The sequence below is a fragment of the Gorilla gorilla genome, chromosome 2, assembly GCF_029281585.2.
Source record: "Gorilla gorilla gorilla isolate KB3781 chromosome 2, NHGRI_mGorGor1-v2.1_pri, whole genome shotgun sequence".
Lineage (NCBI taxonomy): Eukaryota > Metazoa > Chordata > Mammalia > Primates > Hominidae > Gorilla > Gorilla gorilla.
The window spans coordinates 158,549,708-158,620,903 of NC_086017.1; the positions used below are offsets into that span (position 1 = coordinate 158,549,708).

A 71,196-nucleotide genomic window follows, 5' to 3' on the forward strand; every position below is an offset into this window, starting at 1 on the left:
CAGTAAACCTTCCTGCGTTAGCAGTGATTGATCTCATGTACAATTCGTCCCAGAGTGCTATTTTACAGGGGGAACACTAGCTTTTGGAGATTAACTGGGGAGTCTGTTACATATTAATGAAGCCTGGAGATATACTAACGTTTTGGTAATTTAGTTATTTGTGTCTATAGCTATCGTCGTTATTTTCTTTTAGACCCCTGCGGTTGCTATCCATCGAATTAAAAAGTGGTCCTTAGAATTTTTTTTCCACTGGCAACTACATGCCATTTAATGTGAAAAACAAATGTTGACTTCTCTCTTGAAGGAAGTGTGTTTCTTGGCAAGACATCAAAGTGTTTTATACTGTATTAGTGGGTTATGTTAGTTTTCTTACCCAGAGCCTGATCTAAAGTAATAACTAAGGAGGAAGAAAAAAGAAGGCTTAGACATCTCTATACTAGAAAAATTATTTGATCTTCTATGATAAAGGGAGGAAGTTAAAACGCTAGGAGAAAAGTGTTCTTGGCAAGAGGGTCCTTAAAACATGTGACAATCCAAACTGAATCAATGTTGGGAGTGGAGGTGAGGGAGGAGGAGCAGAGGTTGCTCATTGATTTGCAACCTGATAATTAATATCCCACCAAATGAGACATCAACGTCATTAATGCCTGTGTGTTCCTGGGGAGAGACTGTGAGTGAATTCCCATCCGGAATGAAAGCCAGATCCGACAGAGGTTGCTTCTCCGCCCAGTATAAAATGGTATTAATCCTTTGTTTTCCCGTAGGATTTGTATGGGGCGAGAGTTTTCCTAAAATACTCTGCGGCCTCCCACAAAAGATCTGGGGCATTGTCTGTGGGCAGGAAGCCCCTCCATATGCCCCCACAACTCCCTTGGCTCTTTGGAGAATGCAGGACTACAGCCAATTGAGGGCGTGGGGTGAAGTGGGAAGAAAAGTTTGCAAAACGCCGTGATCAGAGTGCAGTGAGCGCCAGAACCTGCCTTGTGTAAGAAAGGTGGATCACTCCTTTCCACTTTCCTGACATCCAGAAACTGCCTGATGAGTTCCAGTTAGCTCAGGGAATCTGCATCACATCTCTAAAAGACACAACCTCCCCTTGGCGCCTAGTATATGAGTCTTACCCCATTGCCCTTCTGACTGTCTACCTCCCCCACCCACTAAAAAGGAGGGCCCTCTGCATTCCCTTTTAAGGGGCCCTGTCGCCATCCTCCTCCCAGAAGCCCAGACCTGGAGCTCTGGAGAACTGGGGCCTTCTAGCCCAGTGTTTACTTAGATGGAAGCCTCAAGAACCAACAATCTTTCTGGAGCCGTGAAACGCTGAAGCGTGATAGCGCCAGTTGGCCAGGACGCGCCCCTTTTGTTTTCGGGGGGCGATTTATGTCCTTTATAAAAATGTGGTTTGGAAAAATAGAAAGGGCCTTGAAAATGTTGTTACAATGAAAAAGGGACAAATTAGAAGACATTTTCCGTGATCAAAGGAGAGCGGGAGAGCGCGCATGGGCATTCACAAAGCTTGACTTATTCACTTCCCTCCTTTGCAAGCCAGGGCAACAAGCGTGTCCCCCATTGACAAGGAGCCCTATTCAGACTGCAGGTGCGAAGTGGGCCGGCGCGCCCGACCACATTATGTCAAGGTTGTTGGAGATTAGTGTTCGGCCCTAATAACTAAAGCGCTTGATTTACATTGGAAAAAAGCCCCCTCAGCCGTGAAAACAAAATCGTTGAACGCGTGATCATTGCGAGGGCGGCTGATATCCTAATACGTGCATTGTTCTCGGCCTGGCCCAGGCGCGCCCCGACCTCCTTAGGAAGGGCAAGGCCTGGGCTGCTGGCCGTGGACCAGGTCCCCAATCACACACCCTGTCAGGGTCTGAGAAGAAAAGGTGATGGGTGGGGCCCGCTTTAGTGAGGCCTAAGGAAGGCAGAGTGTGATCTTCCCTGAGAGTCCCGATCTGGGATCCGAACTGTGGCAAAGCCTGAGACAGGAGAACAGTGGGGGCTGCAGGGCCTCCACAGGTCTAACACAGTCAAGTGTTCCAAGGCTGAGGCAGCTCCAGCTTTACTATGGTGGAACAGCTGGGCAACTTGCCTTGAAGTATTGTGAGTAAGAACAATTTTACTCACAGGTGAAGAACACTTCGGGGTAACCAGGGAGCTGAAAAACTTACAAAGGACTAATGCACCCCCACTGGGATTGGCTGCCTCCAAAACCACTGTGGAATGTTCAGGCCAAATTTTTTCCTGCAAGAAGAGCCCACTTCAGAAAAGCCCAGAACAACCTGCATCCCAGGACTTGAGTGTTTTTTAAAATTTGTTTTTGTTGTTGTTTTTTGTTGTTGTTTTGAGTTTTTTCTGTTTCATTTTCTCAGGAATGGAGGGGTGGGGGTGTTCATTTTGGCCTTGGGTCTGTGTGCCCCTGTATGCCTATTTCAGGGCAGATTTTATTCCCCCATCTACTTTCTGTGCCTCCTAGACACCACCCTCCCCCACCCATGAGAAGGGATCCAGAGAACAAGAGATCTGTAGTTGGGACTGAAGAGCAGGCATTTCAATATGGATATGTATCCATTCTATCCATTCTAACTGCAATATCTTTTGTGAAAGTGAAGCTACTTAAGGCAATTTCCATAAGATCCGTCCTAGAAGAAAAGGTTCTGTGGGGACAAGGTGAGAAAGCTGTTAACTATTGTCTGGCCCTGAAAAGGTCGTAAGTCAGAGCCTCAGTAGCTGACCTGTCAGGGGAAGGTATAAAGGCTTTATTCATGCAGTTGCTGCAATGTTCTCAGCTCTCACAAAAGTGTTTTTATGATTCGATTTTCTTACCTCTTTTCTTAATTAAAAAGCTGAACCGTTAGAATAGCACCTGCATCGGTCCTGACAGTGCCTGCATACTAATTCCAGAGTCTTTACAGCTTGCAATTATAACATAAAATCAGAGATTCAATAAAACAGAAGGATTTTGCTCCCAAAGCCCTGCTAATCCCCTTTTAAAAGGGTCTGGTGAAATAATTCACAACAGTTTCCGGAAGTTGGATTACCACCCCCCTTTTTTTTTTTTTTTTTACTTTTTACAATGAAATGATAATTCACACTTTTAAAAAGGCTGTTTTTCTACAGCAGGTTTTTATTTTTTTTTTATAAAAGAAAGTTTGCCAGCCTTGGGGGCAATAGAAAACATTTCACTATAAATTTGTTACTCACTAAATGCAGTGGCAGGAAATGTAGGGAAAATTTTGTGGTATGTTTGAAACAATTTTCTCAGGTGAAAATGGCTAAAGTGTGATGAGGAACTGCTTATGTGCATCAGGCAACTGACTTCTCTCAGAGGAAATAAACAAGCAAATCTTTTGGGGGCAGATGCCTATTTTTCATGGCTTAGAAATATGAACATTTCAGGAAAAACATTTTTCACCGAGATGCTGGGTGTACTCTTTAAAGGATTAATGAATACATTAATGAGTTCAAAAGCTAGAGGCCTCTGTTAAACCCTAAGTAAGACCTTGCAATGACACAAATCAAGGACCTTGAGGTGTCAGTAGTTTCTCTTTAGTATTTGGCAAAGAATACTATTCTCATGTGGCTAATCCGGTCTTACATGGGCCAGCCTTCAGTCATAGACAAGGGAAAACCAAATCACCCTTCTGATAGCCTATATACATCATCTAATGTTGTTATTGGTGGATTATTTTTTCTTATTTTTGCAATTCTACAACTACATGTCACAGCTATGATGATAGGTAATTCTTTAATTTTGCTTTATTCTCTCTGCAGACATTTCCCAAGGCTGTTCAGGTTCAGGATCATGTACAGCCTTGCTCACCTTGTTTTGAATTGCTTTCCCTGCATTTTGGCTCACGTAGTCTACACTGGCTCTAAATGAGGGGGAAAAAAAAAAGAAGGCAGGACAAGTTTCAAAGTGTATCCTCATGGTCACATTTACACTAGATTGACCTGTACCCATGCCCTAAGGTACTTTTTTTCTTCCTCTTCTTATCCATGCAGTTGCTTTGGATGTTTGCAAAGCCACTGGGCAATTTGGACAATTCAGGGATAAAACTCAAGACCTCCTCAAAGTGTCTACTGAATTTCTGTTTTTCCTGAATAACTTTGGGTTCTGAGCTCCAAAACATTCCTAGGAATCTCCCGCTTGTTTTTCTCATTGGAGATATTTGGGTGAAAAGGCAAACCTATCCTGATGCCTAGAAATGAAGTTGGTGAAGTATGTAATTTTGGGATCCTCAGTCACTTGTTGATCAAGATGTTATTAATTTTTCTGAAATGAGGATTTAGTAAGAAAAAAATCATGATTGTGAAAAATGTCCTGATGCCTTATTGGGAAAAATGTACTTTTTTGTGACTTTTGCCCAAACACCCTGTCCTCAGCCCCCTAGCTGCCTGCCCCCTCTCTCAACTCGCATTTTCCCACCTTGCACACCCAAGACATGAAAAGCCCAAACCGCAGAGGCTTATGATAAAATAAATTGACACAAGGCAGACTGAGCCATTGTGTTTACTGAAATGCCAGTCTTAACAAGTCATGGGGCGACATTAAGGCAATTGGTTTCTTCAGCTTCGTTCCTCACCAAAATAAACTCAATTCTCTCTAATTTTTCTTGTGCCTTTAAAAACTAATTTACGTTTTTGTCTCAGTGCCCGGGTGCCCTGGGCTCTGGAACTCTCAGAGAATAAACTTCTCAGAGAGTTAGTCTCAGAGAACAAAGTGACATTGGCGCTCTCAGCTATCCTTCGGATTGCCTGAAGGAGGTGCACGCTGCTATGGAGTTTAGGGCCCCTGAGGGTGCCACAGTTTCTGCTAGGGACTGAAAATATTCACCTGATTCAGTGAGGAGCTAGGGGAATGTTTCTGAAAGACAGAATCCCAAGATAAGTCATAGTAATAACAACTAGCACTAGCAAGTACATTCTAAATGTTTAAAGGATTATCTTATTTAACACTCAAAACAAACTTGCAAAGGAGGTTCATTTTAATTTCATTTCACAGATGAAGGAACTGAAGCACAGAGACGTTTCATCATGTATCCAGGGGCACAGGGCCAGTAGGTGTACAAGAGGGCAGACTGCCTCCTCTTATCCAAGATCTTTTCACCAGGCCAGCACAGTTTCTACCTGGTGCTCTAATTAGGAACAGCGAAGAAAAGAGCAGGATGAGGTGTAGGGATCATTAGACGACTAAAGCGCCCCCAAGCTTCCCTGAGCATTGTCAGGTCAGGGTTGGAGGCGGGTAACTTCCCCAGAGAGCAAATGAGATAATTCTAGGGTGAGGCTAGCCAAGGGCACTTGGGGACCAGTAAATTCAACCCTCTGTCAAAGGTTACACTATTCAACTCTGCCAAACAATAATGACTCAAAGGAAATCTCACCTCTCCTAGTGGCTGGGGCACTGAGGTGTCTAAGAGCACTTTCTCTTTCCTCTTCTACTGCCTCGCAATTAGAACTTGGAAGGTTCAAAGACAGGCCTTTCCTTCTCCAAAACTCTTTCGCGGAATGTCAAGGACAGCGGAGCCTCCCGGGCACCCTGTCTTTTCTCTGCATTCTAGGGAATGATTTAGGCCTCAATTCCTGGGCGCCCTCTCGTGCAAGGCTTTCCTGGGGGAATGGGAAGGTGTCGGTAGAAGGGCTGGTATCCTCTCTGGAGCCATGGGCAGGCACAGCTGTGAAGACTCCAGGCAGCAGGATTGAGCGGAGAGCTCCGAGCCCCAGAAAAGTCTTGACTGGAAGTCTCGAGTTCATTCCTAATCCCCACCTGCTCCTCAACACAATGCTCAGTCGGTTAAAGAGCTTTAATGAGTGCTGTTTCTCAAAGAGGCCGGGTCGAGAAGAGGCCCCTCTAACCTGTCCGCGAGACGGAGGAAGGGGGCCCTTTCGCGAAATGAACGGGAGGGGGCGCTAACTCCAGTGTTAATGCCCAGGGACCTCCTTCCTCAGGGACATGTCTTGGTTTCCCCTCGTGGCCTCCTTTATCACACCTGCGCGTCTCTCGCGCGCCGGGATCCTTTCTCCCAATGTTTTACCCAGGACTGCAGCCCTTGCCCTACGAGTTGAGTCTCTAATGTGTTATCTAAGGAGACCCAGCATTCCCACCCCAGGAGTCGTTGTCTTTCCACTCCATCCAGCCCCTTGCTCCAACCAAGCCCACGGGAACCAACTTCTCAGGAGTTAAAAAAAAAAAAAAAAGTGTCAGGCGAACTGCTCACTGAAGTGGCTCCTGAGCAGTAGGTGCAGAGGCAACAATGTATGCGGGTATCTAGAGGTCCAGTGACCACGCAGTGGAGGAGGGAAGATGGCTCTGGTGATTCATTTGAAATAAGTTTCCCAGTGGCTGGGCCAGATAAGAGTGTGCGTGCATCGGATGCTAAAACTCACCAGATATCTCAATTGGGACCCAGGGAAGTGTCAGGTGGGCTGTAGCCTCCCAGTCTTCAGGCATAGACCTTCGCAGGTATCTGAATGGAGCCTTGAGGTCTGAGCAATCACTTCTCCCAGAGGGGGCAGGGTCCAGCTAGAAAGATCTCTGCGGGCAACTGTGCCTCAGACACTCCACCAGCGCTTAGTCAGGTCTTACAGCCGAACTGTCCTGTCTTTTTCTTTCCTTGTTTTGATTCCCACCAGCTATTGGGCTTTTCTCTGGGAATTCAGAGGTGGTTATTTGACGTTGCTCTGAGCTGGAAATGTAGAAAGGTAGCCTTTCCTGGCAGACACTGAGAGCATCCTTTCAACTTTTTCCATTCTATAAAGTATTAATAAATTGGTTGATGATGTCAGTGTCATTAGGGTGAAATTGAGATGAGAGAAGTCTTTCTCACAATGGCTGCTTTAGGGGGTCCCTCCATTTTGCTGTCCTGAGACTAGGCCCCCAGAGATATTTGTGTGAAGCAGTGAAGAAAGACTGAGGAGAGAATTGGAGGCTTCTGGAGGGCCTCGAATCTCGTCCAGGATGAAGAAACAATAACAGGACACCAGGATTCAAAAGAGGAAGAGAAACATCACATTATTTATTTCCAAAGAAAATAGCCAAATGGAGCACCACGTACACAAAAGCCTTTGGAGGGAAAAGGAATCACAGATTTAATATCATTTACATTTATATATTTACAAGATAAAGCCATGGCTTTCAACTTTGTTGTTCATTCAACAATCACTTTCAGTCAAACAACTTTTATTTTCAAGTTAGTTCATAATTTAACTGACACTAAAGAGACAGATGATAAATCACAAACAGTGTGGGTAGAGAGGGTACAAATAGTCTAAAGATTTCAGCCAGGCTTTTGTGTGTATGTGAATTATGATTACAAAATGTTTGCCTGCCTGTATAATTCACATTCATTGCAATTATTACATTTTCTCATAAATTAGCAATATAAACAAACATATGGAGACCTTCAGTTAACAAATAAAATCAATATCAGGAAGAACATTTTGCAGCAACTATAATAACAGCATGGGTTACAGCTTGGAAAAACTTCTTTACAAGCCATTTATTCAGCACACACAGAGTAGGGGGACCAGCACATCCTTATTTTTTAAACCACCTTTAAAACCACAGGAGTTTTGGGGAACCTGAACTGGGTGAAAGTTTCTTTGCTGGGCACAATATAAAATGAACAACTTCACATGTGAATGAGGGGAAGGATGGGCATTTACATGCATTTTCCATCACTGTGTTGTAGACCAAACCTTCTAAACTTCAATTGCCAAGATTCTGAAGGAAACAGGAAATTAATAAAACATCTCTCTCCTTCAGCTATTATCCTTCTTATTAATGGCAGAAAGAGCTTGTTGATTGCTGCTAGTGAGAAGAAGCACACAATGGGTCTATTTTTAGCAGAGGTGGCTTTGAAGGAGCAGGAGATATTAACAATTGCTTGGCTGCATTCTTAAGTTCCAAGGATCCTGGGCAAGAATATTAGGAGCCTGAGGGGTACCCAAAGGAAACCCATCTAGGTGACCCAACTTGGGCTGATTGAATGCAAACCAGAGCAGAAAGAAGCAGAAACACAATTATGGACTTAGGCTATGTATTCTGCTTGCACCCTCTCTGCATTCTTTTCCTCATGTCCCAAAGCTTGTCCCGAGGGCCCCCCAAATTCTGCATACTTCACCAGACCAGGCCCTGACCCTGATGTCTAGGCATTGCTTTTGTTTATCCCTTAGCAAGACTTAGACCTAAAGTTATGTATTGGTGCAGTGTGTGGATATTTTTTTAAAAGAAGTTTGATTTTTATCTCTTTAGAAACGGTTTGAAACTAACGGGGCAGAGGGAGTTTGACAGAGAGGAGAACAAATCGCTGACAAAGAACCTTTTACGTTTCATCAGCGTTGTTAGGACGACAAGCAGGAATGTCTCAGATAATAACTCCCACTTCAAAGATTTCTCAGCTCAATAGAAAGCGGACCATCCTTTTTATTCAACCACAAGGACTGGCACTAAAGAAGACTCCACTGTTTGATTTTTTTTTTTTCACTGTGTTTATTTTTCCCCTATTCACTGGGGTACTTGGATAAAATAAACAACAAGACAATTAAGGGAACATGGACTTCTAACTTTCCTGCCATCTTCCCCACATCCCCTTGGCCTTGGGCTCTTGAGTTTGCATCTAGGACAAGTCCAGGCCTAAGGGTACCACACACCCTGCCTTAGAAAGAAACAAGTTTCAGGGGCCGCAAGAGACTTTTGGGATGGAAAGGAAGAAGAGTGGCACGGAAAGCCAGAGTGGAAATTCCCAAGGGCACAGTCTGAACTCCTCAGACTCCCCCAGGGTGGCTCCCTTCCCCCCAAGTCACCATTAAATTTAAGCCTCCACCCTACTCAAGAGTCGGAAAGGCGATTTGCACAAAACTGAGCTTGGAATGCTCATTTGTTAAGCTTCGGAGGCTGCTTTAAAATCATTCACTCCTGATCCTGGAGCCTCTTTGGGGCGCAGTCAAGATGCACAGAGTCCTTGTGCTCCTCCCTTTCCTGAAAGTGTCCCCTGCGCCAAAGCCTCCCACATCAGGGTGCAGAGTGAACCCCTAAACGTGGGCAAGTCGGGTTCTAGAAAGGAAGTATATACTGGAGAGCGCAGTGACAGTATTAAATGGCGTGAAAGCAAAGGTCAGCGCAAATGTATCTTAATAGAGTGTCTGTAGTGAAGTGTGCCGCCTTTGAAGCGGCCGCTCCCCGCGCGTATTTCCATGGCGAGCCTAACGCGGCATGCTGATGCACCGTCAAACTCACACTTTCAACCCCAAAACCCGACTCTTTGAACAACCCGAGCTTGATTAGACCTTTCTCCTTTTCTTTCCCCTCTTACAAACCATTTCCTCGCCTTTAGAAACTCGCCATCAAACCCAAATGCGCCCTCTGATCACCGCAGAAAGCAGAAACAAAGGGGGCTGAGCGGCGATTCAAGCGGCGCTTTTCTTCCTTCACATTATTATCCATTTTTATTATGATCGGGTACAAGTGCCCATTCGCGTGGGTTTTGTTTACCGGAAATTAAATGAAAATGATTTAGTCCGCGTCAAACAAAAATATATACTTGTATACACAAGAAAAAAGGTCTGTTAGACGTAAATATTATGTCCTTAATGAAAAGCCTGGACGGGCTCCAGGCTTGGCCTTTCAGGATTTCAGTGCGACTTGCACATTGCCATAGAAATCCTAACTTACCATGAAGATGCACCGTGGCGAAGAAACACTGCTTTGTGCGCGGGCCCTTTGATGTAGCAGGCGCGAGATGCGGGGCGCTCAGCTGCGCGGAGCGAGATTACCTTGCGAGCAACGCGGTGGACATCTGTAACAAGCAAATGAAAAATTAAAGGCGATTAGTGGCCGACCAAACATTTTTGTTTTATTTCATTATTTTAGATTGAGATAGAAAGCAAAATGGGGAGCTTAGAAACAGAAGAGAAAGAAAAAAGTCCTACTTCAGGAAGGGGGACTTTTTAAACATTGGCAGAAGCAGCAAGTTCCGCAAATGCCCTCTGCACCTTAGTGGTGGGGTTGGTGTTTCACTATGGGAAGGAGTTGTTTGTTGCCGACTGCCCGCGCTGGGTCAGGCAGCCTCTGGGCCCTATTGTATTAGGTGTAGGCAGGAATTTCAGTCCCCCTTTCTCAAGGACGGATTCACTAAGGGTGTATTTGGAAGATTGCATTTTTTATTTGGAGTCATGAAAATAGTTCCACTCCAGTTAGGATGTTATTTCATCTGATGAAAGTTGTGGGGGCTGCGGGCAGGAGTGCTAATTGTCTAATTGTGTCTGAAGAGGATAGAGCAGAAGAAAATTCATCAGTGGCATGGCCAGGAATTGTTTGCTGGGCTCAGATTTTAAAATTGAGGTCTTTTGTGGGGCCCTCCCCAGAGAGAAAACCTACCTCCCTCCCCAATACACACACACTGATTTTCAAATTCTTAGGGAACTGGGATGAATCTGCCAAAGCTTTATTATTTTATTTTCCTTTACTTCTTCAAGTCTTAGCTAGGATTTTGGGGCAGCCGCATTCTCCCTGCAGATGGTGGGAGGGGGGAAACAGGACCTGATTTTTTTCCCTTTGGCAGCAATTGCAAAGGCCTTTCTCGCCCCCTCCTTCAACATCTGGTTCTTTTTTCTGGGGACTTCATACGCAGCATATCAAATACACATTCAATCTAGACCCACTGGGTGTTTGCCTTTACCATATTTATTATTGTGGATCATTTCTCTAGTTCCTCCTACACCTTTTTAAAAATAAGACGAACATTGTGCAATTACTGACAAAGACCATCACCGAATTGACGCAATTCACCCAGACACGGCCGCCTAGGTCAGGTCTCTCCACTTTAGAGGCCTCGACTCAGTGACGTCATCAGCTCGCTCTACACCCGGAGCCCAAGCACCTACAAGACTACACAGGCAACGCCTCTACAGGGGTTGGGGTGGGAAAAAGGCCGGGGGAGGCCTCACAGCATTGAATCCTGAAGACTCTCTGGTGTTCCTTTGTCTGTATTTCTTGTTGTTTTGAATTCACTCCCTACTCCAAGTATACAATGTATATTGAGTCTGTGGACGACAGGCAGATGTTTATCTGTGTGCCCAGGCCACTCCATAGGGGTGGAAGCGTCTAACCACCACCCACCCACCCCCTGCTGAAAAGACGATGAATCTCCCTTATCTCCTTTATAGAGGAGGTTGGAAAAATTAGGACTTGTGTATTTTTTGTTTCAAAGGATACCTAGGGAAGGGGAAACCATAGGAAGGCAAAGAGGAAAGAAACTGGAGTCAAGAAAACGGCTCTGGAATTCCCTTTGCCCCTTCCCTTGATCTGAACTTCTGAGGTTGGAATTAATGTGGGGGAGGGGAGGGTTAGAGTGGAGGTGGGAGCGGCCCAGTCCTCAAGAAAAATATTTCCCATTCTGCGAAGCATGCGGGAAATTTGTGGCCTTACTTTTGTCATCTGCAGTTGACAGGATTGCACATAAATTCTCCAACTTTTTTTTCCATCTCCCTGTCTCTTTTCGCCCCTAACCCTGGTTTTATGATACCCAGCCATGAAGGCGCGTGTGGGGGTGATGGTGCTGATTGTGACTATAGAATAAATAGGGGGACCATATTTATCTTTTAAAATAATGGACATTATATTAGCGTATTCAGTGAGCTCCAGCAACTATTACAGGTGGCCGGCCGGCCTTCCTTCCTTCCGCCCTCGCCCTCTTCATGCCTCAGAAACGTGGCCTACTCTGCATTCGGTGTGTGCGGAAGCAGCAACCACAGAGGCAGTCCTAATACCGGAGGCGGCGGCGGCAGCAGCAGGGCCAGGTGGTAGCTCGGGGCTGAGGGTCGCGGCGGGGGCAGCCGCTATGGGGCCCAAGCCCTGACACACGTACCATTCGCTCAAGTCGGCGGTACGCGCCGCCACCGCCGCCGAGGAGGCCACCTGGGACTCGTGGCCGCAGTCCGACGAGGGCGACACGAGGGCAGACGGTGTAGCCGAATCGTAGCCAGAGCTGGGCGGCGGCGAGCGCCCGTGCACCTTCATGTGCTTACGCAGCGAGCTGGGGTGCGTGTAGCACTTGTCGCAGCCCCGCACCTTGCACGTGTATGGCTTGTCGCTAGTGTGCACGTGCGAATGCTTCTTACGGTCGCTGCTGTTGGCGAAGCGCCGCTCGCAGCCCTCGAACTCGCATCTGAAGGGCTTCTCGCCTGGCGGAGGCAACGCAGAGACATTAGTGCTTGTGGGTCGTGTTCCCGTCAGGTGCTTGCCACCCTCCCCCATTCGTCTCTCATTTTCTGGAAAAGAACTACAAAATATTTTCAGAAATCCCTTTTTACGGCGCCTCAGGTCGAGCACCCCTTTCCCTAGTGCAGAGAGCGCCCCCGGTGCCCTCTCCTGAACGCCTCCATCCCTCCCGCCTTCCTCGTCTGGGCTCATGGGGAGGGTATGGAGGAGGAGCGACAGTGACTCCATCTTAGTCGAGTTTCCATCCTCGAAAATCCTGATCCACTCGGGTTGTTTCCTCCAAATTTTCTCCACTTGGAACCAGAAGCACCTCTGCTCGGAAATACATTAACGGAGGAGCTCACAATACAGTTAACGGGGAAGCTCACATCTGCTCGATTTAAAGTTGCTGTTTCAGACAAACTTCTCTGCCGCTACTCCGCCCAGCCGTTCATCCCCCCCACCCACCCACATCCTGGCCCAAATTGTTTCCTAAAGTAGGTTTTGCGCAAACGCCAAAGCGATGAAATAATTTAAGGATGCGCAGCCGATGCACATTGTGTGTGCATAAAGTGGATTCGTGCTGCAGGGAAAGGTATTCTGAGCAATGATTCACTTCAGAAGAGATTTTTACAGGAATGGAGCCCCCTCCCTCTTTCCTTCTACCCCCTGAGGGCAAACATTTAGCAGCATTCTTCAAATCTTGCCTAAACCTTCCGGGATCCCTCCAGATACGCTCGCCAGTAATAATATTTCATTACGCTGCTCCAGAGGCCTCCCGGAGACCGTGCTGTGGGCAGCTGGCCCTCCCAGTCCGCACTGACTTGCGATGTCGACCAGTCTGCCCAGACCACCCCCACCTGGCTGTCGGGCCTCTCGGTCCTAAGACGAGGGGTTGGCGCGGTAGGGTCCGCACAGGCCAAATGGGATCCGAGGTCTCTACCGCAACCACGCCCTTGAGCGCTGCGGCTTCGGGAAGAAAACAGCTGCTGCTGTCAGACCAGGCCTGGCTCCGCAGCCTGGAGGGTGACCACGCGGCTGGCATAGGCCGGGGAGGGGCTGGGATCCGTGGCTGCGATGCCCTGTAGAGCCGAGGGAAGGCGCGAGTGCACGTTAGAGTGACAATATTGGCCGGACCGAGCCCCAATCGGGGAGCTCACTGCCACCTGAATTCGCTGACGTGTAGTAGAGGAAAGGACCCCGAGAACCCGGAAGCCTAGATTCCTCTCGGAGCTGCAAGTGCTGCGGAAATGGGGGAAGAAGGTTTCTGGGCGCTTTAAACAAATGGCTGCCTCCCAGCGCTCTGAGTTAAGGGGCCGGCTACCTAGCGTCTAGCTGAGGAGGAAGACGCACAGCTGGAGAACTGTTGCCTTTGTAGTTGCTTCTCCCGCCGCATCCAGGAAAAACAGGCGCTTTGGGGCTGGTTAGAACAAACAAAGCCCCAATTCCCGAGCCCTGTTTAGGCTCGGACAGAGAGGTTTGCTCACAAGCTGCGCTTCTGCGCAATCAGCGGCTCCTAAGCCCGGGTCTCCGGCACCACCCGGTCGCTGGATTCCCACCCTACAGGAGCACAGCTAGTACACTGAACACTCTGGAAGGTGTTGGCACCTGCCATTTCGCGGGACACTGGCACCATTTTATAAAACAGTGATAGAAAGATGCGGAATAAATCTGTGTTCCTATTTGCCCCTATTTTTATCTCCTCTGATTCCTGCCAGCATTTGCAAACCCAAAACTTTCTTCCTTCTTCTCTTTCAAAAAAAAAAAAAATTACAAAAAACATACAATTCAGGGCCTGCAAAAGAACCAAGGTTATTTTGAGAAAACAGAGGTGAAATGGAATTAGAATTTGGTTCCCCTCCCCAACAACCCCCACCCCCAACAAAAATCCCGCCAAACGCTTATCCGATCTCGTGAGCGCCTCACTGGACATTCGCGTAAAACAAAAACAATTATTTCGCTCCAGACGAGGAGCAGAGGAGAAAACAGCAGTGCACTGAGTGATACCGGCAGCCGGGAAGTTCGCAGGCCCCTAGGAGGCCAGGTGAGGCTGCGCCCCAGCTTGCTCCGGAGCTGCAGGAGGCGCCCTGGTCTCCGCGCTTGACATCACCCCCGCCCCCCGCCAACACCCGGCCTCCAATCCTTCCCCCTCCCTCCAGCTCCCTGCACTGCGCTCTGGGTGGGTGGGTGAATGTGAAGAGGCGGCGTTGGGCTAGGCCCCTGCAGCCCGCTCGGAGCGTCCTAGGCCTGGGTCTGCGCTGTGAAAAGACCCAGATTCTCATCCCAGAGGCCCAGCAGTCCTGAAAGGCCTCCTCTCCGACCCTGCGCCGGGTCCGCCGGACAAAGTTCGGAAGCTCGGGCTAGCTGGGCCAGCGCCATTTTCTCGCACTTGTGGCTGGATCTGGTTGTCCCGGCGACTGCTCCCCGGCGCGGTCTCTTCTCCTCTATCTCGGATCCCCAGCACTGACTCTCCCTCAGACGCCGGGGAAGGTGTGGCGAGCTCCCGGCCCCGGCCGAGGGGTCCCTGGAGAGGAGCTGGGTGGCGGTGGCCAGGCCGAGCGCGGTAGCTGGCCCGCGCCTCCCTCCCCGAGGCACCATTGTTCCGGGATCGCTGTGACCGCCACAAAGTGAATCCTTTCGGTGCGGACAGTCGCCTTCAAAGCCAGGCCCCGGATTCAGGTCAGGGAGAATCTCAGCTCATGAGAAATTTGCTCCTGTTTGCCGCTTCCGCTACTCGAGGAAATGAAACGCCATTAATATTTGAAAAGGCAATTATTTTCCTGTTGAATCGAGAACTGTCTTCATGAATAATTTGTAGTGAGGTCTATTGCCATTTGAGAAACATTTTTTTTCCCTCTCCCTCTCTCTCTCTCTCTCTCTCTCACTCTCTCTCTCCTCTTTTTATGACTTAGGAGGGGGATTTGAGGGAAATGCCCGAGCAGGCCAGACTCTGTAGTTCGTTGCTGGTCGTGTTTGTTTGTTTGTTTTTGTTTGTTGTTTCCCCCACCCCCCACCGCTAATGAATCAGGACCGCGAACCGAAAGAACGCACAAAATTCTGTCCTGAAAACACGAAAACCTGAGCCAGCCGTGGCGCACTGAACTTGCTTCTCTGCTGTAGGTCGACTGTGCTAAGAATTTAACCATTTTCTGCTTCACAGAATTCAAACAGTGGGCCGGCAAAGAGCTGTAAAAGTTTGTTTGTTTAAAAACAAAAACAAAAAAAACCCTGTCATTAAAGATGAGTTCCTTCTCCAGCTCAGGACTGCGAGTCTACCTTCCGGGCGTCCGTCGCCAGCTCCCGGAGTAGCAGGCCTGGGGCCAGGATTCCAGTGTGACCTACCGCCCCTTCCCGAAGCTAAAATCTCGGGTGAGGGGGTGAGATCCATGCGACATTGTGGGAAACCCTGAAAAGAGCTCAGGGAAACCGTACACTTCCAGACAAGCTTTAGAAATAAAGTGCCAGGCTCCAAGTGGGCTTTGGTCTGGTCTCCGCATGTGCCAGTGTCCGGGCCATGGACCTTCCCCGGGAAGGGAGAGTTTGGGGAGAAGATAGGCGTTAGAACAACTAGCCTTAAGAAGTTCTTTGACTCCAACAATTGTCGATGTTCCAGCAAGAATAGGGGCGAGTAAGGCAAGGCACCGGGCAGTAGGAGAAGTGGGGCACCAAGCTGGAATTCATTTTATTTTCTCCTGTCCCCACCAGTCCCCTTCTCCCGCCCCCAAAATGGGGGAGGGGAGAAGATGTTGATTTCTTAAACTTCCAGGGAGGAGGAGCGAGAAAACCCTAACTAAGGAGAGTACAAGCAATGGCTGCTAAACTAATTAATGTAACTTCACAGGCTGTTCTGGAAGTGTGAAAATTTTCTCCTTGCAGTTGTATTAATTAGAGATGCTCTGGCCAGAGGAGTTCAATTTTTCAGGCTCTTGAACGATACTCCTTTTTTTCTGTTAACTAGAAGTAGCAGATGTAGTTGACACATGTCCCCATTTCCCTTCGCAGCTTGGTAAATGATATTTAAGGTGGATAGGTCTGTGCTAAAGCGAAAGTGAGGGTTCACCAAACATCCCTAGTGTCCGGCCACCAAGGCTCAAAAATACGTACAAAGTTAGCCCATTCGACCCCCAACTCCTAAAGAAGGCTCCAGGGCCTGGTAATCTCTCAGTCCAGGTGGGCCAGGTTATCAGGAGGACAGGTGGAAGAGTTCTGCCGCGCAATTCCAAAGGGACCAGGAAAAAAGTTAGACAGCTGTTCTTATGTCTTTACGACTTTGGGGAACAATGCTGTTTTAAAATATCTTAAAATCAAACTCTTAAGCAGAGAGCACATGTTTGCACACACAGGGTCTTAGGCATGTTCACCCTTGTCCCCACAGAACAGAAATCCCGCACTATCCTCCCTACACACAGCCTCCGGAAACTTCTGTGATTCTAAGAATAGAAGCGCATAATTAATATTTTATGGCCTTGGCTCATGGAAACAACCCCAAAATATTTTCCCCCTCCCCTCAGTTGGGACTTGAGGAAATCCAGACCCGAGGGCCTGCTTCCCCAGAGGGTCCGCACGCGACAGACAGCGCCGAATACTGACCTGTGTGAGTTCGTTTGTGTATTTTGAGATTTTCTGATCTAGCAAAGACCTTCCCACACCCCGGGAAAGGACAAGGGAAGGGCTTCTCGCCCGTGTGCACGCGGATGTGATTTACAAGTTTGTATTTGGCTTTGAAGGGCTTTCCCTGGCGCGGACACTCCTCCCAGAAGCAAATGTGGCTGGCCTGTTCCGGGCCGCCGACGTGCTCCACGGTGACGTGCGTGACCAGCTCGTGCATGGTGCTGAAAGTTTTGGAGCAGAGGCTCGCGGTCGCGGTGCCGTCGGCCGCCAGCCACTTGCAGATGAGCTCCTGTTTGATGGGCTGGCGCATGTAGCGGAAGAAAGCGCCAGGACCGTGGGGCGCAGCGAGGTTCACCGTCAGGTTCATGCCCCCGTAGCCATGCAGGGCTGCGGCAGCTGCCAGGGCGTCGCTGCGGGCCGCAGGCCCTGGCGGGAAGGGCTCCGGCCGCGCGTACATGTCTCCAGGGAGCCCCAGACGCAGGAGTCCATTCAAAGGACGGCTGGGGGAGGCCTGGGGAGGCTCCTCGTGGAGGCCCGGGAACACCGAGGGGCTGGAGGCGGCGGTGAGCTGGGGGCCATGGTGTCCAGAGCTGCTACCTGTTGTCGAAACAAATAGCGCGCATGAGAACGGGTGGCGTGGGCTGCGCGCTCTTCCCTGGGCCCCGGGGGGCAGGCCCAGCCCTGCCGCACTACGGCCTCTGCAGTCAGCCGTGGAACTCAGAGCCAGACAGCGCCAGCAGTGAACCCGGTGGACAGAGCAAGGCCAAACACCTCCGCCGCCGTTGGGCCGGATTGCTGTTCGGCCAAGTCCCCTGCCGCGCCATGAGCTAGAGAGGGATGGTAGCGGCAGAGTAGATGTAAGGGGTAATGGAAGGCGCAGGGCTAAGTCTGTGGGTTGCTGGGGGTTCTGCTCCAGAGGGGTAGGAGCTGAGTCCCAAGCGCACTTTGGCGGCTAACACCCCGGGGCTCTCCGGGGCACTGTGCCCTGCGGGGAGTGGAGGTGACAGAAATGATGATGTTGGAGGTGGTGGTGGTTCTGAAGCGCCCCAGCCATATATATTTTCAGTGCCCCGCTTGGCTAGGAGAGGGCGGCCGGCTGCTTGCCGGCCCACGCTCCCCGGAGCTCCCTGTACCGGGCCGCTAACACCACTGCCACCTGACAGTGGGGAGGGGAAAGGAAAACCACACAAAAAAACTTCTGTAAAGTTTTTTTTTTTTCTTTCTTTCTTTCTCTTCTTCTTCCCAAGGTTTGGATTTGGGCGCGCCCACCCCCTTGGCTATTAATGCCTACGCGAAATCCTGCACACTACAGAAGTAGCAGCAGGGCGCGTTAGGAAGTCAATAGAGATTCAGGGCCGTGGCCTGGACCCACAGAGAGGAACAATCGCCTGGGTAGCCCATTGGCCCGCGGCCGGGTCCGACGTCAGTGATGACAGGTCCTGCCGCACGCGGTCGGTCTCTCTCTCTCTGTCACACTTCCCCGCTCCAACCGCCACCCCCTCACACACCTCTCCCCCAAACATATACCCTCTTTCCCTCCCTCACCCCACCCCTACAGCATCTCAAGCTTCCACTGCTCATGCGCTCTGACCCGGGCACAAATCCTTTTCTCTCCCCTTGAGCCTCCTCCCCCTCCTCTCCGGAAAGCTGAGTGGATCAGCTTTAACTCAGGGCTCCTGGAAGTACTCGGGGCTGGGTTATGCCACCATTCACCACAACTTTGGGGAGGCAGCATTGCGGGACCTCAGTCGGGGCTGATGGGCAGCATCGTGTGCGCAGAGATGGCGGTCTCGTTGGGCAGTTTGTCCCTGCAGCCTGCAAGAGGAGGGGGTCGGGATCGAAGGACCGAAGGAGGTTGCTGACTCAGGAGCCAGGAGCTGAGAAACTCCTAGGCTAGCAGCCGTTGAGCCTAATTTTATTTTCTGGCTTTCTCCGAAATGTCTCGTTTCCCTCATCTTTCTGGTCCTTTTCGTCTTTCTTATTTTCCCCAAACCCTCTACCTCACTTCGTCTTCCTTTCTCCTCCCCTCCCCCTCTCTTTCCTCTATACTCTCTTCCCATTTAGCCTTGCAGGCCCCTCCTCCCCGGTGTTGGAGAGCTCAAAGACGCGCGAAACCTAAGGATCTGGCCCTGACCAGGGACAGGATTAGGCGGGAAGTGGTGACGGCCTGAAAAGGCTGGGCTCGAACCCGTGCCTTCCTGAAAGGACTCTCCCCGCCACAAGTCACACCCACCCGCAGGCCTGCTGGCCAAAGAAACAAAGGGGTCGGGCGTGGATCCAGGAAAAACAGGTTTTCGCTCTCGGATCTCCCTGGGCAAATCAGGGATCCTGAGCGCTATACCCTGCAGTCGTACGGAGCCTCTGGGAAAGGGGATTTAAGGGTGACTTCCACTTTCAGCTTCGGCTACTTGTTGCCTGCGGTCCGAGCCTCCTCTGCTTCCTCCTACCTCGTCTTAGGCCTCTGTAGAGAGTGCACGCCCCGTTTCCCCTTCCAGGCTCTGAGAGGGCCTGCAGGCCCGTGGCCGCCTCCGACAAGATGCCTTCCAGTGCTAGGGGGGCCACTTTGGCGGGATGGGGGTGTGTTGGTTAAAAAAATCTTAAGTTCTGTCTCAGTCGAGTGTGACAAAAGCCGAGGGTCGGGGGTTGGGGGGCTTTGGGGGCGGGCGGTAGTCCTTTGTCTGAGCCGACCGGCTAAGGTCAGCTGCGTCGTCCGGCGATTTAAAGGGCTGCTGGCCGGGACTCCTGCCTTGTCGCTGCAGCCGAAAATGCCAGTCTAAGTGCTTGGGCTTCCCTGGCGGCCATAAAAAGTGTCCCCCAAACAGAGAAAGGCTTGTATCTTTAAGAAAAGTTTTAAAGATTGAGTAAAATATCCCATACCCCTTAGCAGAGGCAAGAAGTTTTGGCAGATACCAGCAATGCTGAATAGAAATTGACTGAACTGCCCCTCCTCCCATCCCCAGCACCAAGGACTATTCTTATACATTTCCTGGTCAGTAAATAAGGCCTTAAAAATTTTTTTTAAAATAATTAACTGATGTATAACAGTTGGCAGATTCTTTGAGACCTTCATTTAATGCATTGTTCCTCCCTTGGGTGCACTTTAGGGAGGGATTAACTTCCACAACAATTTCTCTCCACTTAGACAGGTCCAGGTCTTTCTGCTCCTCCTACAGGAAGAGCTTGGATAACTCTACCAATAGATACTCGTCAGTATTTAAAAAAAAAAAAAAATTAGAGAAGAGTATTTGACTGCCAGACCCCTACTCCCTACTCTCAAAACCAAGGGCTTCCACACAGCAGTTTTGTGACTAGACTCTCAGGATATGTCTCCCTGGCTTTCACTTTCTCCCATGGTTTACTCCTCCACCAACAGGCACCATCTCTCTGATCCTTCCCCTGTCTTCCCTTCATCCAAGCAGTGGCATGGCCAGGTTTCCAGTGAAAGGTTTACACATCTCAATGAGTCATTTCACCTCACAGGTGTATGTTGAATGATGCAATTGTCTAGGCAACTCTGGACTGAATCCATGAAGGGCTCCAAAAAGCAAAACAAAAGCCAGAGTATGTTTTTACCTGAGACTCCTTGCCCAGTTGTTTTTACTATCTGCATCTTAACACCGAACTTGTTCAGCTTATGTGGTATTCAGGTTTAAGTGCAGGGGAACTTCTGCAATATTCCGGCAATTAAAATATTTTTTTCTCTGCTGGACCCTAGGTAATCTAAAACTAACAGTTCAGAATGTTTGTCAAACTCACTTTAGCTTTAAGACTCTGATTTGCACAAACACGGATTTTTTTTCTTTTTTTTCTTTTTTTTTGAGAGGGAGTCTCCCTCTGTCGCCCAGGCTGCAGTGCAATGGCGCCATCTTGGCTCAATGCAACCTCTGCCTCCCTGGTTCAAGCGATTCTTCCACCTCAGCCTCCCAAGTAGCTGGGATTACAGGCACCCAGCATCATGCCCAGCTAATTTTTGTATTTTTAGTAAAGACGGAGTTTCACCATGTTAGCCAGGCTGGTCTTGAACTCTTGACCTCAGGTGACCTGCCCGCTTCGGCCTCCCAAAGTGCTGGGATTACAGGCGTCAGCCACTGCACCCGGCCAGATTTCTTAATATATACACTGTGACCCCACCTCCATCAAAAGCTTTGAATAACAGTATGGACAGATAGGAGAAGAGGGGTTTTTAGTTGTTTCAGGCTGTGGAACCCTTAGGAAGCCTGGTGAGTCTGTTGAACTTCTAATAGTCCAGTATTTGCTGCGCATATTCATCACAGAAGAAAACACTAACTTTCCAATAGAAGGTTGTGAAAATAAAGATGCATTTTTTTTCTCCTCCAAGTTTATGGGCCCTCTGGAATTCTAACCACTGACTCTCTGGACTCCGGGGTTAAGAAACAGAGGTTTTATACACATAGTCTGCTAGCATACTACACACTTTCTGTTAGTCACTTTGCCTTTGAAAAGCTTTGAACTTGTGTATGACTTTTTTGTGCCAGCAGCAAAAGGGCAAACACATCTGATTCAGCCAAAATCCTGGAGAGTAGGCTGGCCCCATGGAGCTCCTTCCCAGATGCAGCCTTCTCTTGAAAGCTGAAAACATCTGGACCCATTTTAGGTAGCTGCTTCTTGCTTGAGTAGCCAGGGGTCAGTAGACCTGCAGGTCACTGAGGTTGCCTGATCTTTGCAAGTTCCTTAGAGCTATATGGTCTATATGTTGGTTGGCTAAACCCAGCAATGGGACCAGACATTCTCCTCGAAGGACATTTCCCCAGAGACAGCAATAAGGGATTACATAAGGATCTGCAAGGTATATCTTTGAAATAAGCCCCAAAGCAGTATCCAGTTCAAGGTGATGGGGCATCAACAACTGAGAGGTATATTTTAGTCTTTAGAGAGATCATTTTGAGTCTTCCAGAGCCTGGGAAGCAGGGAACCCAGGCTACAGAGATTATCAATTGAGCGGGCTAAGGAATGGTGTCTCCTCAGTGGTCTTCAGATTTTTTTTCCAGAAACATCTCACTATACCTGCCCCCAACACCAAATGCTTGACTGAAGCATTCTATTCCCACCCATGCCTGGAGCTATAGCATTGTTAAGTCTACTTTTCTGCTTCATTTGTAGAGAAAAAGAATATCTCACAACCCACAGATCTTTAGCACATGTCAAAATGAAACACTGGAAGCTTGTTTTCTTGGGGACCTATTTGGAGCATATTCCACCACTAGACCCCAAATATCTCTCAATCTTCAGAGCTTCTGCAAACCAGTGCCCAGAATCATGCCCTAAGCACTTTTGCTCACCCTACCCAGACGAATACAGTGGCATAAACAAGTGATTTCCTAGTTCTTTTCTAGAAATAGAACATTTGGTGGCCCTACCATCTGCCAGAGCTCCTTAAATCACTGGTTTGAATGTCTGATCTCACTCCTTTGGAAAGAAAAAAAATGGAGGATATTTCAGATCAACAGCTGGGCTATTTTTCCATTTTAATATTTTAAGCAATGCTAAATTAAATGATGATTATTTGTTGTAAGTTATGCCCAGATGAGGAGGTGGGCCTTACTCAGCTGAGGGCCACTGTATAGAACCTGGCTAGAAACAAGTCTTGTCATCTGAATGTTCTGCATCTAAATCAATAGTCACTTGTTCAGTTCTTTCTTCCCTGTTTCTGGCTGGGTTGCCACCCTAAACAGAGGTAAATTTCTTTAGAGGCTAGTCACAGACAGACTTCAAGATTCCTACACAGGGAGTTTGCCTCTATTCTTATGCAAAGAAATAACTTAAGCCGCAGGAGGCCATCCGTATTTCTAAGCCCAAATTGTGCAAAGGAGATGAGATCTATTAGGATTTTGGCAATAAAGGAGGATATTCTTCTCCTCTGCTATGGAAATTTGAGTTTTAAACATCATTAATGGAACTGAGTATGGAAGAAAATATACTTGGATATGCTTTAATTTCCAAGCAAGGATTCTACAAAACATCCTGTGACAAAAGCTTAGGAAACATTGCTTTTGGGTCTTCCAAAACAGTATTAAGGAATCAAAACAACTAAATTTACATAATAACTCATACCTCTCTTGAGACTTTTGCCATTAAATCATCCCCAGATAATATAGAGAGCCATTTCCTGGGTTGTCTATTTGACTTTGGTTAAGAAGGTTCCTTTGTCTACCAATGAGGGAACATCTTTGGAGGCAACCATCAGCTAGTGATATAGTTGAAATGAGGAAAACTAGACGCCTGGAAGGGAAAATACCACCCTAAATCATATGCTTATTCTAAATGGAATATTAAATTAAATTCTTCACTATGAAGATATTCCTGACAGAGCAGCTGTCAGTCACTGCCTGTTCAGACACCACATTGTGGGAACCTCATCACTACCACATTGCAGAAGGCTGGTATCCCTGGTAAAGATGATGTATATCATGTAAACCCCATCATCCAGATCAAAGTCTGCTTCTTTCATGGAAGCCAATACATGTCAAACCTCATTCCAATCAAATTGTCTGGAAATGAATTCAAGATGAATATGTCATAGAATAACGTGACAGTGGAATTGCAGAAGGTCAGTGGTGGTTGTTTCAATGAGAGAATCGTCAAATATTAATTCTGGAACGTCCAGATGAGTAGGCATTGAGGGGGATTAGCTGGCTGCTGGTGGGATGTTGTGTCATTGATTTGTGTGCAAATGTATTGAACACTAAGGAGTTCTAAGTTTCATTTGAACTCAAGAAACTCCCCCCAAACTCTCAACCCAACATAAACAAAAGACAAAACAAAACTTCCTACTTAAAAAAAAAAGAAGAAGAAGAAGAAAAGAAACCAGCAAACCAATATTCAAAGGAGGATTTTAACTTACTTGACTCTTTAAGAGTGTTTCGGTAAAGCCGTAATCGTTTCCTCATCACCAACGATGTCTTGTATCTCATTTTCTGACTTTGAGCCTGTTTGGGAAGAAAAGAGTGACAGTCACTAGTTAAACAATTTTACACGTCTGTGTGGCAACATCCTGTGGTTTGAAGGTATGAATGAAAGAAGGAGTTGATCTGAAGATCTTTCGGTCTTTCTTTGACCATTTTCAAATTTTGAAGCTAAAGAAAAGGATTCTGCCGGGAACAGCCCATATTGCAAAATGATATATCTTTGGTGAAAAAAACATTGAAAAATTATAATTTCCCAGCTAGGCTTTTATTTGAAACTCCTTTGTTGTTTCTTGCAAGCAGAAGTAAGCTCTCTTTTAGTCAGTGCTCAAAAATCTGGAGCTTCCCAAATTTGAATTAATTGCATAAGAAACCTTATTATTTTTCAGAAGTTTATTAACTGAAATTTAGTGAGGTGTGGTGGGGAGAGCCTACTGAACTCTGAGAGGTTAGCAGCTAAAATTTGATTTATAACTGTTGGAACCAAGAGGAGAGGAATTTCTTTGTAGGTTTTCAAATCCTGTTCTGCCTGTGGTGGTGCAGAATTCCTTAGCCTCACATTTCCCACACCACAGACCCATTTGGGATTCATCACCAGTTGACTTTTTAAAGTTAATATAAAATTTGTCAGGTTAAAAAGGTATAATTTTAATCATTTGGTTCAAATCATCCACATTTCATAGTTGAGAAGGGTAGAAATAACACCTCCCATAAGATATACACATTACTCATCAGATTCACTTTGTGACTAAAGTTACCAAGCCATTGGCCACCTTAAATACTTAAAGCCATCCTGAGGACCTCTGCATCTGTCAGGCAAGGCTGAGGCAGTTGAGCAGCCAGACAGAAGCATCTGCCCGGCCCCCACCCTCAATTTGGCCTAGAAAGAAAAACAGTCATTGAAAAGGTCTCAGGCTGGACAAACACAGCAAGTCCTCTGTCAATGGGGATGTCTGCCCACAGAACAAGCAGTTGTTTAACTTGTTGAACCACAGGCCAAATCCAAGTGGGACTCTGTTATCTTAAACGGTATCCAGTTCTCTATGCACAAAGATCTCTCTCTCTCTCCCCCTCAACGTCCAACCAGAATTCCAACTAGCTTGGTGGCTTTTACCCTTCCATCTCCCCTCTTTTCTAGGTCCAGGCCTGGGAGGCAGGGGGGTAGACTCACCTTTTCCCAGAGGGTATTATTATTTTCAATTCTTTCTAACCAAAAGGCACTCTTCCCCAAAGGAAATAAGCTCCTTCCAGCACAAATCAGGAAAGAAAGGAGGCCTAACTTTGCATTCCTACAGAAGGGCGGCATGCTGGGCGTCCTCGCTCTGAAATTTCCTCATGGCAGGATGTCTGGCATGGAAAAGTCCTGGTTGGTTGGCAATAATAGAATTTACTCTTTTGCTTCTGGGGGAAATGGGTGTGAGGTTCCCTAGAGATCCCTGTCCACCCATAAGGCAGCCCCAACCCAACTTCTAAGAGGTCTGGATCACTTCTGTCCCAGGTCCTGTCAGCCTTTTGTGCACTACAGACCCATAGACATGCAAACAAATGTTGCAGAGATTGGACTAGGGCAGGCAACAGGGACCTTAGGAGGCTCTCTGTAGCGTTTCCATCACACAGCCTACACAGGGAACTAGGGTAAACATCTCCTTTAGTTCAAACTCTGACACCACTTAGCAAACAAGCCAGTCATCTTGCTGAAAGAGAGGTGAGAGAATTTGGGAGCAATCCTGGGGCCCGTGGACCTGAGGTCCCAAACAACCACGGAATGTAGAAACTCAGTTTCGTTTTCTCCAAATGCTTGCTCCTCACATCAACCACGGCCTCCTAATTACCAGTCCATAGCACATCCTGGAGACTTTTTGGAATCTGCCCTCCTGGCCCCACCTTGAGAAGAGGAACGGGTGCCAGGGAGCTCCAGTGATTGATAGTGCCGGAGGAGAGCCAAGAAGGTGGGACAGTGGGTAGGTGCAAAAAGCACCATTTTTATTTGGGGGAGCCTCAGAAGCTGCAAACTGTGGGGCCGACCTAGCCGGCGCAGGACTACCCAAGGTCAGAGGTCAGCTGCAGCTAGAGACTTCAGTTCCCGAGCTGCTCCTTACTGACTAGCCGGCAGGCGCGGGAAAGGCATGCCCACCTCTCCGCCGCAACTTGTCCCTGGCGGGCGCAGAGCAAAAACCCTGAAAGCTGGCAGGGAGCTCTGAGCCAGAGAGGAAACTGGCCCCGGCCTTTGCCCGCTGCCTGATTTACTCATCTGCACCCTGCACCTTTCTGGCTCCCCTCCATTGGACCCTCAAGCGCCAGGAGTTTGCTGAGGCTGGGTTGTGCAGGGGCCTTTACTCATTCTCCTGTTCTCTAGAGGGAGAAGCTTGGGTTTCCCAGCTCGGGGCTGAAGTAAGTGTGGGCAGCCTCCGGGTGCCCAGAATAGAGTTTGTATCAGTAGATCAGGCTGGGCATTTAGCCCTCCCTTTGAATCACCCCTCCCCCAACCTGCAGGCGGCTGAGACAGGAGAAAAAAGAGCGGCATGCAGTGGTGTGGGTCGCTGCGAGGACAATACTGTCGGAAAGCGGGGAAAACATGACCTTGGAATCCAAAGGGAGTTTCCTGAAGACGGTGACGGCCGAAGTGCAACCCTCCAAAAGCCCCTCCGCTTTCCTAAGACTTTGACATGGGCCATTCATCAACCCCAACTTTCAGGTCCAACCTTTGAGCCAGTCCTAGCTTTCTTTCACAGCTCAGCTCTATTCCCTCCTCATTGGCCCCTAATTTCCAATGCCCCTGGGTCTAGGCTAGGGGCCAGAATCCTAGGAGCTGCGGCCTGCTCCCCAGAGAGCTAGTTGCTGCTCTTATTCGCATTGGAGATAAAGAAAGCCAAGTCCCGAACCCACTGCTGGCCGCGCGCAGAGAGCAGATCCCAGCAGTCAGCTTCCTGAGGCAGGACCAGGGTGAGGGAGGGCAAGGAGCCGCCCGGAGGTGGACTCAGGCGGCATCTGCCGTCAGGTTGGGGCGGAGAAGTTCCATCGTCTTGCTGCCATCTGGGCTAACTTGGCGCTTTGACCCTGGAGAGGGGAAGCAGAGACCCTCCTAGCCACCCCCTTGGGGGCAGAGCAGAGATACCTCCTGTAAAGGCCCCCTCCCGGCACCCGCCTTGCTCATTTTTCGCGAGGGAAGCTCTGGGCCACGACTTCCATTCTTGTGCCCACGGTGGGGCACCCAGGCAATTTACAAGGAGAGAAGGGAAGGCAGGCAGGCAACAAACTGCTCCTGGTTCCTGTGCCAGTGGGAGCCCCATTTGTACCCCTTTTCCCTCCTCCTGGGAAGAAGGGATGGACTCATCCTCTGCGTTGCCCCTTTGAGGAAGGGCCCCCTCCTCCCCTTAGTGTCAGTGGGGTGGGGCCTGTATCCACGGTTGGGGGAGGGGGGTGGGATGAAGGAGGAGATGGGGCAGAAAGACTGGCTGGGCCTCTTCCCCCACTGGGGTTTGGGTGCCAGTGGTCCCCTTGAGGGCACTTGCTACCCGGTCGCTGTAGGTACAGGTCTAATCTGTCTGCCCCCTGGACTCACGCACTTACCCCACTCCACCTGTTGCCAGGATCGCCTCATTTCTGCACATCATTTCGGGGTGGCTGAGAGGGGACCACAAACCCCTCCAAGCCTCTCTTTTGTGGTTCCAGCGAGGCGGTCATCCTTCACTTCTCCTTTTCCAGCTTTCAGGAAGCAGTTAGGGAATGTATGATGAAGCAGAAATGAGCCGTCAGGATGATATTTTAATGGCTTATATGTCACGTTGGTGCATGTGGCTTTGAACTGGAGCCGCTCGCGTTTCCTGCAGAGAGCGCCGCAAATCCCACTTGATAACTTCTACAACCCACAACTTTTTTTTTTCTCACATTCACTCTTACCCTGTATATTTGGATGTGTTTCCTAAAAATACCCTCTTGTCAACGTCCCCGTTGGATTTTCCACGGACTGGAGAGGAGAAGACTGACTTTTCTTTTTTGAAGAATTATTTTCCCTCTCCCCCTCCCAACAGCTACCCTTCCCCCCTTAGGTCCCCTCCCTTGTTGTGTGTGTGTGTGTGTGTGCGCCCGCGTGTGTTTCCTGAAAGGCGGGCGAGGTGGGTTCAATATCTGTTCTCCCTAGTGAGAGGAATACAGCCTCTAGAGAAAACTTCTCCATGCAGATGAGGTTTTCTCAACTACAGGGGAAGCAGGATCCAACTTCCCCTTGTAGGTAAAAAGACTTAGTGCCTCCGATATATCTTTTTTTTTCCAACCAAGTGTATAATAATTTTTAAAGATACCTCGGCCCTTTCTTTACCTCCACTCCTCATTCCATTCTACTCAAAGTTGGTGGGAAATGCTGGGCTGCTAGACTCAGACTTGTTGATGGGAACAGAACAATTATTTTTTTTTCCGAATTTATATTTCCCGGCACAAGCACAAATGCTCAGCACCGGGAAATCATCCCGGATACCCAAGCCGACTTTTGAGCAAGCACAGCCCATGGAAAGGGCAGTCCCGCCGGCCAGCCCCAAGCGAGAATCTAGTTGGTGAGAAGACCAGAAAACCAGAAAGTCGAGGAGCGGCGGACGCTGACCCTGCCTTCCTCCAGCCCGTGCAGTCAGCGCTGGCGTCAGGGCAAAAAATATATTCATTTTCATTTTCCTCTCGCTGGGGCACGGTGAGTTTCCTAACCGGGCCGCCTATGAAAGGATGAGTTGAGGTTTCTTTGTTTGGTAAAAGAGTTTAGGGCTTTGATTCAGCTGCAAAGAAGCCAAATGAAGTTAGAAACAAAGGGTAAATTGAAGGATTCCGACTCTTGGCTTTTTGTGTTTTCCTTACTAGAAAATAATTAGACCTAATGAATATGCAGACGCTTCAGCTAAACCCTCGGCCAGGACTGCTGGGTTTTAAACAGAGCTGCGGAGAAATGCAACCTTCATCCCCACAACCCCCCGCATCCGCGTGCATTTTTTGAAATGCATAAATGTTGCTCGGCTTAATTGATTGAGTCACAGGGATTTTTTTTTCCTGCTTTTAAGTACCATACTCCCCTACCTTTCAACAATCATTTTAATATATAGTCAATGGCTCTTTGTGGAAGGGACAAAAAGAAACTACGCGCAGTTGTTGAATAGACTTTGCGCTAGGCAAAGACAGGTTAATCGAGGGCCGCATCGCGAAAACAAGCGAGTGTTGTATGTTTGCACTGAATCCAAATGTCTGCATTTTCCTAACTAAATCAAAGGGAGTGTTATTTCTTTTTCTGCTCACTCATCTGAAGGTAAGTAAATTTTCTCTGGCGATCAAAAGCCTGGTCGGCAACAAAGACCGCGCCCGCTTTTTCCACCGTCCTGGTGTGGCGAGTTGCGGAATTTCAATAACTGTGACAAGGGTGACTGATTTGTGAACTAGAAAAGGTTTGAATGTCACAAAATTTACATTGGTCCTATCTATTGGGGATTTAAATACCAAAAAAGTATTCGGGGATCTCTAGGGAGCTTTGGGCAGCCCAAGGGAACAATGGCGCATTGGGAAATTTACCGTTTTACCTGAATGAAAGGGGCCCAAGTAGGGAACAGGAGTGAGGAGAGACAGGGTTAGCGGGGGCAGTCGAAGGAGACAACGGAAAGGCAGAAAACGGAAAAATAACGCAAGAGAGGGAAAAAGTAAAGGAAACTGGCAACAACATTTCAAATTTGCCATTAAAAAATTCAAACCTCAATAACCTGGGAACTTAAGCGCTTTCATCCACCTGTGTGTGTGAGTGTGTGTGTGTGTGTGTGTTTTCGGGGAGGGGGGGTGCGGTGGTGCAGGAAGTCTGATTAGATAAAAGCGAGAAATACAGAGGCTACCGGTTACACTGAGAAATTACATTTTTTGTAAAGAGAGCATAGTGCCCGTGTGCTCCCAAGATCTTAAATTATGAACAGGAGGGGGACAAAGCAAGAGGGAAACAAACTTCAAAAGGAGCAAATAACAAAAGCCTCTTTTGCTGCCCTTGAAGGGAGGGGGGAAGGGGGAAGAAAGAAAAGAAAGTTGCTGAATCGGGACATTCAGGAAGTGCCTTTGCTGTGTTTACCAGCCCCATCCCCGCCTGCTGCACCCGGAGACGTCCGAAGTCTCTAATCGCTCAGCGAAGAGTTGGTTTCGGGAAGGGCAGCGCCGGGGTGCGGGAGGGCAAGGGAGGAAGAGGAATGCATATGACTGTGAGAAGGAAAAGTAATCGTGGCAAAAAAAAAAAAAAAAAAAAAAGAAAAGAAAGAAAAGAAAAAAGAAAAAAAATTTCCGTGAGAAGAGGGAAAAAATTTGGCTAAAAAAAAAGTTGCTACTCCTGGCAGCCCTGGTTTGTCAAAAGGGGATGTCAAGCGCTTTACAATACCTGGGATTGATGAGGCGGGCGGGCCAATGAGCTGCGCGCGGCGCCTCGGCGCGCCCTCCGTTGGCGCGGCGGCTGCGGGCGGGGGGAATGCGGACGCACCAATGGGCGCCAGCGTCGGCAGCACGTGACACCTCCCCCCTGCTCCCATTCATCAAGGGGGGGGACGGTGTCGTCCTTTCAATTCATTTATCTGCAGGAATGATTGCTGCTATCAGTCTCGCGCTCACCGCCCGGCTGAGGAGGTGAAAGTTTCTCCCCAGGAAGATAAACCGCAAAAGACAATATTGTGCATGATTTGCGCCTTTTCTTTGGCTTTTTCTTTCTTTCTTCTCCCCCCACCCACTTTTTTTTTTTTTTTTTTTTTTTTTTTTGCAAAAAGCAGAGAGGGAAAAACGGAGAGTGAAGGAGCGAGGAGGCGAGCGTGAGAGAAAGGAGAGAGAGAGAAAAGAAAGGGCGAGGGGCTAGTGGAGAAGTGAGGAGGGGCGCGCTGCGCGAGGCGGAGAGAGGGCGAAGCAGTCGCGGCTCTGGCGCTCACATTCCTCTATGCTACAAATCCAGGAGGAAGTTTTTTTGGGGGGCTGAGATGCTCCATGCCTTTCCCCGGGCAGCCTTGACGCGCGGCCCTCTCGGCAGAGACTGAGCGGCGAGAAAGTGCGAGCCGGGCCGGCAGAATCTGCCTGGCGGGCGCTGGAGCCTGCCTTACTCGCGGCCCGCAGCCGTCCGGCTACTTTGCGTTTGGCCCGGCCAGCGCCCGGGCGCGCCGCGCCATTGCCTGCAGGCTAGGACTTCGCGAGGTGGGTCGACTCCCCCTCCCTCCTCCTCTTCTTCCTCCTCTTCCTCCTCCTCTTGTTCCTCCTCCTCCTCCTCCCGATTTTCCCTCCTCGGCTGGCGAGGGTGGGGGGGGCGGGGGAGGCCGGGGCTCGCCCCGAGCAGCCACGATGCTCCTGGACGCCGGCCCCCAGTACCCAGCGATCGGCGTGACCACCTTTGGCGCGTCCCGCCACCACTCCGCGGGCGACGTGGCCGAACGAGACGTGGGCCTGGGCATCAACCCGTTCGCCGACGGCATGGGCGCCTTCAAGCTCAACCCCAGTTCGCACGAGCTGGCTTCGGCCGGCCAGACGGCCTTCACGTCGCAGGCGCCAGGCTACGCGGCTGCTGCGGCCCTGAGCCATCACCATCACCCGGGCCACGTCGGCTCCTATTCCAGCGCAGCCTTCAACTCCACGCGGGACTTTCTGTTCCGCAACCGGGGTTTTGGCGACGCGGCGGCGGCAGCCAGCGCACAGCACAGCCTCTTTGCTGCATCGGCCGGGGGCTTCGGGGGCCCACACGGCCACACGGACGCCGCGGGCCACCTCCTCTTCCCCGGGCTTCACGAGCAGGCTGCCGGCCACGCGTCGCCTAACGTGGTCAACGGGCAGATGAGGCTCGGCTTCTCGGGGGACATGTACCCGCGACCGGAGCAGTACGGCCAGGTGACCAGCCCGCGTTCGGAGCACTATGCTGCGCCGCAGCTGCACGGCTACGGGCCCATGAACGTGAACATGGCTGCGCATCACGGCGCCGGCGCCTTCTTCCGCTACATGCGCCAACCCATCAAGCAAGAGCTCATCTGCAAGTGGATCGAGCCCGAGCAGCTGGCCAACCCCAAAAAGTCGTGCAACAAAACTTTCAGCACCATGCACGAGCTAGTTACGCACGTCACCGTGGAGCACGTAGGTGGCCCGGAGCAGAGTAATCACATCTGCTTCTGGGAGGAGTGTCCGCGCGAGGGCAAGCCCTTCAAAGCCAAATACAAACTGGTTAACCACATCCGCGTGCACACGGGCGAGAAGCCCTTTCCCTGCCCCTTCCCTGGCTGTGGCAAGGTCTTCGCGCGCTCCGAGAATTTAAAGATCCACAAAAGGACGCACACAGGTACGGAAACAGCTGTAGGACCCCTACCCATTCCCACTTGGGCCTGGGACCCAAACCGAAAGTCAGCGGCCAGGTCGCACAAACGCAGCCTCGGTGGGATCCCGGGCGTCAGGTTCCGGCAGGCAGGCAGGGAAAGTGTGCGCTGATTTTTAGTTTCTGGCTTGAAATTATGGAAAACACACACACACAAACACACACACACACACACACATACACACACATACACAGGGCGGACGAGGAGGAGCTGGGTATATAGATTTTTTAAATGAGACACAAAAAAGGTCGGAGAACAGGAAGCCAAACCTGGTTTGGCGGAGACTTTGGTGCTTTCGAAGCCGGGGAAAGTGGCTGGCTCCCGGCAGCCGCGGAGGCGCCAGCTGCTCAGGCTGCAGACAAATCTAAACCCTTGCTTGCTGCCAACATCTCTCTCCGTGCACTTCACTGAGGACTTTGCCAAAGGAAAGAGCTGAGGAAATTGAGGAGGCCGGGTTAAGGGCGTAGAAAGAAACAAAACAGAGACAGAAAGAATTGAGACAGAGTGGGGAAAGGAAATAATTTGGGATTGAGGAGGCTTTTGGAGCTTTATGCATATTTGAAGAGTTCAGTTTTAGTAGTGACTGGTTTTAAGAGTGGGTTTGAGGGGTGGAGAAAGTCCGAGGAAGGTAAGGAAGAACTTATTGTCTATTAGACTCCATGAGGGTGTTTTCAAAACACCAGATTCCTCTCTTTGGCCTTTAAAAATAATCAAGACACAGGTCCGGAACAGTTAAAAAAAAAAAAAAAGTTCCCGCGAGCTCAGGGTTGTAGCCTGGCATCAGGCAAAACATTCTGGGCCCCCTGCCCCCAAGAGGCCGGGAATTGGGTCTCCTTTCCTATTCTGACTTTCCCGGGTGAGATCTGAGAACCATGCTTGAGACTTCGGGTTTAACGCCCGAGTCAGGGAAGAATTTGCGGCGTTGAGTTCTCTCCGGCCCAGATTACGCTATAAAATGTGAGTGTATGTAGGGAGTGGGGTGGGTTGGAGGAGGCGACCAGGGGATGCGGAGCGTCGGGGAGGGGGCAGGGGGAGGAGAGAAAAGCAATAGGGCAGGAGAATAAGCCGCAAACGTGAAAACTAGAAACCAGGAGCCAGGTGGAAGCAATCCGAAATCGTGTGTAGCTCTGGGTAATACGAGTTTCCAGATCTGATGCTAAAAACAGACTCCTCCTACTGTTAATTTTTTTAAACATAAAAATAAAATGTAGATCCAATTGTATTAGGGATTACAATAGAGTTAAGATATTTATAATTCCACTGCAGATGTAATAATTTATTGACGTTCCGAGTTTTTAAGCTTGCAAAGTGCTAATCCTGGGCTGCTGGCTTTTTGTTTTAATTTTTTTCCATTTGTTTAGTTTTTGAAAAACGGCCGCGGTATTTTTTTCTAATTAGACCCCTCTCATTCTACTTTGGCACCAGGGGAGAAGCCCTTCAAGTGCGAGTTTGAGGGCTGTGACCGGCGCTTCGCTAACAGCAGCGACCGCAAGAAGCACATGCACGTGCACACGAGCGACAAGCCCTATCTTTGCAAGATGTGCGACAAGTCCTACACGCATCCCAGTTCGCTGCGCAAACACATGAAGGTAATCGCCGCGCTCTCGTCGCCCCCTTTGAGGCAGGAGCTCTCTTGGCTCTCGGCTTGGGGTCGGGCGGCGAGTGGCAGACAGGTGGTGGCGGGAGCCAGAGGAAGCGGGAAGGCAAAGGTTCCACTCAGTGGAGCTGGGCAGAGAAGGTAGGGCGGGACCTGGAAAAGGGGATGGGAGTGTCCAAGGCCGTTTTAAATTTTTGGTTTAATAATAAAAGTTGAAAGAGGCAAGTATGAGCAAAGGCCGCCACTGAATTTGGCCCAGAGCTAGGGCTTTTGCAGGGGGTTGACGCTGCGGAAACTGCTGCCCTTGCAGCTGCCAGTGAGACGCAAGAGTTGGACTCCTGCGCCCAGGCCTGAGCTCTGGCTCACCTAAACATGCGCAAGCAAAGTTCAGGGAAAGAAAGTGCAGTCTCTGGCCTCATATCCAGTCTCCCTCTTCCCAGACCTATTTTTCTTTTGTGAGTCTTGGGGACCCTGACTTTCCCAGGAGCACGGTTTCTGCAGGCCTGTGCAGAGAAACTAAGCCCAAAGTCCCGCTGATCGGGCCTCACCTATGTTCAGGGGCTCCAAGGGGTCCAGGAGGAAGGGCACTCGCGGCCTTCGCCTCTCTAGGCGGCCGCCGCACTGGCTCTTTATGTCCGTAAAAACGCAACTTTATTCCTGCAGGTCCACGAATCCTCCTCGCAGGGCTCGCAGCCTTCGCCGGCCGCCAGCTCTGGCTACGAATCCTCCACGCCTCCCACCATCGTGTCTCCCTCCACAGACAACCCGACCACAAGCTCCTTATCGCCCTCCTCCTCCGCAGTCCACCACACAGCCGGCCACAGCGCGCTGTCTTCCAATTTTAACGAATGGTACGTTTAAAATCAGAAACAAAACATCGAACAAAACCCTATTTAAGAGACTGATCACACACGTATACACAACATTACTGAAAGAACCCTGCGAATCAAAACAACCCCCCACACAGACCCCGCAATCCTTTTTTAAAAAATCTGCCAATAGACCCAGGACGAGTAAGAGAGGAAGCATCAACCTTTTAAAAATTTCCTTTCGCTTTCATTATTTTTCTTTTTTTGGCAAAGGCTTGGTACCCAAGGTGCGGTAGGGGGTCGAGGGGGAGGAGGCCACCTGACCAAATGCCGCCAACCCCGAGGGCCAGTTTCTTGTCGGATTGGTACGGGCTCTCTGGGGCTTCGGCTTCTTTTTTTCTTTGTTTTCTTGTAAATACAGAATTATTAGCTTAAAACTGTACTGTTGAATTCTGTAAATAGTTATATCTCGGTTGGAGCGGGTGGGTGGGATTGTGGCGTTGTGGTCTTTGCATTGGGGGAGGGGGGAGGGACCGGATGGGCGGGGGGAGGGGGAGGGGTGGGCGGCCGAAAGCCAACTGTTTGTACTGAATGGCAAGAATGTTCTAGTAAATGTGTACCAAAATGTGAATTACTTTGTACGATTACAGTCTCCACGTCGACCTAACCCAATATTATTGGTATTAATGTGCTTTTTTTGTATAAAGTGCAAACATTTCGTCCCAAAGTCTAAGTACTTTAGTGCAGTAAAATGTTGTTTCACGTCCTGTCAAGAATTCGTATAGTACGAGCCTGGATCTACGTGTCAAACTGTTCCATTTGTTTATGTAAAGTGATATTAAAAAAGATATAAACTATAACTGTCCGTTACTTTTGGCAAAAGATACAACCACATAATGTATATAATTCCTAGTTTCCATATTTATCCGCATGTAAAGGGCCAGTTTATCCATGTTACAGCTCTTCAATATTTATGGCTAGAAGAACTCGTATGTACACTTTAGTTTCCAGAACTGTTTGGTAACCTTTCGTACCTTATTAAAGATTCTTAAATCTCAGTGATTGTGGTAGGAATTTCTTCTTCACCCACCAGCAACCTGCTGCCTCTTCTGCCAGTCTTAAAGGGTCTCCAGAAAAGCTCTCCAGTCTCCCTTGCCTTCCCTTTCTGTCACTGCAGGTCGTATAAACGTGATAAATGAATGCTACCCTGCTGGCTCTCCGAGAGAGTGTAATTAGTATTTATATCAAAATTTATGAAACAAATTTTCGGCCGCAGTATAATTTAAATGACCTTTGCAGATGTAGAATAACAACCATAAAAATAACAGAAATAGATTGCACAGGCGACATCAATATTAATGTAGACGAATTGTCAGAAGCTCAGGGGCTCGCTCTGCAACATTGCAAATGAACTTGCAGCCGAGGGTTCCGCTGCCCCCTAGATTAAATTCCCCGGGCTGAAACTGAGTTGCAGATTTACAATATCATATTTTAAATTGCTGTCTTCAATTAAACCATTTATGACCATAACTAATTTTCAGGATGTCGATGCATGCTTTTCCAGGCCTTCCTTCTTTGTACAAAAGTAAATGTCCATAAAGCGTTTCACTTATATTCTTCAAACATGAAGCTAATTTAAATTAATTACTTCCTATGATATGTTATTATTCCTATGATTTTGCCACTGTTATTAGTTCTCTCAAAAATACATCTAGGGAAGAGGATTATTTTAAGTAATTTGATTATCTTTCTATCTCTTTTATTTATTTCTCATTTACTTAAGAAATTCGTTCCATTGGTTGGCATTGATACAGTAAATTTGTAAATGAGGAGACAATATAAAAAATTTAAATTACTTGTGCTTAATGACTGTAGCAGAATGCCTTTTCTCTAAATCAGATTGTCTTTCTTGCAGTTTAGTTTGATAGATTTGCAAGCTATGCTGCTTCCATGAAGTTAGCTGCGCTGGTAGGAACGCAGGCTTCTTTGTCTCTGGTTGTAGCTTGCATGATCGCCCCATTAGGCAGACAACGTAGCCGGAGATCACAAATCAGTCCCTTGGCTGTAGTTGCTAGGGTGTGGAGGTGCAGAGCAGGCGGCAGAAACTGACCTCACTGGGCAAGGAGGGCCATGGACCTGATTCTTTAGCATACTCTATGTGTTCAGGAAGCCACAGGCCATATTTGATTCTGAGAAAGAAAACAAGAGGAAAATCCCCACAAAGTATAACAACCCCTTAAGATACATCTATTTTAAAGTGAAATTAATTTTTCAGATTATACCATTGGCCAATTACAAGATAAAAATATTCAATTTCTTTAAGAATCCTTTGTTGACTTGTCTTTTCATCTCTTGCTATTTATATTTGTCACTGTTAGTCAACAAAGTCTTATTTGCTGAGGAAGGACTTTGCTGCACTTACTGTACCACATCAAACACTGGGGAGGGTGGTGTTTAACTTTTTAAAAAATGTTATTCTGATTATAACAATAATATTGGCTTTTTCATGAAAAGAGCGCCACCTTGCAAGGTTTAGTGAGATTTATGGAAGTTGAATACCTAAGCAGGAATTGCTGCTAGCTCCAAAAATTTGCGAAGCAAAAGCTAGCCCCAGTTGGTTTGGAAGTTTGAAACTGATTAACAGACTTGCATTTGAAGTGACTCCAGACATTAGGTCCAGACATTAGTTAAAAATAGAAAGAGGAAAAAAGACATCTCTTCTCTCTAGAAAAGATAACACCGCAATTAATAATCCTTCCCACTTTCATTGAGATCAGGTTGTCTGATAACCTGATATGAGTGTGATAATGATAAACATGATAATAGTGGTACTTTTGTAATTTTGTTGGTGCATTTAAGAAGATAGTAAATGATGAGTTCATCTTTTCTTTGAACATTCCTATTCCTAGATGTAGTTTACCTCAAATTGGGAATTATAACTGTCTTATTTTTGTTGTGTACCTGATGCCCCTTTTGCTTTAATATCATAGTGTAACAATTAAATATCACACTATGACATATGATTTAAGTAGGATATTTTAAAGATAAATTTTAGGGGTAAATGTTTACTTCAAAATGACTCCATATTTCAAATATCTGTTTAGACTTTGAAGGTCAAATAATTTTTAAGAAAACATTTGAAGAGTAGTGTGTTTGCATTTGTGAATAATCTTACTCACAGCAAATAAATGTAATAAAAGCCAACATTTAAGTTAACCCTCCAGTGCATTCTCTTTTCCAACACCTATCACAAAGAAAAAGTCATTAATGATGTAGGTGGCCTAAAATAATGCTTCGAAGTTAAATGTAGTCTATTATTTTGCTGGTACCTTTAATATCTGCTTCTTGAGATGTATTCTTCATATTTTTTTTTCATGGGCTATTAGGTTTTGAAATACATAAATGTGAACAGCAAAATATATTGTTAGACTCTCTTTAGCAGGAGCTGAAGATGCTGCAAATGGCTGTTTCCTGTGTGTAGCTTTAGATTCTGACTTAGGCAGAATGCTGTCCTGGTTCATTTTGCAATTGCATTGTATTCTGAATACTATCAAATGATTAGAACAGCTAACAAGTTATTAAAAAGTTATGTTGTGTCAACAGAAAATGCCTGAGTACAAGCAATCATATTTGAGAAATGAAGAGAAATGAGTTGTGGTATGTGTGTGTGTGCATTTGTAGAGGAAGCATATAAATATACAAGCACCATTTATATGGGGGCTAAGTAATTTTCAAACATTTCAGATCCTTTGTTTTCTTCTTCAAAAGCTACCCCCAACTGCTTTAAGCGTTTGCAGCTGATGATTTTGATTTTTTAAAGTCAAGCATTCAAGTTAACCTTTAAAAAGCAAACCACCTCCAAAAGAAAGATGTAACCTTTCAATTGCCCCATCTGCTTATCTTTTTTTTTCTTTCTTTCTTTTTTTTTTTTTTTTTTTTCCTGACAATGAAAGTAGCACTAACCTTCTTTGCTGATGGGCCTGGCATTTAGATGCTTTTATTGTGAAGTTTTCTCAGAACTTTTAAAGGGCTGGCCAGAGAATTATACCCTCAAGTACCTCACCTCGCCCCAAAAGCTTCCAGAAGTTTTCTTTTTGAGGCCAACATTAAATCAGTGTCTAGGACCCCTTGTGAGTCAGTGCTGTTGGAGTTGTTACCTGAGCATACTGCTTTTCAGGAAGTGAGTTGGAGAAGGCCCTAGACCTTAAAGAGAAGATTTAGTTTAAGATGTTATGAGGAGTTACTGCAGGTGGTCTGGCACACTCAAAATAAAGGCACTTGTGCCCTTGGCTGTGGACTAGATATAAAGACATCAGCTCTTACACATTCCCAAGTTACATTTCTTTTCTTTTTCCAACTTATAATACCGATTACAAATTTATCTCCTCCTCTCTAGGTACAGAGTTCTGGCTTCCTTGTAGCATCAAGTGTAGTTCTTAGAATCATGTGTTCGTATTTGGGGGGAAAAGCATTTTCATAAGGATAGTCACAGTTGATATCAACTGTTTTAGAATTATTGAAAATAGTGTTGGCAATGGAAAGATTGATCTTGTCTGTGCCGTCAAGCCACTAAAGGTACAAGTTAGCCACGATAGTCTCTCTTTCAGCTTTTAACCACCCTGTCCATCCTCTGTAATATGTACCATTTAAACTAGTTAGATATAGAAAGTAAGATTATTATGGGTAAGCATACAACAACTTTTAAAAAATGATAAGCACTATTTTGGGGCAAGAAATACAAAAAATGTTAACTTCTTATGTTACATTCAATCCTTTTCCTTAAAGTTTATTGCAAATACAATGGTGTAATAGGTGCAAAATATGAATAATGTCCTCCTTAAATCTATGCAAGGCTGGTTTGCTCCAGAGTCCCTTCCTTAGTAAGAGGAAACTCATCAGGCCAAACCAGAGGCTATTTTTACTGTGGAAGCTGGGATCTGTCATCAGTTACTAAAGTTGATATCCACTTTAGAGTGAAGAACTAAAACAGTGTGAAGTTTCCAACTGATGTTATATACCAAAGGTGAGTTTTTAAAAAATCGGGTTTAGCTATCTAGAGTGGAAATATCACTTGGCAGTGAAGATGCCACAGACTGACATTGTGTCAACTGTCCACAATACTTTGGCTGCCTCTGATGGTTGTGAGACATCTCTGTAAGCATACCCAGGAAAATCCACCGGTTGTGAAAGTTACACAGTGACATTTTCACCTATAGCACACACAAGAATCAACTATTGAGCGTGGGTATAAACATATTGGAATCACATCTTTAAAAACAACAATAGCAAGCAAACCCAAGCCGTCCGACCTTAGCAAACCTTAAAAAATTGTTATTTTACGTCTTTCTTTTGTGTAACAATGTCCATGAAGTTACAGTAAGCGGGAACACAAACGGTGAGAGAAGCTCGCATCGCGATTCCTTTTTAAACATTTTCCATTCATCCGGGAAAATGCTAGCTTCTGACTAAGAAAACTGAAAGTTGTGGAGAAAGGACAGGGGTGGGATGGAGTGCGTAAAGGGAAATTTTTGCATTGGTGGATTTATTGAAAGCATGGAAACAGTCTTCGGGGGTAGGTGTAGGGGGTGCAACAGCGAGACTTCCCCACAACACCTCCACCGAAGGCTGGGTCGTCAGCGTTTGAGGGACCCTCCCGCCACCCCGCAGCCCGGCGGGGCGCTTTCCAAATCGTCGCTGCAGGCTCTGGCCGGGCAGGGCGAGATGTGCGCATGCGCGGCCTGTGGCTCGAGGTTCCACGTGCTGATGAATATGCATGAGACTCCCCCGCCCTCGCGGGCTAGAGAGAGAACCAAGCAGAAGCTCCGGCCTGTGAAAGTCGCTGGCTAGGCTCCCAAAATAGTGCGGCGGGGTAGCTGCACGTGTTTGTTTTCAAACCGCGCTGGTTTAAGTGAGTTCACAATGCGGAGCCGACAGCAGAGGCTAGAGCAATCTGGGGCTGCTGCCATTGGAACGGCGAGTTGAGCGGGCCTGTCAGGGCCTCTCCTTCGCCGAGGGCCGGGGGCTGCATGGTGCTCGAGCCCCAGCCGGCCACACCCCAGTGCATCGGGTGGCTGGGCTTCCAGTTTACACCGGGCCTACCAGGGAGGCCTTCTTCTCTTATCCTTTCCCAAGCCCGAGCTGCCGCCCCGGCTGTTCTCATATCCCTAGCCCCTCGGAGAAGACTTAGCCTACCCCTAGTCAGAGCTCAGGCCCCAGGTGACCGGGCAGCGGCTTGGGGGAGGTTCCCTAGGCCCTTCTCTCATCCCTTGCCCAGATCCAAGTCTGGGTGCCGGCTTGTCTTTGTCTTTCCGCCTCTCTCTCCCACTCTTTTCTCCTACTTCCTCTTGCTCTCTGGCATTTCCCCAGCCTCCCACCGCCCCATTTGAGATACTAGGAGCCATTTGCTTGAATGACTGTTCAGGGTTTCCACTTGACCCTTTGCAAATAATACCAGTCAGCTTGCCTGTCTTGGAGTTGAAATGGTCCTGTTAAATCCAAACGTGCTTAGGTAGCGCAAACGTCGGGACTGGTGGAGGAACTGCCCTGGCCTAGAGACCAGAAAGGGTAGGGTTTGGTGAGAGACACCTGGGTTCAGTCGCTGGATTATTGCTTTCCTCTCTAGTGACGTCCTTGGGGATCTGCATGGTATTTTGTGGCCAATGCGCTGACATTTCCAGAGTGAGCGTATAATCTGTCTAGGTGGAGTGGCCAACGCTTGTAAACAAAGGGGAGGGGCAACAGAGGGTCCCTGGGTCACTCCAACCTCTGACCGACTAACATCTACAGCCTTCGGGTGTTTTAGAAAGAATCCTGGGTCCCATAACATCAGAAGTGGTTGCCGACAGATTCCAATCCTACTCTAGATTTTTACTTTCATTTGAACAGGTAGACCCACTTTGTGGAGCTTATCATTTCATTTCCCTCACTGGGAACAGGATGCCTAGGTCAGTGCCGGGCTCACACTGCAGTCTATCCCAGGGCCAGTTCCATCTGTGCCAGTTCTGGAATACGGGGACCACAGTATCATTTCACCTGACAACTACCACTCCCCAAGCCTTCAGCGTGGAACCTGAGGACGCAGGGAGGGAGGCTTTGGAAATGTTCCTGTCAGGACAGTGCCTTTTTCCCTACCCAAACTCGCGAGTCTCCGAGCTCAATAACGCAAGGATGGCTGAAGAGCGTCTGCTCCATGTCTCTTTGCCGGACTCAACGACCCTCACCCACTGCCACCGAGTGCTAGGCCCACAGAGGCCTGGCAGAAGCCACTCACCCCTCACTACTCATGACTAGGAAGAAAGTGGCCGGGGCATGAGGGTTCGAGTTCTTCTGTCTTAGATCCCGGAAGCCAGGGCTCCCAGCGTCTAGTCAGGGGCGCAGAAACCGTCGTTCCTCCAAACCCCCGCCACAGGGACCACTCCAGAAGAAACCCATTCGTGATTTGGGTCCCTTTGTGTTTGAGTATTGTGGGGAGTGGGCTATCTAGACTCTAAGGACTCCAAGCTAACGATGACCGGTGTGGGCCTTGCTCTGAACAGAAAACTCAAACTCAGCGTGGGTTCCCGCGTCTTCCCCAAAAGGCCAAGGCCCAAAGAACCCTTTTCATTTGGCGAGGGGCTTGAGGAAGGGAGGGGCTGGGGCGGGAGCGGGTCGGGGTCTGCAAGCCAGCGGCCCAGCGCAGCGGACTTGTCCGGCTGCTCAGCTTGGCAGCTAGCGTCCGTGCCGGCAACGCTGTTACCCTCTCCTGGGCTGGAGAGTGGGGACATCCCTTCCCCGCCCCTAGGCGTCCCTGGGGTCGGCGCCAGAGCCCGGGAGCGCCGGAGGCTCTGGCTGGATGGCGGCGAGGCGGGCTCTGGGTCCTCTCCCGGCCAGGCCGAGCTTAGTACGTGGAGGCGGCGGCGGGAGTGCGGGCATGGACCAAGGGAAGGGGGACACCCAAACCGCACTGGTGCTTTCCTTTCCCTCCACTCGCGCCGTAGCCCTCCCCAAATTGCCCGTCTCCGGTATGACTGAATCTGTCTGCTGGCCTCTCAGCTACCAACTCAGCCCGAAATCTAGATCCCAGACCTGGTAAGTCGCGTTCCTCCCCTACCCCGCCCCGCCACCTTACTAGCGGACTCGGCCCGCGACAGCGTGCGCGCGCGTGGCCTGAGGCGCGCGCCGAGAAGTTGGGCTGATTTGGAACTGCTGCGCTAGTTCGGCCTCTGCCGCTGGGGTGTATACGTTTATACGCCGTACGCTCCAGGGTAGTCAGGAATGTCGCGGGGCTCCCCAGTGAGGCGGGAGCGAAAAGAGTGCAGGCCCACTCTTCTGGATCCTCTTGGCCCTGTGGACACCAAAGCCATCTTTTAAGAATAAGCTTTCTGCTGGTCTCTAAAAGGGGAAAGGGGCAGCGGGGGAAGAGAATTGTCCCTTTCCCTAAGCAGTTTCTAATCACTAAGGTCTTCAACAAAGTTTACTGGGCGGTTTCCATTTGAATGCTGTGAAATTGTTATTATTACTATTTTAAGTTAAGGTTTCTAAGAGTCACAGCTTCTCAAATATACGTGCCTCTTGAGGATGCTTCGACAATTACCTTGTCCACTAACTGCACTTCCTTCCCACTGGAAAAAATAAACTTAATTTTTCAGTAGTTGCCTTAGGTCACGTCGTTTACATGTCACTAATGTGAAGAAAGAAGTAAATAAAGAAAAACAACCTTGGCATTTCTAGTTGGAGCTCCGCGCGCTTTATTATTGAAATGTGAAAGATGGATTTTGGGGTGGGAGGGGGAGGTAGGGCCCTGGAAGAGGGCTTTTGAACCACGGTGCCCTGTTGCAAGGGGCTGACCTTTGGCTGACACGGCCAGGGAGCGGGCAGTTCGTTAACGAGGATTTGATACATTAGACATTCGAGCTGGGCGTGTAAACCTACACTCTCAATCCAGATTTCGCTCAAATTAGTGTTCGAGGAAATGATCTTTCTAAGTCCTGAGGCTTAATCAAGTGTCAGGCAGTCCAATTGCTCCCTGAAAAGGGCAGCGAAGGACACCGGGTAAAAGACACATTCCTAGATCCTTAAAAGCAAAACAAAACAAAGCCCCCCAAATAAAAACGACAACCAACATACAAAACAAAGCAAAACAACAAAACAGAAACATTTTTTGAATAATTCCTAAAATCCTTTAAGTTGCCACTTTGAGGCAATGCTTATAAATAAGGTTAATCACCTCCTTTTAATGAATTCCGTTCTGAGAAATCCTAACACCAGTCAAGGCTGTGAAGACAGTGTCACAGTTACGACAATACTTTTTTTGAGATTCATATGTGTGTGTGTGTGTTGTGTGTGTGTCTGTGTATGTGTTTCTGTTTTACTCGCTGGAGATACTAGAGTGTGACAATTTATATCCACCAGGCAGTGGGGCACATGGAAAGGGGATAGTCACAGGTTTTTAAAGCCTTTTGAAAGTAGATGCATCTCTATTTAATTTGGTTCGACTTATTCCCAGACTTTGGAGCTCAGAAAGGGAAGGCAGGCAGGCCACTAAGTCCCTGGTCTGGCGCTCAGCGGCTGAAACTGCAGCGTTTCGGCCTCACAGATGGGGCTGGAGTTGGAGACGTCGCTGCGGCCAGGACTGGGAGGCCACTTGCTTGGCGGGTGAGGCGGCTCACGCGGTATTTATTGACCGGCTCGGGAAAGGTGTTCTTTTACTTACGTTGTCATTAAAGTTCTAAGTTTTAAAAGCGCATTCCCAGAAAATGCTTTTATTCTCTTTCCCCCAGTAACAGAGCCCGCTAACTGCTTTCAACTGGAGAAGGGGAGAAATTCACTCCTGCACGAGTTCCCAGCCACTCGCTGGTGAAAGCGGGAGGGCGAAGCGAAACTGTGTTCTAGCTCTGAGCTCCGCAGCCCTCCAATGGCTGACTTCCTTCAGCTGCTGTCCTGGGGTGCCGATCGCAGCGGCAGAGGCAATTTTCCGCACCTGAGTGTTGTTTTTTGCCGCCGGGTTTTGGCGGAGCCATGCAGGCGCGGTTCCTGGGACCCGAATTTATTCCAAGAGAAAACGCGCAAAAATCAGTTGTGGTCTCAAATCTTTACTCAAGGAGTCTCTGCCTCCACTCCCCCATGTCCTCCGGTTGTAGATGAAAAGGTGGAAAGTTAAACGAGAAAGGCAACCACTATCATGAAAAAAAGATACTCTCAGGATTCTAAGGAAGAGAAATTGTTCCTCAACAGCCTACGTTGAAGAAATCCCAAGAGGATAGGGCCCATGAGAGCTGCAGGATTTTTTCCAGAAGTAGTTCTGTAGACTCAGTCCCAAGCATGCGCCGATGGCTTCCCAAACTCGGGTCCCCCGACTCTTAGTACATGGGCAACTGCGGGTGATTGAACACACTTTTCTGGACGATAGAGGCCAAAGTCCCCCTTGGAAAATCAAACCTTTCCATAATCTTGATAACTCCCCAGTGTGGGAGGGTTGTAAAGGTGAGAAGAATGGAGAAAGAAAAAGTTGGAGAAGGATGGGAGAGTAAGGAAAGAGGGAAGACTGGTTAGTTAAGTGCGAGGTCGAGTTCATTTTCCCTCAGTGGCGGGTACCAGCACCAGCTCACGGATGAGAAACTCTCCGGGATTCCCAGCTTCCAACTTGTGTCAAGCTGAAGTAGAAACGGTGGGTCCATTTCGTTTAAGGTCCACATTTTTGGAGTCAGTGGAAAACAGTATTACGCTGACCCATATAAGAGTGGAGGGAAGGAAGCACTCACTGTTCATAGACTTGCCCTGTTTCTCCCTGGCCCTTTTTTCTAGAACTTTCAACTCCGTTTTACCCCAGGAGCCTATACCGGGTTTGGGCCTCCAGACTCTGTCGCAGTCTGAGGTGCCTGTGAGTCCCCCGGAGCAGCAAACGCTGGCATTCTAACTGCGACAGGACTTTCGAGCGAGTGCGAGGAAAGCCCCTTTCGCCAGTTCTGAGGTTTTATCTGAGGTCCTACCCTGCCCGGGACTCCCTCCCTGCATGCCCCCGGAGCTCCAGTCCGGGCCACCCGGGGGCTGCTGGGGACCTGACGCAGGCAACTCAGCCACTGACGTCAGGGGCTGCGGGCGGCTGGAACCCGAGTCCAGGCCACAGGCGCCCGGCGTGGGCATCATTAATTATCAGGCACGAAATTTTGCAAAGAAAGCGCAAGCTATTCTGCTGGCAGCTGATACACATATATATATTTCTTCTGGGAGGAGGCAGCGGGAAAGGAAAAGGTAAAATGCAATAAGAAACAGTGATTTGGTTTCTTAAGGCATTGTTACTAAGTTCTCACCCTCCTCCCTCCAGGTCTGCACCTTGGGTCCACTCTTTTGTAGGTATGAGCTCCGCACTTTCCACTTGGTTTGGGGGATTCCTAGTGGAAGTGCCAATATTTGTTCTTGTGGGAACGGCTTTGCTACAATTTCCTTGTAGATTCCAGCACAAGGGGCTGTCAGCCGAGGGGGTATTTTCTTCCTAAAGCTGGATTTATCTTGTTCATATCACCCCTTCCATTTGGTCAGATTCTTAGCCAATATCTGATATTATTATTGTTGTTATTAAGTAAAATGGAAACAACAACCCCTCCCCATACCGACAAGGCCAAAAGAAATGAACAGTGAAATTCGGCATCAGGAACACAGCCTTTCATTTGTAACAGCAAAAGCACCTTTCCTTTTTTTTCTTTTGTTTTAAAAAGAATTATAATAAGTAGCTTAAAATAGAATTTTAGGCAGCAATAAAGTCTTCAAAATCACATTCGCTCTTGGTTCTAGTTCCAATGCATTTTCAAAATCCTTCTTCTGAGGATCATTGCCGAAGAAATACAGGGCAGAGCAGGGTCATTGTGAAGTGAATTCTCTCTTGGGCTCTTCCTTGCAAAGTGAAAAAAAAAAAAGTCATTCATAACGGAATTCCACAGGTGATACTAAAGTGATTTGCTGGAAAAAGAACAAAGAGAAATTAGAATTAAACTTTAAAACCCACCCAAATTTAGATAATTTTTATATAAGTGGAAACAATGCTCTGCAAATTCCAATGGCTTGAATATTATCTCATTTGTCATAACTAATTTCCTTGAAATTAACTAACTGAATTAAAAACTCCTCCTGGAAGAACCTGTATATAAAAATAGAACTCACATGTGTCATTGCATATTGTCAGTAAATAGCAGTTCTTGAAAATATAAGGTTATCTTTATAAGTATGCGTGTAAATGTATTTGTCAGTATCTACAGGGTCAGAATAAAAAGCTGTTTAGTTATATTTTATAGGAGGTACAAATATCCAGAAAAGTATGAAAAGTACTTATAGGGCAAACTGTTTAGTGTTTAATAGACAGAAAAATTATGAACTAAATTTTAATTTTCTTTTGGAAATTTCATATCACTGTAGATGGTCTTTTATCCAGAATTATGTTGGTGATGATTTTATTCTTAAATTAGTGATTTATTTTTAACCATTAATTACATGGTAAACACTTAACACATATGTATTTATTTCTCAGAAATGTGTAATAATTATTTTATAAAATACGAGTGAAAAGGAAGCTCATTCTTATATAAAGTATAATTTATTTGTGGTATTTAAATCTTTATAAAGGTGAATTTTAGAAAGCTAAATTGGTCACAATAATACATGTATAAAATTTCATAAACATGCATCAATAAAATCACTCAGGAGTTGGTGTGTTAAGAGTATTAGAAAAAAAGAGATACCTGCACAAATATAAGAACAATGAAAATAAACCTCATTTGGGATAAATAAAAACAAGCAAAAGTTCAGGGTCCAAATTTTTTTCTTTAACAATTATTAACTATTTTTATGGCTTGTAATACTTAGACTTTTATTTTAAATTTCAAACGTGTGTTAATGAGATTGAAAAATATTTGGAATTGAGGGCAACAGTTAATCAGCATTCAGTAACTTCAGTGCTGTGTTTCTATTTTATACACCACTTCTTTCACATACTATAAATCTTTCTTGAGGGCTCTGCTATTTTTGGTACAGCAGGCTGAAATTTACGGGTCTAAGATATATTCCAGACTATGTGTATAACACTTTGGCCGGGAAAAAATCCTAGGAAATCCACTAGATTAAAAAATTCAGCTAATATTATTATAGTTTTCAAATCAATAAATATTTACAGATTTACACCAATAATTAAATGGAAGTGCCAAATTTTAATGTCATTATGTGTGTTTGTCTTCAAATAGGTGATTTGTACAATTTAGACAATATTTTATCAGGGTTATGTTATTTTTGGTGATGTTTCAGTTATGATTTCACTCTCTGATCTGGTAAAGTCAGTTGATGTCCTTGGCTCTTAGCTTTTTTACTTGTGAACTTCAGTGCCCTGGACAAGAGGCTTTCTAAATTTTTATACAGTTCTGAGAGGAGTGATTTGGCTTACTGTTGCCTATAGATTTTTTAAAAAAACTTTTAAAGATATAATTTTATTTGTAAAAACATTTAAATAAGGGTAGTCTACTTAATTGACTTGGGTATAAATGCAGTTAACTGACAAGTCATACTGTAAAACCTCATTGTTAAAATTTTTCTTTTTCTGAGAGTCTTGTTTCAGAAATAAGCACTCTATTAAACAAGGGAAAATACAGAAAACCTACCTTTCTCTCTTAATTTGAAAACAAAATACTGTCATAATGTTTTATTTATATGAATAATAATACATATTTTTCCGAATCGGGGATAGAATGTACCTACAAGATGGAAGCAATGTTAAATTCAATTGTTAAAAGGCGTGCATTTGGTACAGTGTGAACTTTAGGTTCTGGACATTGGTAAATAGATGTGAAATATGTTTGCTATATTCACTGAATGCTATACAAATCCCACTATGTTAAGTCATAAAAATAAGAAGAAAGCATAACAACTCTTCTACATATTCTCATTGCTGGATCAGTGTGAAGAGTGAAATATATTGAGTACATTATTCAACCTACAGGTTCTGCAGCTGTGGCTTGTTACCTATCAGCTGACTGCACCTGAATGGATTAATTGATTGATTAATTAATTAACTCAACAAACATTAAAGACAAATATGACCATTGTTATATAGACTATGACATTTCAAAAATAAATTCCAAATACTTTCTTCACTCCAGGAATTTAACAGAAGAGACATATATAGTTAAACCATATACAAAGTAAAATATAGTATTTGCCATAAGAGAAGCATAAATAAAATTAGAATTTTTAAACTTTTTGCTTCCCTTTAGAAGATACTGGGTGTTACGTGCTCTTTTAAGTAAGAATAAAATGTATCCCAAACTTCTCCTTCATCCATCCCCTGTTCCCTTCCCCTTTTTGCCTCTTCCTCCTTCTCTTCTCCTCATCCTTGCTCTGGAACCTAAGGCAATATGAAATTTTTAAAAGGTGCTGTGAGCTTGCTGTCTGAATCCTCGCTAGGCCTCTGTCTTTTGGGGGCAGTTTTGTCGGCATGCCCATCTGCAGTTAGCTAGCTTGGACTCCCATGATGGGCTTAGGCTCTGTGAGTGCTGGGCCCCAGGGCTGGTCAGAGCATTTTGCTCCCAGGATGTCCGCTTCATGGTTGAAGGGTGTCAGATCAAGCAGAGATCAAGTTCTAACAACTCCAGAAAAGGATTTGCAAAAAAAGACACTGCTTGGCCATCAGAACACTTAAACTTTGCAGAATAGTGCAGTATTCCTCCCCCTTTTATTACTTGTTAGATTTAAATACAGATTTCCTTGTCACTAACAAATAAGCCTTTTCTTACTTTTATTATAGTTTAGTTGTTCATTTTTATTCAGCTTAAAGTATTTACTATAAAAGTGTTGGGATACTGACAAATTTTTCATAAATTTTCAATTTATTCTGCAATATTAAGTCACATTTTTCCTTTCCCTGAGGCTGACTTGTTCTCTGGCAGTATTTTTAAAGAAAATTTTGTGTCCTGCTTTTAACGTTGATAGTAACCCTCATGAAACCAGGGAATAATTCATGTTCTCTGAAACTGGTTGCATTCAAATTCTATAAATTCCTGTTTTCACTCCTTTGTTGCTGTTCTTTGGTTCAATTGGAGAGTGGTGCAACATACAGCAGTTTGATTAGTACTTGCTAGCTGTTTAGATGAGTGGCTTTGGGCAGGAGCATTTGCAAAGAGTGTTTGAGTACTTTGTGTTGTGTATATTTTGTCATTTTCATGTGATTTATTTTCTCTTTATAAAAAATTTATTCTGAACAATTTTAAACATATACAAATATAGAGAGAAGAGTATAATAAACCTCTATCATCCAACTTCAACATTTATCAACTTATGGTCAATCTCATTTTGTTTATACTTCCTTTCACTATTCTCCTTCAAGATTATTTTGAAGCACATCCTAGATATTTATATGCAACTATTTATTATTTAACTGATATATAGTTAACGATTGTTACCAGGCAAATGGCTTTCAAAGACAACTAGTATGTTTTCTGAACACTGCCTGGTTTGAGGTTTTGCGTCATTATTCTCACTCCTTTTAACAAAGTGCTGCTTTCGATACCAGAGCCTTTATTAACCACTGGAATCAAGAAGCTCTGTAGCTCTCCAGAGGAAGAGGATAATTTAGTTGATTATCATTATAATCAATGAAAATGGAAGCTTCAAGTGGGAACTCTCATAATTCTCAGGGCCCAATAAGTATGGTAGAATAAAAATAATTCATTCAAAAGTTTCTGAGTGTAAGAAGATATGGTGACTAAGAATTTGTGGGGGCTTTTTGAAAAAAAAATCATGTGAACTTGTACTGGTATAAAGAAAACTATGGTATGAAAAACTGTCACTGAAAACCACTGGATTTCAGCTTTGAACCACCTAGAGCAACCTCCCAATTATCAGTAAAATAATTCATATGTTTATGCCTGTGATTTAACTGTAATTTTTAAAAATTTCATTAAATTATATAAAACCATATGTTGTGGCTTTTTTTTTTTAGAAAAAAAGCACTTATCTTTTAGAGATCTATGCTGAACTATTTATGGATGAAATGGTATGATACCTGGAATTTGCCTCAAATAGGTGTAGGTGAAGAGGAAGTGAGTGAATGTAAGAAGAACCAAGATTTTCATTGCTGGGTGATGGGTACTTGGGAATTCATGACAGTATTTTCTCTTCTTCTGCATAGGCTTAAATTTTTTTTCTTAAAAATTGTTAAATATGACATGTAAAGACAAGAAAAATCCCCCTAAATGTTGACATATCCATTTTCCTATCAGCAGAGAAGTCAGAAGTTTTAAAGAAAATATTTGAACTTTAAAATTAGAAGGGTATTAAGTTTGTTTCTCTCAACCTAGACAACCTAGATATGTAGTTCAACAAAGCAGTGAACCTCTCTCAATCTTGAATTTCACATGTATAAAAATGCTTCCTCCGGTTTAAATAGGGACTCATATTTTTCCAGGCCCCCTTATACATTGCATATCAATTTCTAACACCTTGCAAGAAAAAGATATTGTTTAATAATTTAAACTTGCAGTTACTTGAATGTTTGTCATCTAATTGTTCTGACATATATGGAAATATCTAGTTGTTACATTCTGCTAGTGGTTGTTTTGTGCATTGATTATGACAAAACTTCTCTCAGTGTGTGGCAAAAATAATGATAGTTATAGATTTTAAAATGAGATTATTGCTATAGCATAATGCTGGGCCATTCACTTTCCTGGTGGAAAACGTGAACTTTTGGAGTTCGGAATTAACTCCTGCCTCATTGTTTCTTCTTCCGTAACATAGCTGACCTTTACACTTTATTTCCAGGCCATTCCTGCTGGAGTTTGAAAACACATTCACATCCTCTGCTATAATTCATTATAAAATTTGGGATTAAATGATAGTCTTCAGATTTGGGTTTTTATGATAGGCCTTTATTTTTAGTTTACATTGTTGTTCCCCATTTTATAACCAGATCTGGAATATGAGAGATGAGAACAAGCAAGTCCTACAAAGTGGCAAAATTATCTTTCTTCCAAAGTTTATCTGGCTCACAAAGTGTAATACTGTCTTAGTTTCCTTCCCTGAGCTTGCTATAACCGGCTTTTACTGCCTGAGACCCAAATCTCGTCTAAGGTCTATAGCCCTAGACCCTACCATGAGACTAGGACATTAGAAGCATCCTAGTTCTTTCCTCATTGGAGCTAGATCCTAGTCAACACATCTCCAGCAGCAGTGGTTCTTCTTACAGCACTTAGAAAAAGTGGCTTATCACTGTCTTATGCCTGCTGAAACAGAGCTTTGGTACCAAACTATATCTGAACATGCCCAGTTTGGCATCAAATTGACTGACCTTCCCTCGTCCATCCTTTGCAGTCAAGTAAGCTTTCTCTAGACCAGTGTTTCTCAGGACTTGCATCCAAATCACCTAGGAGGTGTTTGTTAAAAATTCCTGGGCATCACTTTAAGTCTAATAAACCAGAATGTCTGGGGTAGGGGTGGTGATCAGAAATCTGCATTTTAATAAGTTATATTTAATTTTTTTTTTTGAGACAGTCTTACTCCAGTCTCACAGGCTGGAGTGCAGTCAGCCTCGACTTCTCAGGCAATCATCCCACCTCAGCTTCCTGAGTAGCTGGGAGTACAGGTGCAACACCACATCTGGCTTTTTTTTTTGTATTTTTTAGTACACTGGATTCGACCATGTTGCCCAGGTTGGTCTGAAACTCCTGGGCTCAAATGACCCACTTGCCCCAGCCTCCCAAAATGTTAGGATTACAGGCATGAGCCACTGCTCCCGGCCTAATGTTGTGCTTTAAAACTGCCTGATGCCTGTACTTTCTACAGTCTGAATTTTGTTAGACATTCAGAAAAAGCAAAACAAGACTCTGGTTGGGCTCTTAGCAAACAAAGCGGGTGGTTTCAAACATATTACTTGTACTATGGCCCTTACTGCAATCCATAGCCTTCTTTTTGATCTAGCATTAGAATGAGAACATGTACATGTTATTCATAATAATAATGTACATGAAAATGCCTCTAAATTTTTAAATTTTAAATTGATATATGATAATCATATATATATATATGTGGTACATAGTGATGTTTCAATAGATATAGTGTACAGTGATCAGATCAGCGTAATTTTAGCATATCCATCATTTCAATTCTTTTTGTTGCTATGTATCAATTCTTTGTGTTGGGAAAACTCAAAATCCTCCTTCTAGCTATTTGAAACTATATGTTATTGCTAACTACAGTCATTCTACAGTAGTATGGAATACTATAACTCTTTCCTCCTATCTAGCTGTAATTTTGTACCCTGTACAAGTCTTTCCCTATCCCTCTCTTCCCGCTACCATTATCAGCCTCTGGTAACTTGTGTTCTGCTTTTTACTTCTATGAGGGAAAGTGCCTTTAAAAAGTTAAAAAGCTAAAAAGCATCTTATAAATGCAACGTATTGTTTAACAGTCAGTTAATGAGCTCATAGTCTATTTGGGGACACTGTACAACTTGCTCCCTGAATATAGTACCAAGAAAATGAAGAACATATTTTCTGCCCAAGAGAAACCCATAATGAAGATCACATGCACACATAATGTTACAAGAAAACAACTGGAAAGCAACATACCTGATTCATACCAAATATAATCTTTAGTTATATAATTCTGGGTGTCCTAGGAGATATAGAATAATTATGTTTCAACACTCCCATCTGTTGGTGTATCTATCTATGATTCTCTATATTCATCTCTTCCAAATATCTACTATTCACCATCTCTGTATTTACCTGTTTTTAACATGAATGCAATGCAATTAGAATGTAAGCTCCATGAAGGTGAGGATTCTTGTCTGTTTTGTCCACTGATATATTTCTAGCATACCAAACATGACTGTTACATAATAGATACCCCATACATAATAGTTGATTGACTGACTGACCAAATGATTGACTGAATGAAGTTAATCAGGAAAGGCTCCCAAAAGATGATGAGTGAAAGGGAGATGTCACAGGTGCCTACAGATTGACTAGGAATGGTTACAAAGCTGGAGACCTGCAGGACTGTAAGACAGAACTGATCTTAGTAGTGACTATCTCTACATTTGACAGTTCCAGTCAGTCAGCTATGGGCAACTCAGTAACCAATGAGTTTTGGTGTAGTAATTGTGGTTATCTGGCTTATAGAAGGACTTTTTTTCTTTTAGATCCGAGACTGTTTTGAAGTGTGACTTAATTACATTTGGGGATGTAGGCATGGGAGGGATTTTTTGGATTGGGAATTTTCTTCCTCTAGGAATTGTGTCTGTTTGCATTCACATATACGCTGGATAGTGGCACATGTTTTTTAGCTCTGAATAGACGTGGTTTAATTGTAGCAGAGATTCCTTTGCAATTTAATTTTCCAATCTATACAAGAAAATATTTTCTCTTAGAAGCTAAATGAGGGTAATCAGAGTTGAACAGCTACTGATCCTAAGCTACTTGCACACAGACGAGATTCTAAGTGCATCTTAAAAATACAATTTGGCAATCTTTTAATCTGTGTTATGTGTGAAATTTTTATTGTTGAAAACACTACTTGCACATATAGCAATTTAGTTTGTTGTCTGTATCCCAATACTGAAAAACGGTGATATCATGTGTGAGCATGTATTTTTAAACTGCAATATTCAATGTTTTATTCACATGTTTAACAAGCATTTATTAATGCTTCCTATGTGCCAGGACCTCTTCTAGGTTATGGAAATATAAAGACGAATAAGTCAAAATTCCTCATGGAGCTTATATTCTAGTAGGGTGATGGGTAACAACAAAAACACTGAAATGACAGAAAAAGTAACTTCAGATAGTCACAAGTGCTTTCCTTGAACTAAAACAGGGTGACGGGATAGAGAGGGTTTTAGAGGGTGGAGAGGCTAGGGTAACCAGTCGTGACCTGCCTGAGAAGGCAACATTTGAGCTGAGACCTAAATGATGTAAACGAGCCAGCCATGAAAAGGACAAGAGTAGGCGAGTCTAGCTGAGTAAAGAGAAAGGTAAAGGCCCTGGGGTGGTGGGCACCTAGCTTGGCATATTAATTAAACCAGTCATTTATTTCTCTGAACAAATATTTGCTGAAAGCCTCTTTTGTGCTGAGTATAACATATTCTACTGGGGAAATATTGTGCTGGGGGAATGGTGATAAACAAAACAGCATCTTGGGTTTCAGGTCTCAAAGAACTTATGTTCTGGTGGGAAAGAAAGACAAGAAAAGAAAGAAGGAAAAAGAAACAAACAAGAAAAGTATTGGATACTGATAAGTATAATACTGAGACAGAACAACATGATAGACAATTTTGGTTGGTTACCTTAACTTGAGAGGATAGAGAATGCCTTTCTGAGTAAGCAACCTGTACAATAGGAAGGTGGCAATATGTTCACACTAGTGTCACATACTACCTTTGGATATTCCAGAGTAGGGGTTGGGACATAGTAAACTAGGCTGAGGATAATGTGTGACTCTGTGGAGCTACCTGTAACCCCCATTAATTTCTCTTCTACTTATGAACACATACGGGAATGTATAAATTGTTTGAATTCATAGAAAGGGGGAAACAGCTAATAAATTTAGGTACTTCATTATTAGTAGTGAATTACATGCAAATCTACACACCAAGCATTTGGGATATTGAGGCTGAAAATAGTTGTTTTAATTGATGGGACAGTATGGCAGAATTAAGGGATTTCTGTTAAAGAATAGTTTTAATAGCAATTAACCTTAAAAAGAAATAATGAGAGTAGTACAAATTAATATATATTTGAACAACTCTGCAAAGGCAAGAATCCAGCTTGGTTTTGGCCTTCTCATACCTTTTGGTTAAAAGCCTGTATTCAGCATTGAGTACATTTTCTGGTATTTTGCATTTTTTTAACTGTTGGGGTATTGCCTTAGTTTATCCAGAGGAAAAGATATTGTGTATTTAAGTTAAGAATCTACTATCTCAAGGAATAAAATTCTACTTAAAGTAGTTTAAGTTGAAGGATTCTTATGAAAGGGAAGAACATGGACAGAAAACAAAATGTAGTTTCTACATGTGAATGACACTGAGAAGTAGGAGGCCATGGGCTTTCTGTCTCCACTCATCTGATGCATCTATGCTCCTGTTTTTCCTTTCATGTAAGCTTTATTTCCCTATCCACTGTCCCTTTATCTCTCCATAAATTCACCTGATATGTGGCATTGGTTGACCTTTGTTTGAAATTCATGTGGCCTATGGTTCTAGTCCTCACAGTTCTCTGACTGACTTAGTCCACACTGACCCAATTCTAAATTAAATTCCTGTGAAAGATAATCAGATTTTTCTTTTTCTTTTTTTTTTTGAGACGGAGTTTCGCTCTTGTTGCCCAGGCTGGAGTGCAATGGTGGGATCTTGGCTCACCGCAACCTCCGCCTCCCAGGTTCAAGCAATTCTCCTGCCTCAGCCTCCCAGGTAGCTGGGATTACAGGCATGCACCACCACGCCCTGCTAATTTTGTGTTTTTAGTAGAGACAGAGTTTCTCCATGTTGAGGCTGGTCTCGAACTCCTGATCTCAGGTGATCCGCCCACCTTGGCCTCCCAAAGTGCTGGGATTACAGGCGTGAGCCACTGCGCCCGGCTGATAATCAGATTTTCCACAGCTTGAATTAGATATATGCCCTGGTCCACAGGCATACCGTAATGTCATGTGTTATATTATCATTAACAAATAATAACTCCATTATATAAAAATAATTAATGACTATATCATATTTAAAAACTGAAAACAATAGAGGGATAAAGTATTTTGATAGTCTCCTTCACCCACTGCCAATCATGACCCATTTACCATTATTCTACTCCCAACCCTCCCTAAGCTAAACTTGGTTTGAAGACACACACACATGCTGCATAGAAAACATACAGTATCATATAAATTCACTTCTCTGTTTGATAAATATTAATTGAATGCACTGGAGATTCAACATGGAAAGAAATGAACAAAAATTCTTGCCTTCATGGAGCTTAAATTCTAGGGGAGGCAAACAGACATAAAATTAAATAAGTAAGGGCAGTCACACATTGCTTAACGATGGGGGTATGTTCTGAAAAATGCATCATTAGGCAATTTTGTTGTCTTACAAACATAATAGAGTGCATTTCCATAAACCTATTGGTATAGACTACTACACATGTAGGCTACATGGTAAAGCCCATTGCTTCTAGGCCACAAACCTGTATTAGCATGTTGTTGTACTAAATATTGTAGGCAACTGTAATACAATGGTGAGTATTTGTGTATCTACACATATCTCAACCTAGAAAAGGTACAGTAAAAACACCGTATAAAAGACAAAAAGTGGTACATCTGTACACGGCACTTACCATGACTGGAGCTTTTCAGACTGTAAGTTGCTCTGGGTGAGTCAGTGAGGGAGTGGTGAGTGAATGTAAAGGCCTAGAACATTACTGTACACTAGTATAGGCTTTATAAATATTGTACACATAGGCTACACTAAATTCGTTAAAAAAACTTCCATAATATATTAACGTTACCTTACTGTAACTTTTTTACTTTATAAACTTTAAATTTTTTTAAAAAAATTTTGACTTCTTTTTGTAGTAACAGCTTAAAACACAAACACATTGCATAGCTGTATAAAAGTATTTTCTTTCTTTATATACTTATTCTACAAGCTTTTTTCTATTTTTAAAATATTTTATTTCTTTTTTACTTTTTGAACTTTTTTGTTAAAAGCTAAGATACAAACACACACATTAGCCTAGACCCACACAAGTTCAGGTTCATCAATATCACTGTCCTCCACCTCCACGTCTTGTCTTACTGGAAGGTCTTCAGGGGCAATAACATGCATGGAACTGTCATCTCCTAATAACAATGCCTTCTTCTGGAATTCCTCCTGAAGGACCTGTCTGATGCTGTTTCTAGTTAATATATATATTTTTTGCAAGTAGAAGGAATACACTCTAAAATAACAAAAAAGGATAATATAGTAAATCTGTAAAACAGTAACATAGCCATTTATTATCATTACCAAGTATTATGTACCACACATAATTGTATGTGCTGTACAAGCATACCTCAGTGATATTGAGGGTTAGGTTCCAGACCATTGCAATAAAGCAAATATCAAAATAAAGCACAGCACATAAACGTTTTTGGTTTTCCAGTGCATATAAAATTTATGTTTACACTATACTAGTCTGTTAAGTGTGCGATAGTATTATGTGTTAGAAAACAATGTACATACTTTAATTAAAAATACTTTATGTCTAAAAATGCTAATGATTATCTGAGCCTCCAGCAAGTAATATTTTTTTTTGTTGGTAGAGTGTCTTGCCTCAGTGTTGGTGGCTGTGGACTGATCAGGGTGATGTTTGCTGAAGGTTGGGGTGACTGCGGCAATTTTCTAAAATAAGATAATGAAATTTACTGCATCAATTAACACTTCCTTTTATGAGCCATTTTTGTATAGCACAAGATGGTGTTTAAAAGCATTTTATTTTATTTTTATTTATTTTATTTCTATTTTTTGAGACAGAATCTAACTCTGTTGCCCAGGAGTAGTGCAGTGGCATAATCACAGCTCACTGCACCCTTGACCTTCTGGGCTCACAATCCTCCCACCTCAGTCTCTCAAGTAGCTGGAACTACAGGCACACACAATCATGCCCAGCTAATTTTTAAAATTCTTAATAGAGATGGAATCTTGCTATGCTGCTCAGGCTGGTCTTGAGCTCCTGAGCTCAAGCAATCCTCCTGTCTCAGCCTCCCAAAGTGCTGGGATTACATGCGTGAGCCACCACTCCTGGCCATGAGCCACCACTCCTGGCCATGAGCATTTTCCCACAGTAGAACTTCTTCCAAGATTGAAGTAAATCCTCTCAAACCCTGCCACTGCTTCATCAAATATATGTAATATTCTAAGCCCCTTGTCATTTCAACAATGTTCATCGCATCTTCACCAGGAATAGATTCCCTTTCAAGAAACCACTTTCTTTGCTTATCCATAAAAAGCAAATCCTTATCCATTCAAGTTTTATAATGAGGCTGCAGCAATTCAATCACATCTTTAGGCTCCACTTCTAAATCTAGTTATCTTGCTATTTTTACCACATCTGCAGTGACTTCTTCCACTGAAGTCTTGAACCCTTGAAAGTCATCAATGAGGGCTGGAATCAACTTTTTCCAAACTCCTGTTAATGTTGATATTTTGAACCACTCCATGAATCCAGGATGTTCTTTTTTTTTTTTTTTTTTTTTTGAGATGGAGTTTCACTCTTGTTGCCCAGGCTGGATGCAATGGCCTGATCTCGGCTCACTGCAACCTCCGCCTGCCAGTTTCAAGAGATTCTCCTGCCTCTACCTCCTGAGTAGTTGGGATTACAGGCATGTGCCACTGTACGTAGCAAATTTTGTATTTTTAGTAGAGATGGGGTTTCTCCATGTTGGTCAGGCTGGTCTCGAACTCCTGACCTCGGGTGATCCACCCGCCTTGGCCTCCCAAAGTGCTGGGATTACAGGTGTGAGCCACCGCGCCCAGCCCAGGATGTTCTTAGTAGCATCTAGAATGGTTTATCCTTTCCAGAAGGTTTTCAATTTGTTTTTTCCCAATCCATAAGCAGAATCCATATTTGTGGTAGCTATAGACTTACAAAATGTATTTTTTAAATAATAAGATGTAAATGTATTTACTCATTGATCCATGGGCTACAGAACGGTTGCTGTATTAGCAAGCATGAAAACATTAATCTCGTGCATTTTAATTAGAGCTGTTGAGAGACTAGTTGCATCGTCAAAGACCAGTACTATTTAGTTCTAGAAGGAAATTAAAAGTGCTACTCCAGTAAATATACAAATCATAAGAAAGTGAAACAGCCTGATTTCTGATATGGAGAAAGACCTATTTTTTATTTTTTTTTCTGAGCAGTAGGTCTCAACAGTGAGTTTAAAGTATTTAGTAAACCATGTTCTAAACAGATGTGCTGTCACTCAGTCTTTCATCTTCCATGTATGCAGCGTAGGCAGAGCAGATTTAGCATAATTCTTAAGGGTCGTAGGATTTTTGAAATGACAAATGAGCATTGGCTTCAATTTAAAGTTACCATCTGCATTAGTCTCTAAGAAGAGAGTCAGGCTATCCTTCAAACTTTGAAGCTAGGCATTGACTTCTCTCTAGCTGTGAAAATCCTAGATGGCATCTTCTTCCAATGGAAGGCTGTTCTTTCTACATTGAAAAAAAGGTGTTAGTATAGTCACCTTTTTGATCTTCTGGATAACTTGCTGCAGCTTCTACATCATCATTTGCTACTTCACCTTGCACTTTCATGTTACAGAGATGGCTTTTTCCTTTAAACCTCATAAACCAACCTCTGTTAGCTTTAAACTTTTCTTCTGTACTTTCTGACCTTTCTCAGCCTTCACAGAAATGAAGAAAATTAGGGCCTTAATCTGGATTAGGCTTGGGTTTAAGAGAATGTTGTGGCTGGTTTTATCTTCTATCTAGGCCACTAAAGCTTTCTCCATATCAGCAATAAGGCTGTTTCACTTTCTTATGATTTGTGTTTTCAGTGGAGTAGCAATTTTAATTTCCTTCTAGAATTTTTCCTTTGTATTCACAACTTGGCTGTTTAGCACAAGAGGCCTAGCTGTTGGCTTGGCTTTTGACAGCCTTCCTCACTAAGCTTAATCATTTCTAGCTTTTGATTTAGTGAGAGATGTGTGACTCTTCCTTTCACTTGAACAGTTAGAAGTCATTGTATGATTATTAATTGTCATAATTTTAATATTATTGTATCTCTGGGAATAGGGTGGTCCAAGGAGATGGAGAGTGACTGGGGAATGGTTTGTTTGTGGAAAGTCAGAACACACACTTATTGATTGTTTTCTATCTTGTGTGGGCATGGTTTGTGGCACCCCCAAACAATTTCAATAGTAACATCCAAAATCTCTGATCACAGACCACCATAATGGATATAATAATAATAATAAAACAGTTTTAAATATTGTGAGAATTACCAAGATGTGACACAGAGACACAAAGTGAGCACATGCTTTATGCAGGGTTGTCACAAACCTTCAATTTGTGAAAAAACAAAATATCTGTGAAAGGCAATAAAATGAGGTAGACCTATACTTTTTTTTTTTTGACGGAGTTTCGCTGTTGTTGCCCAGACTGGAGTGCAATGGTATGATCTCAGCTCACCGCAACCTCTGCCTCCCAAGTTCAAGCGATTCTCTTGCCTCAGCTTCCTGAGTAGCTGGGATTACAGGCATGCGTCACCACGTCCAGCTAATTTTGTATTTTTAGTAGAGAAGGTGTTTCTCCATGTTGGCCAGGCTGGTCTCAAACTCCTGACTTCAGGTGATCCACTGGCCTCAGCTTCCCGAAGGGCTGGGATTACAGGCATGAGCTACTGCACCTGGCAGACCTATATGTTTATACAACTGGCTGTGCAGTAGATTACACCAGCATTGCTACAAATATGTGAGTATTGTGTTATGCTACAATATTACAATGGCTAGGCATCACTACGTGATGGGGATGCTTCAACTTCATTATAATTTATGAGACCACTGTCATATATGCGGTCTTGTCATTGAAATATCATTATATGGCATATGACTGTATGTCACTATGGTACTTTGAAAAACTGTACATGCTGTGCAGAAAAATAAGTCATGAAGATATATAGGAAACAAAAGAGGTGGTTATAGGACAGTTCAATGTGAAGGTAATATTTGAGCCAAGACTTCCATCATAAGCAGAGGAAACAGCAAATAACCCGAATGCTCAGACGATATCAAGGAGTTCTATGAGTCTGAAGCATAGTGAACAAGGGAGGGAAAAGTAGGAGAGGTCAGAGTGATTAAGGGATTTGGAGAACTGGGGGGAGAGAGAGAACTGATCATTTAGGTTCTTGTTAATAAGTGTAAGGACTTTGGATATTATCCTTGGTGAGGTAGAAGGCACTGCAAGGTTTTCAGCAAAGTAACTTGATCTGACATATTTCAAGTGGATTATTACAGCTTCTGTGTTGAGATGAGACTGAAGGAGCTAATGGCAGGCAGATGTTAGGAGGCTATGACAATGATTCAGGGAAGAGAGCTTAGTAAGTTTGACAAAGAAGTAGCAGAAAAAGTGGTAAACAGTCAAGATTCTGGAATGATTCTGAAGGTAGCATGCACAGTGATTTCTTATGGATTATATTTGGGATGTGAAAGAGAGAGGTCAAGGTTGACATATTTTTGACCTTGACTAATTGGAAGAATAGAGTTTTCATTAACTGGCATATGGAAGATTGTGGAAGGGGAAGGTTTTGGGGGTGTGTATTAGGTGAAAATCAGAAACTCAGTTATGGGGATGTCAAGTTAGTTGATGCCTTCAGATATTTATGTGGAGTAGTTGAACAGGCAGATGGATTTTTGAGCCATCTGCATAGTCATAGTATTTGAAGCCTTGAGGCTAAAAGAGACCACCAAAATTAATACATAGATAGAAGTTTAAGGCCTGAATCTTGGGCACTCAAACATTCAGAGGTCCTAAAGATATAAAAGAGCTAACAAGGAAGACTGAAAATATTGAGTGAAGAGAAGGAAAATCCAGGAGAGGGTTGTGTCCAGGAAGTCATATGAAGACAATGTCTCAAGAAGGAGGGAGTGATCAGCTGTGTCAATATTGATGGCAGGTCAATTCAGATGAAATAAGAGAGCTGATCATCCAATTCAGTAACATGGATGTTAGTGACTGAACATGAACATGAATAAGGGAGATATGATCATGGAGATAAAGATGTTTTTGGAGGGGGTTTGAAAGGAGACAATAGGAAGAGAGGACTCTGAGATTGTGAGTATATACAGTGAATAAGTTAGTCACATTGGGTATCACGCAATTTTGTCACTGAACAATATGTACTGAGATTCATGCTGTTCTTTATAGCTCTAACTTATTTCTCTTAATCATTTCATAGTTTTTAATTGTATGAAGGAATACAAAGTGTTTAAGATGGGTGTCTAAATAGGTTTTAGCTCATGTACTTTATCACCAAGAGTTTCAATAACCCATACCCTAAAATACTAATATAAATAATGTTCAGTGGAAATCCAGAGATATGGGTGAGGCTAAACATTTTGAATGGTCATACAGAGACAAATGTGGACACTAGCCTGGCTGCAGTGGAAATTTCATCATGGAAACCAGTAGGAACTAAAGTCTTCCAAACTGGCCTCTCTGATTCCTCTTTTCTCTGCATTAGGACCAACACTAAGAAGGCAAACAGTTCTTCACTTCACAAGATACATCAGTTCAGGTCACACATACTTTTGCCAGAAATATGTGTATATATTTAAAACATTTAGGTCACTCTTATGAAACCTCCTGTACCTTTTTGATTCCTTTGTGCTAAAGATTTTTGTTGTTGTTGTTGCTTTGAGGTAGAATCTTGCTCTGCCACCCAGGCTGCAGTGCAGTGGTACAATCATAGCTCGCTGCAGCCTGGACCTCCCAGGCTCAAGTGATCCTCTCATCTCAGCCTCCCAAGTAGGTGGGAATAAAGGTGTGCACCACCACACCTGGCTAATTTTTTAAGTTTAAAAAAATTGTTTGTAGAGATGAGGTCTCACTGTGTTGCCCAGGCTGGTCTTGAACTCTTGGCCTCAAGCAATTCTCCTGCCGTGTGGTCTCCCAAAGTGCTGGGGTTAAAGATGTGACCCATCATGCCTGGCCTATGCTAGAGACTGGAAGTCTTTTTTATATTAAAAAAAAAAAAAAAAAAAAAAAAAAAAAAAGGAGCCTTGCTCTACGGCCCAGGCTGGAGTGCAGTGGTGCAAACCCAGCTTACTGCAACTTCCGCCTCCTTGGTTCAAGCGATTCTCCTGCCTCCGGCTCCCAAGTAGCTGGAACTACAGGTGTGCATCACTAGGCCCAGCTAATTTTTGTATTTTAAGTAGGGATGGGGTTTGCCATGTTGGCCAGGTTTTTCTCGAAATCCTGACCTCAAGTGATCCACCCGCCTCAGCCTTGCAAAGTGCTGGGGTTACAGGTATGAGCCACTGTGCCCAGCTGAAAGCCTTTTTATTAGTTGTTGTTTGGACACCAGTGTCCATGATGAGCATCCTTGCTTTCCTATGCTATTCTCTCTACTGTCAAAACTATCTTATTTTGGAATGCTTTGTCATTGGAAACCCCATTTATTTCTGAACTCTTTCTTCAGAATGGAGCTCTCTCCCCAACCTTCCACATTGCACACTTGCTTATGAGCCTTGTAATTAATAACGATTTGCCAACAGTTGCACACCCATTGACGTTCTGAGCTTATTGAAAAAAGTAGGTGAGCAGCCGTTATTGGGCCAGGGTCTCTAAGTGTATGTTGCCAGCGGGCTGTAGATTGGAACTGTGTATGTTGCCAATGGACTATAGATTGGCTGTTGTCATTTTTAGTAAGAGAGCTCTGAACTCATATAAATTCAGGCTAAATTTCCTTGGCAGTTATGAAACAATTTGAAATGTAGACAAATTAAAGATAAATTTTCAAATTGAATTACTTCCTCTGTTGGGTTTATTTAAACAATTGTAGTACAATATATACCCTACAAATCTTAAAAAATGCTCAAATTATTTGCTTGGACTTGTTGATTTATATTTCAAATTACTTATAAAATGACAGCTTCTACAGCCAGCCTCACTTTCATTGTGTCAATGCTCTCGGCATTGACACAATGATCTAGAATGAAGGTTGAAAATTCAGACGCCTGTAGGAGCCTAAGAAGGAAAATAAGCAAAGCTTCTCAGCATTAGAAATCACTAGGGAGAGGTAAGAAGTGGGGAAAACCAGAGAGAGGATGCTGTGCTGCAGCCAGTTTTTGACACGTGACAATGCCCAACTAGCGCTAACACTCTCTCGAGTTTTTTAAGGGAAGATTTTAATATGATATCTTTCAGCTTGGAAATGTCAACTAACTCAAAGTTTTTTTTTTTTCTTTCCTTTTTCTTTTTTTTTCTTTTTTCTTTTTTTTGCCATCTGCCCAGTACATTGCAGGCCAAAACACACATACTTCTGTAGGCTAGATTCAATCCCCGGTAAGCAGTTTTCAACTTATATAGCGCAGAAGGATCAATAATCATGACAATCATTTGAAACTAGTTCTTCACACAGACTTAAAGAACAACTGGCTGCTAATGATCTAAATGTTGTCAATTCCAAGTTGTTCTGTACGTTTTGTGTTTTGTTAAAATGTTAAATCCCAGTACCCTGTTGTTTGGAACCTGATGGTTAAAAGTAGAATGACCATATATCCTAAACTGCTGAAGACAACCCTGGCTTAGGCTGATAGAAGTTAGAACTATTAATCATGCTCCCTTTCATTCCCAACCTGTTCCAGCATGGACAGTCAATTATAAAGACATCTTAAATTGTCCTTTTTGTCTCTCTTCCTCATTTATTACTTAATTTCTTCTTTGTTCCATTTAAAAAAGCTGTCACGGAGCATTTTAAATATAGAAAGGCAACTTGTAATTTTAGCACTTTGGGAGGCCAAGGCAGGAGGATTGTTTGAGTTCAGGAGTTTGAGACCAGCCTGGGCAACAAAATAAGACCCCCATCTCTACAAAAAATACAAAACAATTAGATGGGGGTGGTGGCATACGCCTGCAGACTCCTTCTGTCTCAGGAGGCTGAAGTGAGAGAACTGCTGGAGCCCAGGAGGTCAAGGCTGCGGTGAGCTATGATCATACCACTGCGACTCCAGCCCGAGTGACAGAGTAAGACCCTCCCTCAAAAAATAAAACAATAAATTAAAAAATTAAAAAACTGGATGAATAGTATAACAACCCCCATGTATTAATAGTTACTCAGCTTCAACAACTGTCAACTAATGGCAACTCATGTTTCTTTCACACTCTCACTCTACTCCCCATTCCTACATTATTATCGAGAAAATCCCAGAGTTGGTATCGTTTCATCCATAATTTCTTATGCCCTTTAAATCAATTTTTTTGTAACAATCTACCATTGAACATTTAAATTTTAACCCACTGAATTTCAAACTGTCCTTATTTTTCCCAACACCTTGATTTCCTTTCAGCCTTTTTCCTTTCTTCACTGTCCACCAGGAGCCTGTGCTTTTATTCCCCAATCTTAGTACAGAGGCAGTTCATGAGTATTTCTTGAGAACTGTTTAGAAGTTGTTAAATATTTGTTGCTGCTTAGGAGAATATCAAATAATATTTGTGACTAACAAGGACAAATAATTTTGAACTTTATTTTTTCTAGTCCTTCAACTGCATCTATCTTGTCAAATCTTGATTTGCTCATTGGGTTTTCTCTTGGATGATTTTTGGTGAATTTATATCATAGACATGTTATATACTTGGAAGATTCTTCCCAGATTCCAATTCTGTGAAGATCTCTGTTATCTATTGTTACTTAGACATTTTTGGTTAGGTACGTGTATTCTGGTAACTATGTCCTTTGAGAAACTGAGTTGCAAATAATCAGAGAAAACGAGCATGGTCTTTAAACTTGGAAAACATTTTCTTTTAACTTTTATTTTAGGTTTGGGAGTACATGTGAAGGTTTGTTGCATAGGTAAACACGTGTCACAGGAATTTGTTGTACATATTATTTCATCATCCAGGTATTAAGCCCAGTACCCAGTATCTTTTCTGTTCCTCTCCCTCCTCCCACCCTCCACCCTCAAGTGGAGCACAGTGTCTGTTTTTTCCTTCTTTGTTAAACTTGGATAACTTTTTTAAGAGCTCAAAATAATTTTATTGTGTTAGGGTTCCTTGGATTTTTGGATTAACTTTTTGATTAATTTTTTATATATATCTATGACTGCACTTTGTACAATACATGTATATATAATTTGATAATACAAATAATTGCTTCTTGAAATAAACTTGTTTATTAATTTATATTTTTTCTATTTGGGAACCCTGGGTAAAAAGTCTTACATTTCTACTACTCTTTGATTTCCTTCTACGTTTTATTTATATTTTTCTTTTCTAGAGATGATATTATTCAATAACATATTAGTATTTTCTCTTTTATTGAGTCTTACATTGTTTTTTTCTTTTCTTTATATGTTGGTAAGTCTCCACTTGCACTTCCTTCCCTCCCCCCTTATTCAATCTTCACACAGGTCCAACTTCAAAATTTTGTAAAAGCATATGCTATATGTAGCTTAATATTAAGAACTACACTTTAATCATTTCAAACCCCACTAAATTATTAAATGTATTCTTGATAAACATATATCTCTCATACTAGATTGAAAGCATCTTGAAACCAGAATCCCAATCTTTCATATCTCTGTGTCAATGTGTCAATATAGTTTAAATATGGTAGACTCTCCAAATAGCTGTTGACTTAAAATATACATAGGAAAAATTAAGTCTTATTTCTATGTACTTGCTTGCCATAATATAAATAAGTACATATGTGTTACAATTTTATACATAGTAAACATTTAAATATTAGCAACATTAATAGCATTCTCAATAAATTACAGAAAAATTTTGGCCACAATTCCACCAATTTCATTTTACTGATTCTACTCAGTAAATAAAACTGTTTTTATTAATCCATTTTCCTTCCCAATCACTCCTTAAATATACAATTAGATAATTTCTGCACAGTTTAAAATATTAGCATTGCCATATTTTGCTTGTTTTGAAAATTAACTATATTGAAGTATAATATACATATAATAAAATAAACCCATTTTAAGTGCACATTTGCAAACGTTTCATAAAGTTTTGACAAATTTATATACCTATGTAACAACCTTCACAATCAAGATATATAAAAACATTTCATCACTTTATTCTAATGAATTCTCTGAAACCCTGGATCCAGGCAAACCCTGATATGCTTTGTGTCACTAAATTAGTTTTGCCTTTTCTAGAGTTTCATATCAACGCAAACATATAGTATGTATTATTTTGCAGATAGCTTCATTTGCTCCACATGATGTTGTTTATTTCAGTATTTTATTCCTTTTTATTGCTGTGTAGTATTTAGTTGTATGAATATACAATTTGTTTCTCCATATATTTGTTGATGGCTGTTTGGGTTGTTTCCAGTTTTAAGTTGTTAGGAATAAATGTGCTACAGACATTTTAATACCAGTCTTTGTTGGATATCTACTTTCATGGGGTCGGGTAGATATTTAAGAGTTGAATTGTTGGTTGATATGGCAAGTATAGGTTTAGTTTTGTGAAAACTACAAAAATGTACCATTTAAATTTTTCACCAGTACTGTAAGACAGTACCAGTTGCTTACATCCTCATATGGTATATGATTATTTTTATTTTTCCTTTTTATTTTTTATTTTTTTGAGATGGAGTCTTGCTCTGTCACCAGGCTGGAATGCAGTAGCACGATATCGGTTCACTGCAACATTTGCCTCCCAGGTTCAAGCAATTCTCCTGCCTCAACCTCCCGAGTAGCTGGGACTACAGGTGCATGTCACCACGCCCAGCTAATTTTTGTATTTTTAGTAGAGACAGTGTTTCACCATGTTGGCCAGGGTGGTCTCTATCTCTTGACATCCTGAATCATCCGCCTCAGCCTCCCAAAGTGCTGGTATTACAGTTGTGAGACACCACGCCCAGCATATTTTTCCTGTTTAATATCATTTTGTGGTGTTTTTTAGTTTTCATAATTCTTAAATACATTTGGAAAACACATACATATGTGTGTGTGTGTGTATATATATATTTAATTGAAAAAAGGATATTACAAAGTAAAGGAATTATTCTTTTTCTAGTTATTGATACAAGTATCTGTAGCCTTACTGTACCCACAAATTTTTTGGCCAGGACAGACCTTGGGTAATATTTGGAAACAAGTAAAGATTTTGCTTCAAATCTCCTCTTTCCTCTTGGAGTTCATGTCTGTTGTCTGTACCTCATTATTCATATATATTCATATATATTTAAATATCAAAATAATATATTATAATAAACCTATTTAAATATATTCAACATGTTTAAATACCAATTATATATATTCAACATATTTTATATATATATCTATATGAAGATTAAAAGCTTCTTAATCCTGTGTTGTTTGAAGATTTATCCCTTCTATTTGTAAAGCTAGCCATGACAATGCATTTGTCATTTCTGGATTTTCTCTGACTTTTGCAGGTGTCTTTTTCTAATCCTACAAGGAGTACAAGAAAGGACAAAATGCTGAGACTGTGTGCATGCATGTGTGTGTGTGCCAACATGTGTTTTACTGCCCTGGGAAAAGGAGGTGTCTGTCTCCAATACCTTTATAGTATTCCACTGTGGGATCATTTGAGAATGAGTTTCCTACTTTTTGAACTTTACTAAATTATCTAGTCCTTGTACATCTCCTGCTTTGCCTGGCTAGGCAGATGGAGTGTAAGCTTGATGTGCTTCTCTGCCAGAGTGACCGTTCATTCTCCCAGGTGTTCTGAATTAGGTACTTTAGTCCTCAATCACTCAGTCACAATTCTTAGTCAGACTAGGTTACAGCCAAGTAGTCAGCCTCAGGGCATGGCCAAGTCCAAGTTCAGCTTATTAGTATCAACCTGGGCCATGTCTTTTGTTTCTGTTCTCATAGTTAGGTTAGGAAACTGCAGAATTCAGGCTACTTTAAAAAATTTAACTGCCTTCTCCTCCCGAATTTTTACTTTGGAACAGCTAGAAAGGGTTGGAATTTAGTTAAACACACTCTCCTGTGTGCATATATGTAAGTATGATTGTACATATGCTTTCTCCACTTGTTCATTTATTTGCTGTTGAAAAAGAGATAAAGAGTATAATATAATTTTAAACAACACAAGAGAGTACAAAATTGAAAGTTAAGACCCTCTACCTTAGGTGTCTAAACTTCTTTCCCAAAGGCAACAACAGCTAGCATTTTCTTGTGTATCAATCCATAAATTTTATATTTACAATCAAAAATATATTTGTATTTATATACTTTAATTTATATCCTTTCCAAAGGCTCAGATGTATCTGGCTTATTTTCATGTAAAGTGTATATTGGCTATTATTCCAAGATAGCACATACATGTCTACCCTATTCTTTTTAAAAACTATGTTTGGCCACATAGTATTCTATTGCATGGATGTGCATACTTTATTTTTATCTATTTATTTTTTATTAAGATAAATGTTTATTTTTAGGTTTTGATTACATATTTTAAGATTTTTTTGTTGACAAATACAAATTGTATATATTTATGGTGTACAAAGTAATGTTTATATATACACACACACATTGTGGAATGATTAAATCAAGCTAATTAACATATCCATCACCTCACAAACATAATTTTTTTTTTTGCGGTGAGAACATTTAAAATTTATGCTCTTAGCAATTTTTAAATAAATTTGCATACTTTATTGAAAAAATATCCTATGAACAACCTTATTTTCAGTTAAAAAACTTTTTTTCCTACTAAAGATAATACTACAGTGAGCATTCATACCGATGTATGAAGATAATTATTGGAGACATTCCTAAAGTTGATTGTTGCCTCTAAGCATTTTCATTTTTATAGTTATTGCCAAATTCTCCTTTAATGAAGTTGCTTCAATGTACTCTTTCACTAACAACATTTGAAAGTGCCTGGTTTCAGACTACATACTGTCAAACTTTTCTATCCTTGCAGACAATATCATTTTTCTTCTATAAATAGGAAGCAAATAATCTTCCTTTCTTCATTCTTCTGCCACCATTAATTTTCTTGGTTTTAACATAGAATAAAATATTGAATTTTATAACTTATTAGAGTTAACCATAACTTTCAAATGTTGATGATGTAATCACTCCTTATAAGGGAGAACAAGGTGTTTCTCTGGGCCTGCTTTCAATTTCCATGCTTCAATCTCTCTTTGCTTTAACTCTGCCCGCATGCTGGTATGTGGCAGTATTAATTAGGCATTCTGTTTTTTGAATCTCATGTAGAATGTTCATCCAATTCATTTATTACAAAATTAAAAAAAAAGAATGAACACAGCCATTAGAGATGTTGCAAATAATTTGAGTTAAATGTAAATGTAGAAAGAAAATAGGGAAACTACTATTAAGCACACCTTACCCTCTGCAATGGAATGCAATGCAGATTTACAATGTCAATTATTTCCACCATGTATCTTTTTAAGAGTTGAGAGATTTGAAATATGAATATGTCAGGTATTTAAATACTAAGTTACCTAAAAATGTACTTTATTAAAATATCATTATGCATATTTTAAAGTTAAAACTCTGTGCTATGTAGATGTAGGGGTAAAATTCCCATTTATTGTCCACTGAATGTGAGGGAAATTGGATTTGTCAGGAAGCTGATTGATATCTCGAAGTGTTTTGTTTTCAGTGACTGGCACTGCCGAGTTACAACCATCTATCATCTAACAGGTAATTAGTCAGATTTCTCATCATGAGCCTTCAATCCTGCTGTTTTATTATTGAAATACCACAAACCAGCAGGCAATTTGAATGCAGATAAAGTTCTCTGTCATGGTCTTAAGGACAAAGACAACATTTTGCAATTCAGCAGTAGTGAGTTTGAATGAAAGTCACCGAAATGTAAGTGTGGGTCTTATAAAAAAATAAATATGAAAAATTTAATTTGATACCCCATTTGTCCTCCATAGTGACAACTGAGAAACTTGCTGTTTATAAAAGCAACCTAGTGTTCTAATATAAATTTGCTTTATTATAACATTTTACAATTTGAAAGTTAAGCGAAGAAACACATTGCATGGAAAAT

The 71,196-nt window shown here is 43.9% G+C and overlaps 2 protein-coding genes across 4 annotated transcripts; one reads left to right on the plus strand and one right to left on the minus strand.

Annotated features, from left to right (window-relative positions):
• Window positions 1–6,983: 6,983 nt before the first annotated feature.
• On the minus strand, window positions 6,984–27,427 carry ZIC4 (Zic family member 4). Of its 3 annotated transcripts, none has more exons than XM_019024393.3 (5): window positions 27,301–27,427; window positions 23,670–23,754; window positions 16,787–17,404; window positions 11,865–12,180; window positions 6,984–9,794 (listed from the first exon to the last, which is right to left on the minus strand). In XM_019024393.3, coding segments are annotated over exons 2-5 (1,005 nt in total). In that variant the 5' UTR covers window positions 23,740–23,754; window positions 27,301–27,427; the 3' UTR covers window positions 6,984–9,793. The 3 variants fall into 3 exon arrangements, with proteins under 3 accessions (XP_018879938.3, XP_004037860.3, XP_018879939.3); XM_004037812.5 differs by lacking the exon at window positions 27,301–27,427 and adding an exon at window positions 24,902–25,265; XM_019024394.3 differs by lacking the exons at window positions 16,787–17,404; window positions 27,301–27,427 and adding an exon at window positions 24,902–25,265.
• A 282-nt stretch (window positions 27,428–27,709) lies between these two features.
• ZIC1 (Zic family member 1) lies at window positions 27,710–35,530 on the plus strand. Its single transcript, XM_004037813.5, has 3 exons — window positions 27,710–32,032; window positions 33,492–33,655; window positions 34,327–35,530. The coding sequence occupies exons 1-3, from the start codon at window positions 31,051–31,053 to the stop codon at window positions 34,522–34,524; spliced, it is 1,344 nt and encodes a 447-aa protein (XP_004037861.1). The 5' UTR covers window positions 27,710–31,050; the 3' UTR covers window positions 34,525–35,530.
• The last annotated feature ends 35,666 nt before the right edge of the window (window positions 35,531–71,196 follow it).

What these genes read in the sequence shown, in the direction of transcription:
- ZIC4 (XM_004037812.5), bottom strand. Translation starts at nt 25,036, where the DNA reads ATGCCGCCCTTCTGTAGGAATGCAAAGTTAGGCCTCCTTTCTTTCCTG. An exon ending in AAACACTCTTAAAGAGTCAA is followed by an intron (nt 17,405 to 23,669) that starts GTAAGTTAAAAT and finishes TTTCGACAACAG; the next exon opens with GTAGCAGCTCTGGACACCAT. An exon ending in ACACAAACGAACTCACACAG is followed by an intron (nt 12,181 to 16,786) that starts GTCAGTATTCGG and finishes TGCCTCCGCCAG; the next exon opens with GCGAGAAGCCCTTCAGATGC.
- ZIC1 (XM_004037813.5), top strand. Translation starts at nt 31,051, where the DNA reads ATGCTCCTGGACGCCGGCCCCCAGTACCCAGCGATCGGCGTGACCACC. An exon ending in CCACAAAAGGACGCACACAG is followed by an intron (nt 32,033 to 33,491) that starts GTACGGAAACAG and finishes CTTTGGCACCAG; the next exon opens with GGGAGAAGCCCTTCAAGTGC. An exon ending in CGCTGCGCAAACACATGAAG is followed by an intron (nt 33,656 to 34,326) that starts GTAATCGCCGCG and finishes TTATTCCTGCAG; the next exon opens with GTCCACGAATCCTCCTCGCA.